Source organism: Puma concolor, chromosome C1, assembly GCF_028749965.1.
Source record: "Puma concolor isolate L17-30 chromosome C1, mPumCon1.1.hap2, whole genome shotgun sequence".
NCBI lineage: Eukaryota > Metazoa > Chordata > Mammalia > Carnivora > Felidae > Puma > Puma concolor.
Window position 1 is genome coordinate 165,885,309 of NC_141674.1, and position 72,089 is coordinate 165,957,397.

Consider the following 72,089-nt stretch of genomic DNA (forward strand, 5'->3'; position numbering starts at 1 on the left):
TCAGTGCTGCTCCCTCAACTGTTACTGGTCCACAATGAGATATGTACAGAAATTGAGAGTAAGTGGGTACAAATTTGTATAACAATTTGGCATTGCCTTGACATTCAAATGCACTTGCCAATGAACTCATTTCATTGAACAGCACATAGGCCAGATCAGAAAGTATTGAACTTGAGGGGCACCTGGGTGGCTCAGTCAGTTGAGCGTCTGATTTTGGCTCAGATCTGATTTCTGCTGACAGCTCAGAGCCTGGAGCCTGCTTCAGATTCTGTGTCTCCCTCTCTCTCTGCCTCTCCCCTGCTTGTGCTCTCTCTCTCTCTCTAAAATAAATAAATATTAGAAAAAATTTTCTAAGAAAGTATTGAACTTGTGAGGTAAGTCATATGTGGTGAGAAGTAGGGCTGTCTAAAACACGATATTCTAAAGTTAATTTGCCAACTATAACCCCAAAGTATATAAAGACAGAATCCCTATCTTTCTTCAAAAGTTAACTTAAATGTAACTCATTTTACAGAATAAATAGCTGGAACTCACTGCTGATAAAGAATTGAGAAAGTTTACAAATAGAGTATCACTAATTCATTTTGGAAAAAGTTAAAAATGAATATCATGTTTTGTCCTTGTTTCCATGTATACATCCCTGCAAGACTGGTTTCTCTATTTTAAGTATTATGAAGACACAGAAAGAGTTTTGATATACATTTTCTCCTATGAAAAGCATTGTCATCAATCTAACCTAGATGAGGTAAGTTAAGAAGCAAGAGGCAAATTCATCCATTACATTAACATTAAATATTAATATAAAAATTGGCCGCTAAAAGTGTGAATATAGGTGTTTAATATGGGAATGTATTCCACTAGTGATTTTGTGTTACGATGGCACAATCATCAAAATTATGAGTGTAACAGAAATTTTCTCCATTATTTACCTCTACAGATGTTTTCCATGAACGATGTATATAGTTTTTAAAAAATTCAATCTATATTTGTTTTGATATTTAATGAAATATAATTTAATGTCTATTGAACCTAATATTAAAAAGGGAGCATGTATTTTGTATGCCTTTGTTTTTTTACTGGTAATTTATTTTTATTGGTTTCATAAAAGTTACCCATCTGTTGGAAATTTTGTAAGATTAGATCTTCCACAAAAGTTTGAGAAGCATTGCTCTATGCTTTCCTTGATTTATCAACCCATCAGAAAAAAAGAGAGAGAGAGAGATGAATAGCTCCTATGCAACTGAGGAATATAACCCTTTAAGATTTTATCATCTATTATAACAACAACTACAATTACAACAGCAATTACACCACCCATGACTGTGTACAGCTGAATTATTGCATATGAACTGACTCTGAAGACAGGTTTTAAAATAACCACAAAACTAGACTTTTATGGTGACCATTTTACAATATATATTAACATTGAATCGATATGCTGTACACCTAAAACCAATATGATATTGTATTTCAGTTATGCTTCAATAAAAAACACCACCACCAGTTTTGACATTCTCAACAACTTCCACCAATCTCATCCACATAATCCACATCATAGCATGTTAGAAGAAGGTATCACTGGGGCGCCTGGGCGGCTCAGTTGGTTGGGCGTCCGACTTCAGCTCAGGTCATGATCTCGCGGTCCGTGAGTTCGGGCCCCACATCTGGCCCTGTGCTGACGGCTCAGAGCCTGGAGACTTTTTCGGATTCTGTGTCTCCCTCTCTCTCTCTGCCCCTCCCCTGCTCATGCTCTGTCTCTCTCTGTCTCAAAAATAAATAAAAACATTTTAAAAATTAAAAAAAAGAAGAAGGTATCACTGAAAACATCATCTTTACCTGGTGGTGCCTGAGACCACAATAAACATCCACACCCTTAGAAGCAATGAGAAGTGGGAAGGTTGGTGGGCAGGAGTGCCACACATGTAGATCACCACTCTGGGTCACTTTCATCTTTGGTACAGTTTTTCTGGCTGACCCCATCGCATGGACCTGGCCTGGCAGCTTTAAAAGTGGAATAAAGCTATAATTCATCAGCCAGCATTTACCGATCCTGGCATATACCCTGGGATTACCAAGACTGCGAGAAGTGGAAAAAAAAAGAAAAGAAAAAGAAAAAGAAAAGAAAGCATAGAAGGAAGTTAATAATAATGACAGAGCCCAGTGTATGATTTTTTATGTGTAGAAAAATAAAGGGATGAATATGTTCATTTTAAAAAACATCTTCAGTGAGATGCAATTCACAGATACAATTTATCCATTTATTTTTTTTTCAACGTTTATTTATTTTTGGGACAGAGAGAGACAGAGCATGAACGGGGGAGGGGCAGAGAGAGAGGGAGACACAGAATCGGAAACAGGCTCCAGGCTCTGAGCCATCAGCCCAGAGCCCGACGCGGGGCTCGAACTCACGGACCGTGAGATCGTGACCTGGCTGAAATCGGACGCTTAACCGACTGCGCCACCCAGGCGCCCCCAATTTATCCATTTAAAATTTGGGGCGCCTGGGTGGCGCAGTCGGTTAAGCGTCCGACTTCAGCCAGGTCACGATCTCGCGGTCCGGGAGTTCGAGCCCCGCGTCGGGCTCTGGGCTGATGGCTCAGAGCCTGGAGCCTGTTTCCGATTCTGTGTCTCCCTCTCTCTCTGCCCCTCCCCCGTTCATGCTCTGTCTCTCACTGTCCCAAAAATAAATAAACGTTGAAAAAAAAAAAAAATTAAAAAAAAAAAAATAAATAAAATTACAATTTAAGGGGCATTAGCATTTTCAGAGTTGTGCAACCATCACCACCATCTAAGATTAGAGTGTTGTAATTCAGGGGCACCTGTGTGGCTCAGCTGGTTCAGCATCCGACTCTTGATTTCAGCTCAGGTCATGATTTCATGGGCATGAGATTAAGCCCCACACTGGGCTCTGTGCCGGGTGTGGAGCCTGTTTAAGATACTCTCTTCCTCTCCCTCTGCCTCTGTGAATGCTTTAATTCATTCACATTTATATAAATAATAATCATGCAGGTACATATATATGCATATATAGGCCTATATATAGGCATATATAGGCCTATATATGCATGTACAAATACTTAAACTCTAAGTCATTACTGAATAAAAAAAATAAATCTTTGAATCTATGGTCACCTTAGAAGATTAACTAAAGGAGCGTAACCTTTTGCCATTTCTTTATTGCTCCAGAGAGGAGTTGAATGTGTAGCCCAGGAGTGGATGTCTCAACGTGGTGCCCCATTACATGAGCATAAATGGCACTGGACCTTTTTGGGCAGGTTTGGGCCATAGTTGTGCTGTGCAGCCCGTCAGTGGTGCTGGTGATTTTTCAATGTTGACTCTGGCTGAAATTACCAACATATTTCTGAGGTGGCCACAAGATGTGAGATAATGATTTTACTTCCCACTAAGATTAGGTTCAAACTGGATATCTACAGAGGAGATGACCCATGTGTTCCCCCTTTATTTTCCTCTACTTCAAATCCTTAGTTCCTTGACCTACTCTTGCTTCCAAATATAGTTTGTCCCTCTGGTCTGCCCCTCCTCACAGTTCTCATCCTCTTCTTGGACTCTAGGAAATCTGATTGCCACTCTTGGAAGGCTATCTGGGATAACTGGGTTTTCATGAACTGTTATTTTAGTGGCTAGACATTCAGCCCACTAAGTATTTTTCTTAAATGCAAATAACACATTCTTTTCCAAGTGCACCACTCCAGAGCATCCCAACCACCAACCACAGTCCCATGTAGAACCCTTCATGATTAAAACAATAAATGTGTTCATCTGGGAAGAGGGAAGAAAATGAGAATGTTATTTCATTGGAAAACTCAAATGATTTCAAAATAAATATAAGGAAAATACAGCTCCCTAATGTAAACTTGACTGTGGAAAGCAAACATCATAAAAATGTGGTCTCTTTTTCAGGTGTTCTGGAAACAAACTCACTTTTAGGGTTCGAGGAGCTATTCCAAGCATTGATAGAATGAATCTTGTGTTTGAAGGATTATGTAGACCCTTCCTTCCTTCCTCAAGCAGTCTTTTTAAACTTTCAGTGGTTCTGAGGCTAATTTTGGTTCTGATAAACAGCTGAACTCTAAAACCATACTGGTTTACCTTTTCATTGCCAACAGTGAAAACAGATCATCTGTGTGAAGAATTTTAATTACATAAAATCACAACTTAATCAGAGCTCTTCGATATTTTCTAAGTATTCATCATGTGCCAGCCCTGGGCCGGGAACACCATGAGCCTTCACTCATAGGGTGGGTATACGTCTTAGAGTGGAGACAACCATTGAGAACAGTAATAATACCTAAGAATGCTCTGCTGGGCAAAGAGCATGGTTCCAGGGGAGTTCAGGGCAGATGCACTGGCAAGAAAGTAATATTCATGGCACATGGAAATCACAGGCTTCCTCGAAGTGGCATATTATCCTCATTACTTGATTCCTAGATCAGCAGACACTATGCCTAATACAAGCCTACTCCTTAGAAACAGTTTCCCAAATCCAGGAAACCACCACGATAGAAATGCTTGCCTCAGTGCATTTAAAAGTTTTTCAACAATAAAGGATATCACTTGCGTATCTTCTAAACAGGAGCAAACTGGCAATCTTTTTCATGTTTCTTTTTTCTCTAGGATGCTGGCATCTGTTTCTGCTCTGTTTGCTAGGGTTTTCATTTAAAAAGTATAATATATACAACTTCTCTATGATTAAAACGTATTGCCTTTTGTGAATGATGAATTCAAGCAAGTATCCCTGTCTTTATTTTCCATCACAGTTGGTCATAAATCCTGCAACCCAGAAGTGATAATGTTCTTTGGCTTCATGTAATTGTGCTGGCTGGGGCTCTGGATGCTCATGTCTCCATTTTTATTGTGTTGGGAAGTCAGACAACTCTTCCAACTTGCTGATGGAGATGTTGGCGATGGCCCAGCTCTCTAGGGTGATGATAGTTGGATTGCTTTCTCTAAGGGATTGCTTTCCTCTGGCCAGCAATTTCTCTCGTGGTTCTGTGTCCATTCTTTGGAAGGCCATGAAGAAAAGAAAAATATTTCCCTGCTTTACAACTTAATGGAGGGTGGGGGAGGGATGGGCATGTTGAGCTGGAAAGCTTAAAGGAAAATAAGTGAGTCACCTTAAATGCGTCCACATTGATTCAATCGCTCCTCCCCCCTCCCTGTCTCCCTTCCTTCCTTCCTCCCCCCTCCCTCCTTTCCTTTCTTTCTTCTTTCCTTCCTCCTTCCCTTCCTGTCTCCCTTTCTTCTTACTTACCTTCTACCCTCCCTCCTTCCCTCCTTTCTTCTTTCTTTCCCCCCATTTCACATGCATTTATTAAAATACCTTATATGCTCTGAACTATACTGGGTGTCATCAAAGTCCTAAAGAAATTTTGTGGTCTGGCAGACATGCAAAAGACAACTATAATAGGAAATTTGGGGAAGAGTGTCCGCTTTGGCAGTGTATGTGTTAGGGTTACATTAGTTGTTGTAACAATAAACTTAAAAAAAATGGCTTAACACAACAGAAGAGTGTTTCTTACTCAGATAATAATCCAAAGCAGATGTTCCTTATCTGTGGGTTAAAGGATTCAGGTTTCTGTCTACGTCTCAGAATCATTTTCAGCCCTCCGAGACAGTGAAGAGGCACATTCAGTTCTTAGAAGCCCTCCTTCTCCTCATTTTCCACTGGTGAAAACTTGTCGCATGACCCCAGCGAGATGCAAAGGAGACTGGGAAGCACAGTCCCAGCTGGGCAGCTGCGTTTCCACAGGATGGAAGGAAACAAAAAGGTGAGTGGACAGTTACCCACAAGGAGAGTAGGAGCGAACTCTCTTTTTTTGAACAATTAATCTTCAGATGACAATAGAACACTTAGTAAGAGAAGTCTGGTGGGCATAATTTCTAGCATAAACTAGCATAGAGACTAGAAAGACAAAGTGATCTGAAGATCTAAAAGCTGGGATACAAGCAAGTGTCAAGAAAACACGATAGTGTTTATACCACTTCGTATGGAAGAAGGGGAAGTTTCCATTTTCAAATCCACCATCACAGTGTGATTTGGCTCATTTTCTTTTTTTTTTTCTTTTTTTTTTTTCTTGAAGGGATCATAAAAATTAAATCTAAAACGAATGTAATTCTTCAGAAAGCAGATTCGGTTGCCCTTTGAGATACCTAATTTACCAAGCTCCATTAATGGGTGCCATCTTGCAGTTGGGGAAATGAGCCACTACCTTTGGAAGTCAGGTTTGTTAGCTTTTTTGCCTGAATCCCCTCCAATTTTCTCACAGCCTCAGTGAGCACAGTTTCTTTTCATCCTAATGTGGCGGGGGATAAAATGAAAGGAAGTTTTCCTTAATTCAATAGTGAAACTTGCCAGTTGGGAAGCACTTTGAAATACAAACTAATTAATAAGCACAACTCTCTTCTAGAGCAGGAAGGATTGCTGTTCTCATTTTTCACAGCTGAGAAGGCTGCAGTTAACACAGTGGGCCCCAGGCTGTGTACCTCATCTGCCTAAGAACTTTGAGGCACCAGGCCCGCATTCTCTCAGAATGGCATTTGGCCTCTCTAGAGAATAATCCGTTTTTATACGGGTTGTAGCTAACAGTGATTTCCTCGATGACTCCACACTGCCACTGGCACTGGGTATGCAATTAGTAATGTTCTTGTCACAAACTGTGAGTGACCCATTAAAGAGAATTAAGAAAAAGTGACTCACTGGATGACTCTGTATCTCACAGACACTTTAAATTTTTTTTAAATGTCTTTATTCTTTTTTGACAGAGAGAGAGAGAGAGAGAGAGAGAGAACACAAGTGGGAGAGGGGCAGAGAGAGAGACACACACAGAATCCAAAGCAGGTTCCAGGCTCTGAGCTGTCAGCACAGAGCCTGATGCAGGGCTCGAACCCACAAACCATGGGATCATGACCTGAGCCAAATTTGGACACTTAACCGACTGAGCCACCCAGGCGCCCCTCACGGACACTTTTAGAGATGGAGAAATTTGTTCTGACATCAGCACTGTGCTAAACTGAGAATAAGAAAGATAAGAGGTATCTGTTCCTACCTTCATGGTACTAAGACCTTGGGCCCCAAATTATGACTGCCATTGTACAGGTACAGAAGTGGAGATCCAGAGATCACTGCCTTCCCAAGGGGACTCATTAGCAGGACTTTCATCCTGATATCGTTCTTCTGTCTTGGCCCACAAAATGTAGTCAGTCATATACAGATAGCAATGCAACTATTTCAGAAAGAAAAACACTTACCATAAGTGATGTTATGCGTGAAGGGTTGCCTAGAGCACATCTTTTGTGATGGAATAATTGGTTCTGAATTGTATCATACTCACAAACTGGCCCCTGTGGCAGTGGACTCTATAATTAACCTGTGAAGCCCAAAATGCTTTGTACCCACAATGAAAACATTTATATTTTGAGGTATAGGGCTTATTGCCATAAACTGCTGGTAGTCAAATATAAGGGAATACTTAGGAAAGAACACAGATCTTTGTGGAATCTTTGTTTATCCCTTCTTGAAGAAGTATATGCTCCTCATATATGTGAGAGAATTAATATTCAGGAATAAACCAAGTCAGGGCACTTTGGGTTCATTTTTACTTGTGACCACAGTGAGCTCTGATGTTATAAAACCACACTGTGCAATACGAGAGCCACTAGCCCTCACGTATGACTACTATGAACTGAAATGTGTTCTAGGTGTAAAATACATGCTGGATTTTGAAATGTTAATGTGGAAATGAGATTGCAAAAATAGTTCAATGAATTACATGATAAGATAATATCTCTGGATATATTGGGTTAAATACAACATATTATCAAAATGAGTTTCACCTGTTTCTTCTTGCTTTCGTAATATGATTACTGGAAAATTTGAAATTCCATATGTGGATCACAACTTTGTACTGGAAGGTGATTTCATAGAATTCTAGCTTCTTAAGGGTCTTCTAACTGTGAAAGCTTATTCAACCATTGAGTCCTCCAGACTACCAGAAGTCTCTGCTGGTAACAAGAGCTTCCTTTAGAATCAACAGGAAGACGTCAGTATGCGAGCAAAAAAATGTTTCCTGATTTTTGAATTTTATTCCTTATTTTATTTCCTAATATTAGAAACAATCTGGGGGCACCTGGGTGGCTCAGTTGGTTAAGCGTCCAACTCTTGGTTTTGGCTCAGGTCATGATCTCATGGTTTGTGGGAAACGGCCCTGGGTTGGGCTCCCTGCTGACAGCTCAGAGCCTTGGGATTCTCTTTCCCTCTCTCTCTGCCCCTCCTCTCCTCTCTCCTTCTTTCTCTCAAAATAAATAAACTTTTGAAAACTTTTTAAAAAGATCTGGAAGAAAATACTTTTCATATCTTTCTTCCTTGGCCAACTCTTACACGCCCTTTGAGACACTCCATGTCTCTTGGAAGCCATCCCTCACCAGCATCCTGCACCTCCATAATGTGGCCTAAAGCTGAGTTGGATCCTTCTGTTCTGTGCTACCATAGCCAGACTGTCTTCACGAGCTTGTCTCTTTATCCCATTTTTCTATCAATTCCTTATGGTCAGAGATTGTCTTTCATTTTTGTATTTCCAGGAAATAGAGCCAGGAAACATTACACAAATATTTGTTGACTAATTGCTTAATTGAAGGGGGAGTGAATAAAAATAATTCTTTAGTTAGAATTGTTATTTCAGAATTATTAATAATTCTTACAGCTTACATTTGATTGACATGCCACAGAAGTTATATTAGTTTATCTTCACCAAAGGATTTGGGGGAAAATCCTTCCTCATTGGAAGCATTATATTGTAGTAATTACAATTCTTCATAATGACTCTCCCCATCCAGTCAGGAGTACCTTGAAAATTATATTGCTGAATACAGATTGCCACGTGAAAATTATAAAGTAACAATTTATATGTATTTGCATGTCATAAACAAAGATAATGGCAGAGAGGATATTAGTGACATACATGAGGCATTCCTTGGGGGTGGAGAAGGTTCCTACAGAAAAATTAATCTGTTGTATTTGGGGTGTCATGTAATTTTCTCTCCAAACTCAAACATTTTGAAAGTTAATGAGAGTGTTATAATATTTATTCTGGCACAAAAAAGGGCTGTTAAAGACAAATCAGGATATACATTCACCCTAGTTATATTAAATAAGAACAATTTGTCAAGATAAGGAGCCTGTGGTACAGAAAGGATGGACGAGCTGTCCCCACAGGTTGATGGGATGGAAGCGACTCTCATTGTGAATGGGAAACCTAAGAGGAGACAAGTAGTTCAAGATCCCGACTATGTCCCCTGATGGCTGGACTATGCTCTACTAAGTGGATGAAACTTTACAGCTGGTCCCTGCAGATAAAGCAACTTCATGCACTCTGTGAGTAGAGGTCTGATCACCTACTCCTCAGCTCACAAACCCATAACATTGCTTGGAAGGACCTATCCTGTCAGTTGTGGGAAGATGGCTTCCTTGACCAATGCTAACTGAGCTAACATCTTTCTCTTGCTTTCTATGCTCCTCATCAAAGTGGTTGGAAAGAGGGAGGGGCCATAGAGCTGCAACTCATTAACGCCACAAGCCTCTGTCATTGTTTCCAATGTGTTCCTACTAGCCTTCGAGAAAACCCAAAGGCTATGTTATCTTGGTAAGAGCTTTCAATTAAAACCACTGCATATACTATTATTTGTTTCAGAGATGAAGAAATTGAGTCTTAGAGATAGGAAAAAATCTGCCCATAGTGAGAACCAGGGAGTAGATTTCTGAATCCCTGTCTGGGGCACTTCCCACTGCCACACACAACTTTGGGGAAACACCCCATGAAGATTGCCCTGCCTTCAGTTAGTTTGCAAATAAACTTGAAATTTTCGAGACAAAGGTATGACATTGGCTCTTTGTTTCCTGGAGGTGTGGTTACCTTGGTCCATTTTTTAGGCTGCTTCTCTCTCTCTTTCTCTCTCTCTCTTTTTTTTTTTTTTTTTTTTTTTTTCAACGTTTATTTATTTTTTTTGGGACAGAGAGAGACAGAGCATGAACGGGGGAGGGGCAGAGAGAGAGGGAGACACAGAATCGGAAACAGGCTCCAGGCTCTGAGCCATCAGCCCAGAGCCCGACGCGGGGCTCGAACTCACGGACCGCGAGATCGTGACCTGGCTGAAGTCGGACGCTTAACCGACTGCGCCACCCAGGCGCCCCTCTCTCTCTCTCTTTTAATGTTTATTTCTTTTTGAGAGAAAGAGGGAGACAGAGAGCAAGCAGGGGAGGGGCAGAGAGAGAGGGAGACACAGAATCTGAAGCAGGCTCCAGGCTCTGAGCTGTCAGCACAGAGCCCGACACTGGGCTCGAACTCACGAGCCGTGAGATCATGACCTGAGCTGAAGTTGGCCGCTTAACCCACTGAGCCACCCAGGCACCCCCAAGGCTGGTTCTCTTTGAGTAAATGGGACTCTGTGCGCCAAACTACCACAGCAAGTCTCACAGATGGCCTGTGTTGCTCCAGAGCTCCACGGACGCCGACCAGCATTATTTAAGTTTTCATTCAAAATCTCCTTTAGGGTGACTTCTGTGCACCTGAAGTGCCTGTTCAAGAAGATCAACAAATGGCTGAAGACAGATTTTTCAGCCAGAGGAAAGAATTATTACCTTACCATCAGTCTAATGAAAACAGAGGTGAAATACCAACCTGCACCAGATAAACAGCATACCAAGCCATCCATCACACTCAGCCGCACTGAGCAGAACACCCTAACTGATTTCACCTGACTTTTCTGCTTCACTCAGACGGGCATTCACAGCATCAGAGAGCTGGGACCTTTTCCCACAAGTTTCTGTCAGAATAAAGACCTGGACAGGAATCCTTTAGGCTATTCCCTCTCCCAATCTAAACTTTCTTTTCTCTATAGTCCCACACAGCAATAGCTTCTTAGGGGCCCACTTCTCCCATGCATGCTCCAAGCTAGTGTTCCCTTCCGGGACCTGCTTTCTACTACTGCTCTACTCAACACCTCCAATGGCAACATTCTGTTTCGGGGTCAACAGTCAACAATTAGTATATCCAATCATTTAATATAAGTGCCTTCTGGGTATACAGATGTAAGACCCTGTGTCCTAAGAGCTCCGAGTCTAGGAGAGAAGATAGAAGTCTTACATATATAGATATCCTTTCACTTTTTGTATATATCATCACTCATTTTGCCTCAACAGTATCATGCGAAGTAGAGGAGGTGCTATTAAACTCGCCTTCAAGAAGAGGAAGCTGTGACTTAGATACACGGTGTCACCCAAAGTCATAGATGGAAGAAACCTAGAGCTCAATATTTTCTGAATGTGTGATTAGATTCCAGTCTACCAACCCCAGCTCCGTGATTTCCCTTCACTACGCGAGACTTCTTTGGTTCTGTTTTCAGATTGCCCCTTTTCTTCTAGAAATCTAAAAACCCAATCTTTTGTAGCACCTCCCAGGTCAGCTCCCACAGGAGACCCTCCACCCAACTGTTCCTCTGCTATCATTGGTTTCCAGAAGTTAGTGCTGTGATAGTCTTAGGGAATCTTAACAACTTTCAACAGGTGTACAAATTTGGTAGCAGCTGCTGGGTGTGGCTACTCGGACACAGCATGAAGCAAGTACAAAGAATATGGCTCCTGGTTCAAGACACAGCTATATTTTGTTCAGGATTCACATTCCATGCCATGGGGTCCTGAGTCTTCGCTGGGCCCAAAGATCTGGCTCTCCTAGCAGCAGTGGTCCTGGCAGGAAAAGCATCTTTCCTGCTGGTGTTGGGGCTGTGATGATGATGGGACCAGGTGATGGTGAAACTCTTATAAGTCAGCCAAACAGAAAAGAACCCCATGAAAATAGGATCAGTGTTGTAACCAGTCACAGTCACCGGTCACTTCTGTACCCAGAGCGGCGATGCAGAGAATTTCTGGGTGGCAAGAGAGTATATAGGCCATCCTTGATACATGGTTCCTCATTTCTTTCTATTGCACACGACTTGCATCCGAAAATTTGTTTTGCTGGCCTTCCAACGTTTGTATGCTAAATGCCACCAAGTCAGACTTAAATGTCGACTTTTCACTTTCTGAGTCTGTTTATTAGAAAGCATAATGCATGTCAATAAAGAAAAAGCTTCAACAGATTTTTAAATGTATAACAAATAAATTAAAAACCATCAACTTGCTCAAATGCCACTATATGTTTGTGGCTGGCAGGGCCAAGGAAGGCCAGGAAGCCGATTTTCTATGTTCCCAGCTTAGCATCACTCACAAATATTTGGTCTTGTAAAAGAGAAGATGTGACAGCCTAACTAGCCAAATCCTTACCTATGCCCTTATCTTATGACCTTCACTGGCTGGAAAATCACAGACCCACAACAAAAAGAAGTAAAATTCTTTTTAAAAAAATTTTTATGTTTATTTATTTATTTAAATTAATTAATTAATGTATTTATTTATTTTTCAATATATGAAGTTTATTGTCAAATTGGTTTCCATACAACACCCAGTGCTCACCCCAAAAGGTGCCCTCCTCAATACCCATCACCCACCCTCCCCTCCCTCCCACCCCCCATCAACCCTCAGTTTGTTCTCAGTTTTTAAGAGTCTCTTATGCTTTGGCTCTCTCCCACTCTAACCTCTTTTTTGTTTTTCCTTCCCCTCCCGCATGGGTTTCTGTTAAGTTTCTCAGGATCCACATAAGAGTGAAAACATATGGTATCTGTCTTTCTCTGTATGGCTTATTTCACTTAGCATCACACTCTCCAGTTCCATCCACGTTGCTACAAAGGGCCATATTTCATTCTTTCTCATTGCCACGTAGTACTCCATTGTGTATATAAACCACAATTTCTTTATCCATTCATCAGTTGATGGACATTTAGGCTCTTTCCATAATTTGGCTATTGTTGAGAGTGCTGCTATAAACATTGGGGTACAAGTGCCCCTATGCATCAGCACTCCTGCATCCCTTGGGTAAATTCCTAGCAGTGCTATTGCTGGGTCATAGGGTAGATCTATTTTTAATTTTTTGAGGAAGCTCCACACTGTTTTCCAGACTGGCTGCACCAATGTGCATTCCCACCAACAGTGCAAGAGGGTTCCCGTTTCTCCACATCCTCTCCAGCATCTATAGTCTCCTGATTTTGTTTATTTATTTTTGAGAGAGAGAGACAGAGCATGAGAAGGGGAGGGGCAGAGACAGAGGCAGACACAGAATCAGAAACAGGCTCCAGGCTCTGAGCTGTCAGCACAGAGCCCGATGTGGGCCTTGAACTCAGAATGGCAAGATCATGACCTAGGCTGAAGTTGGATGCTTAACTGACTGAACCACCCAAGTGCCCCCAGGAAGTAAAATTCTTAAAGTAGGGACTCTATTTATAAACCTCTTTGGCTTTTGCAAGATGAGAGCCACTTGTGAGTGGCGGCTTTGAATGCTTGGCTATATCTCTGCAATGGTGAATAAAAGAAACAATGCACATTTTGTTAACAACAGCCTTTTGGGGAACTTGTTTAGAGAGTTCTAGTGTGTTATAAAAATCATGTTGACATCTGCTGATCTCTGAAATAAGGAATCATAATAGAAACAAAACAATATGAAATATATTTGTGGCAGGCACTAAGCATATGTTGGCTTGTTTAATACTTACAGCCATTCCAAAATATTTTCATAACCCCAGTATACAAGTGAAGAAACCGAGCCACAGAACCAGGACGAAAACTACACATCTAGTAAGTGGCAAAGGTATTACCTGGACCCACATCTTTCAAAGCTGGTCATGGTCTCGCGTTAACTCACGAGAAACTGATGAATATGTGAAGGTGTTGACTACCTGTAGTGAAGGATATCCCTTTCCAGGGTAGAGAAATACCTTTTCTCCTACCCTTAACAACACTCTCCTGGTATCACACTAGCTGAGAAGCTGTCATTATCTAGAAATCTGCAAAGGGAGAGTGAATAGTATCGGAAGATGCTCCATGTGGACCATGATAAGGACAGATAACACTTCAAGACACACACACACACACACACACACACACACACACAGAGTCTCTGACTACCGGAGTGATTCCTCTCCTTGTGTTTTGGGCCATGCTATAGTCCCAGAGCAGGTATGTTTTGCAAATGAGTTTCTCAGTATGCTAATGAGCATGATTTAACAAACAAAGTTTGGGGGTGGTGATGAGGTTTCATGGTTTAAAAAAAAAAAAAAGGGTTGAGAGAAATGGAAATGTAACCAAAGGAAAAGGGGCGTGTGACTATCTACCAAAGATTGCCTCAAACTGACTAGAGAAGCGGCTTGCAGGACTTGTGCTCCTCAGGACACTGTCCTCCTTTTTCATCTGAACACTCTTCCCGAAAGGTAATGAAACATGTTGTCTCCTTCAATTATATTCATTTATTTAAGTAGCTTAATGCTTGGCGACAATCACTTGCCTTCTTTCCAAGCTTCTCAGAGACGCCTCGCCGTCACCCCCAACTACATCTATCATTCATTTATTTCCCTTGCCTCTAACACTTACACTTGGTAGATGCATAAACTTTTAAGCGGTAAGTTCATTTTGCTGGAAGCGTGTCTAACCATATTAACATCTCACCCACTGCGGCTGCTCCATAAAATGCCAAATGATAAGAAGAGCTGGGATTTGGGACTTTTCTTCTGTAGTTGTGAAACTTGGAAGTAATCCAGCTGTCAAGTCAAAGACAAACTTCACCTGTGCCGTTTCAGATCCATCATGCGTACGAAATGGAAAGATAAGGTTACACCCAGTGAGGTGCTGAAACATGGGAAATCGAACCAACCCGAGGGCCATGTTAATTAAAGCAGAGCTCTGCCAAGCAGGGCTTACCAACAAGGGACCTGAGACTCCCCAAATACGCACAGTTTGAGATCAAACCCAGTCAGCCCCTCGCCCGTGGCTGAGAGGTGCCCGAAGCCCTGTTTGAAGCACAACCTGAACTTTGTTGGCACCAGCCCAAATGCCTACAACAGACTTTGATCATGTAGCTCTAAGTGCCACGGGATTTCAGGCCAACCTGAAGCTCAGCTACTTTCACGAACAATGACAAAAGGGGGAGATCAGAGAAAAGCAAGAAAGACCCCCCGAACTGCAATCATATGCTAAGGGCATAACATTATGTGGAGAAGTAGCTAATGTCTGCCTCACAAACCCTGTCTGAGCCTTACTTAGGTCAGAACAGAAGCATCAACACCTCCCTCACGGATATCGTGTCTTTTCGCATTTCCTTCTTGTTACGTAGTTCTTGAGCACCAACAGCTTTCTCTATAGTGCTGTTTCTTTGGTGCATTTATGTTCTCCATGCCATGTCCTGTGTGCTACGGCAGTCAGAGGGCTTGGATGTGTTCTAGACTCTGGACAAACACAGAGATTTGTTTTTCTTTGTTGCGAGAGAGCTGAACCCAAGCCTTAAGGCTTGGAAGGCTGTTCTCATGACTAGTTTGCCAGTTTTGAAAAAGACGTGGTATGCATTCAGCTCGTTTCTTGTGTACCTTTTGCTCGGGAGGCTCCGGTCATGGGGGCCAGATGGCTGGCAGCCAAGTGTTGAGAGAAGGAAGGCTGGTGTGCAGGCTGTGCTGGCGGAGCGCGGGCGGCGAGGGAGCCCCTCGGGCGTGCTGAGTGACGTTCCACACGGCCGGCTGGGCCAGGTGTCCTGCACAGAAGGCACTGCCATGACCCCCACACGTTACGAACCCTGCAGTCTGCAGCCATGGAGAGGTATTTCGAAAAAGGAATTTCTTCCCCTTCCATTCCCTTTCTGGAATGTCTGAAACTCCTTTCCTGGGCTCAGAGTGACTAGGTATTTCATTCCTTATGGTGCTGAGTGTCACCTGATAAAATGAGTTACTTAATTGCTAAGTAAAGGAGGAGAAGACAAAGAACAAGGCTTCCAAAAACTGAATTCTTGGAACTCAAACCACAACTATTTTCTATATTGTCATCATTAGATAATCACACACTCCTCTGCCTTCTGCTGTAAAGGGAGGACTCTAAACCCAAACCCTTTGGTAACTGAAGTTACCAACTTTCGTGCTCTTTCGCCTCCAGGCATAAATCTCCAACCAAAACACGAGTTGGGGGCAGGTGCCCCTTAATGTCACATAGGGTCCTTCTGCATTTTGCTCAAGACCCTCAGGGGGTGCTTAGGTTGGTATCTTTTTACTCAACTGGCTTACGATAGCGGAGCTTTGTTCCATGTTGTAAATCATCAAAATGGTCATTGAAATAGTCTTTAAAGCAGAAAAGGCACAGCCTGGTTTCTCTGGGTCTCCCAATCCAAAGTGCTTATAGGAAGTAGTAGCAGCAACAAGCAACAATCCTATACCCATGATTAATGTCTTTCCCACACTGTCCTCGTGCTCTGACCTCACATTCTACTTTCCTTGCTCTCTGCACTCCAGCCCACTGACCTGTGGATGCTCTTGGGGCACACCAGTCCTGGCCTTTGCACCCACTCCTTCCCCAGTCCGCCTGTTCCTCCCCAGTATCTGCACGTCTCACCGCCTCCCCTCCTCTAGGTCTTTGTTCAAACGTCACGGTCTTCAGGAGGCCTTCCCTGGCCACTCCACTTAAAGCTCCTTGCGCACCTGACACTTCTGTTTTCCTTTCCTGCCTTATTTTCTCTTACGCATTTATGCTAGCCTATAAATACATACATTCTATGCATTTTATGTTTAGCTAGTTTTGGCGTTTGTTCTCCCAAGCAGAATATAAAAACAGAGGGTTTTTGCTTATTTTGCTCCCCGTTGCATTGGGGCCTGGCGTATGGTGTTTAATAGGGATTTTTGACTGAATGAATAAATGATGGGGGGGGGGGTGTGAGCAGGCTCTGTGCTGGCCACTCATGATCAACCCGACATGGTTTCTCATTGCAAGGAGTTTATAGTCTTGTGGGAAAGATAGATATCAGGTAAGAAATCAAGACAAAATATGCTTCCTGCAGGGAGCTGTGAGAGCAAATGGTGGGGGAGCCTTAACCTGGTCTCCCTGCAGAAGGGACAATGTGAAGTCAGAGACAAAAGAGAATATGGTGGGTCCCAGGTGGCTTAAAGCTGGGTTGGGAGGAGCAAGAAGGGGCCAGAGGTGCAACGAAGTTCAAGGTGGGGAGGCGGTGGGTCGTGAAGGCCTTGCTAGCAATGTAAGGGAGACTGAACAATGGAGAGCCAAGTCCGGGTCTTAAGCAGGGAAAGGACGTGATCCAGAATAGCATTTTAACCGGATCTGAGAGAAGCAAGACACAAAGCTGAAATGAAGTCGACCCCTGTGTGTGCAGACTGTCAAATCTGTCCCTGGGAAAACTAGCGGTCTCTGGACAAAAAGACTAGTAAGCACGGCACACTTGGAATCCTTACAGGTCTAGGAACATACTGAGCTCGTTCCTGCCTCCGCACTTTCACCCACTATGTCCCCCTTACTGGATATGTTCTTTTCATCCACCCAAAGCCACCCACCTTCCCCAAACACAGTTGCAAACCCATCTCTTCTGGAGAATCCCTTCCTAGCTTTTCCTGTCCTCGTTGCTATTTCTTTCTTTTGATCTCCTAAAGCACTGAGGTAGGCACCACAAAATTTAGCTCTTAATGCTCTACTTTCTTGAATAACCTGATCCTTTATTACTCCAAGTAGGATGTTCTCTCCTGGCAAACGAGGACCCCACATCCCACCCGCCTTCTCCCCACCGACCTACAAAAGGATGAGAACAAACTAGAGTCTTCCAAAAGGTACCATTTGATTTAGGTCCCAGGTGATTGAATATATATTTTAATTTGTAATCTTAGAATGACTCTTTATGGAGTCATACTTTAGATGTGAGGACATCTAGGCATATGGATGTAGGTCAGCAGGGAAAACCAGAGGGGAAAAACTAAGCTTAAGAGGTATTATTTGCCTATAATTTAGTTGAGTGTAATCAAGAAAAAAAAATTGGAAAGTCCTCTTAGACAACTGGGCACTTGTAAAGAGCAAAGACAGACTATCCAGAATTTAAAAGCAAATCTCAAATCCCAACTAGGCAGTTGCCACAAGGATATCCAGTATGATCTCAAGCCCAAAATTCAGTGAAGTGTGGCCAAAAACATAATGACCACAAACCTCAATACGGTTGGTTTTGCTATCCAAGGATAGCAATGGAATGACATGTGTAGGAACAGCTCTATTTCTGGAGATCAAACGGTTTGTCAGACTGTTACAATACACTCAGACATAACAGTTATTGTAGGTCTTCTGTTGCCTAAACTACGCAGCAATTATCCCAAGTTTATTTTGTGTGTCAGTGACAACATGATGGGGATGCCAATCATACCACGCTAGCTGCAGGTGTGTGAGTATTTCTATTCCAGGTCCTTACATTCAGGAGTTCATGAAGTGCCCATAGAAACTAACCACAGAAGGAAACTTGGCATATAAAAGCCACTTCCCGCAAGAAATTTGTGTAAAATGCAAATCAGAAAAAAGCTGCACGGGCTTTGCCATTCTTGGGTTATCCATAGACCCCAAACACTTTTCCCTTACTTGTTTTTTCCTTTCTCTAGGTAAATAGTGTACTTCAAGGCCCGTGGGTCAGTTTTTAACCTGAGTTGCCTAGTAAAGGTTATCACTTGGAGTAAAAAGAATTAAGTTCTTTTGTGTTCAAAAATTTTTTTTCTCCTTCAGATTATGATGGGATTTCACACTGAAATCTCAAGTTTGAGGTTGGGGCTATGTCTCTGGGTGGAAAGCAGATGCTACTGTTATACCTGTGCATTTAGTTGCCCTTTTTTTCTTGAACAATCTCTAAAATTTTAGGTAATGAAAAGGCGAGATCAAAGATTCAATCGTGTTTTTTTCCTTGCAACTCCTATAATATGTATTTACTGACTGCAAGCTGTGTTCCAGATTTACAAATATTAGGTCACTTAATACACTGATACTGCAAAGAGGTGTCACTGCCTTCATTTTATAAGTGAGGGAACCAAGGCTCAGACCGGTTAAGTAACCTGCCAGAGGTCACACAATGGAGCTGGAACAAAACCCAGGCCCGTGGGCAGAGGTTAAATCTTTGGCTATTTTCTATCATCATAACAGAGGCAGGTCATGCTAAAAAGTACTAATACTTCAGTGGTACAAGCCACTTACAGCTACACGTATACTCGAAAGGGCTTAATTCTGCTAACATAGAATACGTGTCTGAGGAACAAGTGGTGGGGTTCTGCAGGGCTGGGCTTAAGACAAATTCGGATACAGGCAGCCCCTCCACTTAGCATGCCCATTCTCGCCCACATCGTGGAAATCTGGCAATTTCCCTAGAGGTCTTAAATTCATTCAGAAAGTTTACTGTGAGAGGGGCACCTGGGGGGCTCGAGCGTCCGACTTCGGCTCAGGTCACAACCTCACAGTCTGTGGGTTCGAGCCCCGCATCGGGCTCTGGGCTGACAGCTCAGGGCCCAGAGCCTGCTTCGGATTCTGTGCCTCCCTCTCTGTCTGCCCCTCCTCTGCTCACGCTCTGCCTCTCTCTCTCTCTCAAAAATAAATATAAATGTTAAAAAAAGAAAAGGGTTATTGTGAGAATTAATGTATCAGGAGGGCCGGCAGCAAGCACTGACTCAAAGCTAGACATGCTCCTGCCCTCAGAGAGGACTCTCCTCCTGGGGCCTGGCTGAAGCTGGGCTAAGTGTGGTGGTTTACCCTCGCTTGGGGATTCACGTTCACATGAGCCGAACTCATCCTCAGCTGCTCGGCTGCTAGATGTAAACTTTCATTTTGTCCAGATCCACTCCCGAATTTAGTGGTCAGACTCCGATTCACCAATGTTTCATGTTTGCCAAAAATCACTTTTCCTTCTCATGGCTGGTAATTTTAACTGGAGGAGAAAAGAAAAAAAAGAAAGAAAGAAAGAGAAGAGAACAGGAGGGGGAGAAGGGGAGACGATATGATGTGTTAAAAGCATTTGTCAAACAGTCATCGACCAAAAGGGGATCTCGGATACACAAAATCTGTTACCGTCTTTGACCTCTTTTATTGTATATCTAGTTTTATCAGAAGCCCAAGGGGCAAAGACCAAGTCAGCTTCAGTCTTTGGTGAGGAGCCCCACTGCGATATTGATGACATCATCTCAATCATGATTGTAAGTTACCCTGTTGTCATTATGTGAATATTATTTTATAAGCTTTAATAAGTTGCTGGAGCATTTAAGATGAATGATTTTGAAGTCTAAATTCACATCACGCCAAATATGTAGGACATGTTTTTCATAATTGTTCTTGTCCCTTGGGTCAGTAATACAGTTTATAATCATCATAAAATTTCATTCTTAAATCCTTTTATCAGAAGGAAAATATGGATGGTTATTACCCAATTAAAATACTCCTGATGCTTTTAAGGTACACATTGTGGGGTTTTTGGAGTTTTACTGAAAACAATTAAAAAAAGAGAGAGCAGCTGTGTGTCTTCAAAGTATTTTTAAGTGCTCCGAGTTTGCAGAGATATTCAGCTGCTCTGTACCCTGTTTCCACCCGCTGGTTCTCATATGATCTGTGATGTAATCAAGGAATAATTGGAACATTTTCCCGATGTAAAAGGTGCAGGAGTGTGTGACTAAAGACAGAATTTTCATTTGGGAGCTAGAGAATCCAACTGATACACACACACTTGGCTTACAGTTACCAAGAGCAGGGACCAGGGAGAAGATCACCAAAAACATGAGACAAGTGCATGAATCTGAGTCTACTTCCTCTGCTGGACAGCCTACCATTTGCTTTGTGAGAGATGAGAGAGGTGTGCCCCTTGGGTGGATGCTTTGTGCACGTGATGTTTCTTTCTAGATGATTCCTATGCCACTCGTGAGAAAGCAACCCAGTAGGATGGACTCAGTTACAACAGCTACAATTTCTTCCCGAGAAATCAAATGGATAGAAGTGATTAATACCCACCAAAAAAAAATGTCTAGACATCAAAACTGCATTTCCATTCATTATGAAAAAATCAGATACATATTTAGCCCCATACTTCTTCCTTTAGGCACGCTGAGTTTCTTCTCTGATCATGACCTTAAACCGGAACTGTGTAGAAATCTATCTTGATTTTCTCCCTCTTACTTAACCAAAAGGTCTTAATTTCATGTATCCGAGCATCCAGTTCTCTGAAAAGAAAGCAGCCCAAATGTGTAAACTTCTGATAGTTTACTTAATATTCACATGAAAACACTCTTGGTGAGGGATACTGTGAAGATGCCTGATTTGTGCCCAAGCTTTCAAACAAGTAGTGAACCTCTCCAAAAGAGAACAAGTTGAGTCTTTGTAGTGATTCGTTGGTGGAGGTGCCTAACAGATCAGTTGGTGGACATACTAAAGCTAAATGGTCATTTAAATCTACACAAATACCTTTCCCTTCGCAGGGTGTGTTATAGTTTATAAAGAGGTTTGGCACATGTTGCATCATTTGGCAAAAATAAGCATACCTGCAGTTCCTAGAATCGATTCATGGCCGTCTCCTAACACGTTATTCAACGGGAATCGCATTTTCCTCGTAAATATGCAAATTTTCACTAAAAATATTTAACTGTAGGATCCATGTACTAAAAGGTGATGAAATAATATGCATTCTTAGGTAAAAATAATACATTTTTAAAAGCACATTTGAACGTGGGTCGTTACTTAAATGGGTGTCGCCCACTGTGGCACATTTATCCCCAGTTGTTGTGTTTTGCTCTAGCAAGAGACTCTAATGCCTAAGCACTAGTTATTCCGGTTCTCAGAAGCTATGAATTTTGATAGATGGCTCCTCATTATGAAAGCTTACCTCTTTATGGCCTCACCCAGGTGAGTGGATGGCTCCGGGCTTTTCTCGTAGGCTCTGACCTAGAGGAATGAAGTCTGGAATATGGGATCTGCAGGCGCCGACTTGTAAAGGAAAGACCCACACCTGCAGTGCGCGGCCTTCAGTGATCTGGGAAACTCCAGCCAAGGAACATGGAGTCAGTAAGTCTTGCAAAGTAGGAACAGAGCCCTTACTTTTAGGGAGCCTATCCAAACAGGTGACAAAGTGCTACACTTCAAAGACAGGAAATCCCTTTGGACGTTAAATTGTAAGGACACGAAATGACCTACATTCAGGAAAACGGGGAGCCGGTGATTCAGAGTCATGTTTGTTCCGGTTTAATGAAGCGTGTCTGGTGGATATTAACGGGTCTCGAGGATCCCTACTCCAAGGAGACCGCAGCCTTTCCACCAGAAACCCACCTTTTCAAGACCTTATTTTTAAAAAGTCGCTGGAGTTCACATCAGATTGAGGTTACTACGTAAAGACTCTCTCTGGGCCAGTTTTCACTCTTAAAATTCGTCTGGTTTAAGATTACAGTAGCTCAGAATGTTTAAGAAACTCTGAAAATGTCTTAATGTCTTCCTGAACATGAAAACTCGGGGAAGGCATTGGCCTATGGTGCAGCCTTGGAAAATGAGTGATGATTGCTTCAGTTTGAAGGTCAGCCCAGAAGCTCCCCATTATCAAGGCACAGGACTCCCCAGTAGCTCCCCACCCCCACTCAGAACGCAAAGTCTCCAGGGATTTCTTGCCGATCCCCAAAAGGACTTATGGCCGCAGATGCAGCAGTTTGAACCATGTTAATAGGAGTACTAAATTCGCGTCCAGTTCTCTCAGAATAAAAGGGCTGGGGATAGGCATGGCTGAAGGGGACAGAGCTATGGTGCATGCTGTTTTCTCCTTGCAGGGCCTCTCGCTCTCCCAGCACTCAGAAGTATTACTGAACAAATGTGCAAGCGGGAAGGAAATGGGTGGGTGAAAGTCAATCCCATTTCAGAGCACAAAAGTTGTCCTTCCCTGTTTACATTTTCAAAAAGTGAAAACCAAAAAAAGGGTGAGATTGGAAAATTCCTGCGTAACCGAAAAGCTTAACCTACATTCCATAGTTTTATCAACTTAAGCCTCTCTGAACAAGGAGGTCAAAGTTGACCCTGCTTCCCCGCTTACAAAGCAAGTCAACCGATTTTGTATGTATAGCTATAAACTGTTTGCAAGTTTCTTAAGTCAGGCACTCGGGATGAATTATGAATGGAATTAGCCAACTTGACTTGGAATTTCCTCACTTTTACTGGTCTTTAAACAAGATTTTTATACATTCGTATGTAATCAATGGGACCAACACATGAACGGTCCTTAACATAAAACACTCTGTTTCAGAGTGATTTTGCAGCTAAGGAAACTTAAATATGAACTTCTAATGTGGAAAAGGTAGTTTTTACATGCTGCTTTAAAACTGATCTGGAAAACTGATGAGCTGGCCACAAGATTTCTGTCAGAAACTAAAATTAAGTTTATATTTTAAAATATAATTTTAAATGCTCGCTTTCTTTCTTGGAGCCAATCTGCTCCTCATAGCCTTGGCCTTAGTTACCTTCAAAATACATAAATTTGCTATCTGGTTATTGAGTTTTTACATTGCACGGTAGCATACTTTAGATATACATAAACACAGAGCACAAGGAAATCCTTCCTGAGTGCAAAACTACCTTTAAAAGTTATCATCCAAATGAGTGAATGCTACAAGCACACCTCCTGATTTAATTTTGGTTATTAGCTAGTTCCTGCCTTAATATATATTCTTCCATGGAAAACTTGCACTGTCTTAAAATTTCCCTACAAACTGGGATGTCCAAATTGATTTCAAAAGCAGATTGTGTACATAAAAACTGTGAGATCAGGATCAGTGTCAGGTTTTGGAGAGAAAAATGAACTTGGGTTGATCTTTACCCCAACAGGGTACACGTTCAAATTTATCCCATGGTACATATAAGAGAAGATTTAAATAAAACATTTAACTGTTCATGTACAAAGGAAAACCACAAAGTCCAATAATAGTTTCATCATACAGCTCATATAACAAAATATTTGGAACATTTAACAAAGGTACTAATTAAAGTACACACAAAATTTTTCAAGTTTAAAAAGCAGTTGGAAAAAATACTTCTCAGCCACTTAGAATATAATTACTTGCACATTTTAATGGTCTTGTCGATTTCAGTAGTAAAATATTTCTACAAACTTCTTGCCTTTTCAAGTACCTCCAACATACCAAAGGCCAAGATGCTCTTTTTCCTTCATAACACATTCAAAGTATCCACCATCTTGATAGACCTGTTGTTATGTAATAATTTTTCTTATACCTGATTATAGTAGATCTATAGAATGGAAAACAGCCTCTGATTTTTTTTTCTGGAAGACAGAAATAGTGGGGAAGAACCCCTCTCAAAAATGTTTTTATATTCATTTAAAATGTGTTAACTCCCAAGTTTCCTTACAAAAATCTTTGATTTTACCATTTTACACAGATGCACTTACAGGTTTGGAAACCTTGTTCACTCCCCTAAACTCCTTGAGGAGGGCGGTACGAATCTTGTTTAAAAAAAAAAAAAATTACTTACACCAGTCATATATCTATCTGAAGAGAATTAAAAATACTAGTCATGATGGTGTTTTTAGTAGTTATGAAAATACTTGTTCTGAAGGACAGATGAACTTCAATCTGAAATGTGAACACAGAAAGTTTCCTTTTGGACTTCATAAATGAACGAAAAAATGTGTATCATAAAATTTTAAATACAAAACTTTTAGTCTGAACTGAGAAAATCTTATGCAATAAAATACTTGTTTCCGTACTTCCATAAACATACTTGGCCTTCGTTTTCAAAGGCAACACTGACTGACCACATTACAATTGCTGTTTGCAGGGAATGGCTCAATTCCTCTTTTAATTCTGTTTTTTGTAGCTCTCAAAGCCTTGGCTAGCAAATGTCAAACTGTAGTTAAATGGACTTGTTTGCTTTTTTAACTCCAATGATCCCATCCAGGCTATTTTGAATTCAATACTTCGCAAATGACAACAGACAGTGTTTAAAAAAAATTATTAAAAGACCGCTTTTTTTTTCATGTGTGTTATAACACGCACACAAAAAAATCTAAAACATGGGGCTATAACTACCACTATAAATGAGTTACATTTCTTTCGGGCTAGAAGTGAACACTACTTTATCAAAAAGATCCTTGGGTGCTCCGTTTGCTTTACCTTGCCACATCAAAATCAAACGTTCTTGCCATCTGTCAAATCACAAATACCAGGTATCCTCATCCCAGTAACCTGTGCAAGCCTCAACAGGAAACTGGAAGGTCTTATATGGGAAGCTGCACTTACCTCTTCTGAGCTTCGGCAACCAGTTTACTTAATATTTACTTTCTGGCAGAATGTAGCTAATTGTTAAGTGCAGCTTAAAACCTTGAACATCCGGGAGGAAAAACGATGCCACGAAATGTCACTCCCATTTATTTCCTATTTCACTAACTTCTCATCAATACGCTCCTAATATTGACTCCGCAGCTGGCCGCGTTTGCATCATTTTGGAGCTGCAAAACAAGATGTGGCCCACTGATCATCTCTACCTAAAAAGCACCCCATCTTTCATTGGGCTCCGTCACCAACATCTTTCTCCCTAGAAGACAAATACTTTTCAGATCTCGCACCCTTCTTTACAAACCTGCGCGGGTCTTTCGTGGGGGAGGGGGCGGTAAGACTTTGGTGGGAGCTGCTTCCCTTCAGCAAAGCGAGGGCTGACTGCAAAGGCGCGGGACGGGTGTTCGAGCCATTTCCTGCCGATTCCAGATCGCACCAGAGCAGCGCGGAGAGGAAGTCGGACTTCTTTTCCAGGCGGAGCCTCCACGTTGCTTTTGAGGAGCCCGCGCCGTGGGCTGGGGCCCGGGGAGGACAGCGCCCGGGTTCGCGCCCCAGGCCGGCGGCTCATCGCGACTGGGAGGGCTGGGAGAGGGCGTCCCAAGAGCAGCGGGGCACACTGAACTCCGGAGAGGGGGCCGAACAGGAGAGAACTCGCTCGCCGAGCCGCTGGCTCCAACCCCGGGCGTGCACTTGAACCCGCCGCGAGGCCGGCCACCCGTCGTGCTCGGAGCGCACCAGTGCCCCGGCCCGAGACGGGCGTGGGCCTCACACGTGGGCTCCTCGGCCTCACTTGGTGGAACGGCCGGGCCCACGGCGCTCGGCTGGGTGGGGGTGTGGGGGGGGGGGATCCCACCCGGTCCCCTGGGTTAGCAGCGCCGGGGCAGCGCACCCCACTCAGGGACCCTGAGTCTGAAGGCGGAGACCCAGGGTTGCCTGCGGCGAAGCTCGACTTACACTTCACTATCCGATTTGGAGAAAATGTCACAGGAGGGGGGTATGAAGAAAGAAAGAAAAAAACCCTCTAAATATGATTTCGGGGGAGGGGGCGAGGGCCGAGGCGTGCGCGCGCGGCTGGGGCGGCGCGGCCCCGCGGGCGCCGGGCGGGGATTCCCGGTCTCGCAGCGCGCCCTAGTGGACGCCCTGCCCCTAGCCCGCTCCGCGCCGCGCTCTCTCGGGCTCCCCCGCTCATTACAATCTGCAATATATTATTTCTCCCAAAGTATTGACAATGTGTGAGACTCCAATAACCCCGGAGCTCTTGTCTGTAATCAGCACATTTATTCACATTTAGGGAGAAGAATCCGAATTAAATCCCCGTGACCCAGATTGGGTTACAGTGTCATTTTCCCTGGATCCTCTTTTAAATCCACTCCACACTGCTTCTCTGTCTATTACATGCTAATTTAATTTTACTGTGGACGATATTTTCAGCATTTGCTGAGGACAGTAAATTTTGTAGTTTATGTTATTTCACTTTTTATGACTTTTTAACACTTAATAAAATTTTATTAGAGCACTTTTGTGTTTACAAGGCCACAAAACTCTTGGCAGGTTGTCAGAAGTCCTTTTTATTATGATCCTACTGATATACTGCGAGTAATGAAATAATCATGTCCAGAAATGTATCAAAGGCCAGAGGGATTATCCCACTTAATAGCTCCACAGATGCGCCCAGAAGAATGCGGACACGCGGCGGGACCGGCTGAGAGGCGGCGGGAGGAAGGAGGCAGCCCCCACGCCTTTCTTTACCATTTCGGTTGCTTTCCTAAAAGGCTACATGCAGGGTCATGTGACTTTCCGCGGTCTCAATAAAAAAAAAAAAAAGAATTTATTCTATTGCAAAATGTGCTTTTCTTTTTATTCTCCTTGTGTGGGCATTTAAGGCTGTTCTAGTGGCAGTGGGGCTGGCTCAGCAAATCCGTGTCAGTCACTTTCCTCTCATTTCTAAGTGTACTTTTGTGGCATTTAAGCAGCCGATGGTGACATTGGTGTTGATCTTTGCGGCTGCTACAGCCCTTACGGAGAGGAGGCACTGGGAGGGACCCAGGAGGGCAAGAGATGTTTGAAGGTCCTTCCCCGCGTCTTCTGCCGTTGCTTTTTGTTCGGTTTTGCAAAACAGGGAAATAGTGACTTGAAGACGCCGCTCTCTGCCTTGTGCCAAAGAACCACAGTATGCTGCTTTTATTTTATTTTTATTTTTTTGGTAAGACTTGCTAAGAGGACTGAGATGTTGCAGTTTTTTTTTTTAAAGAACCATTTCCTTTTCCTTTAAATATATACATGATTATTTAACACACTGGTGTTAAGTTCATTCTTGCTGCAAAAGAAGGCCATTGTACTTCCTGACCCCGAAAGCAAGGTGGGTGGCTTTGTTTTATAATCAAATTTTCTGTCTCCAGCTTCATATTTCTTTTTCTGTTATTTCCTGAATAGTGTGCCAAAGTGATCAAAGAGATGAGGAATAGAGTCATAAATGGAGTGATTTTGAAATTACTGTTACTATGTCCAGAGCACGTGTTCTTTTAAACTTTGGCTCTGAGGGACTTTGGTGATCTTTTTTACAAGTGTGTGTGTGTGTGTGTGTGTGTGTGTGTGTGCATGCGTGCGTGTGTGTTTCATGTTCCAACACATCACTTTCAGATTTTGCAGTCTGTCATTGTTTAAAACAACCCCTGGGAGGCATGCCCCTCTCTGGATTGCCTCCATCACCCACATGTGTGTGCTCTCCCGTCCTGATGGACATACGGCTGCTCACCAGGGCTCTTTGATTTCAACTTCAAGGGAGCAATTTTGTTCTTTGTATGTCATTTGCTAACCAGGGATGAAACTTAGTGCCTGGTCTAATAGTCTACTGTGTGTGCAGGACGGTCTAGGTTCTGAAAAGAGCATATGAAGGATAGCACCCACCCCTTAAGAAAAATTTACGTCTTGGGATTATTTGGGCAGCCATTTTTCTCTTTTTTATAGTGTTTTCCATTTGCAAATATGAGAGGGTTTTTTTTCCCCTCTTTTTCAAGTGATGTTTTTTAACATAGCTGAAAGAAAGTGACATTTGGCTCTGAATAAACATTCTTCCTTCACTCTGGTTGTTACTGACAGTTTGTATTCTTTCCCTTTTACCAAGAGACACAAGAGTGGACAGAGAAATGGGTGCAGATTTTGAGCTTTCCAAATTTCAGAGCATTTTACATAAGGGAATTTATACCCAAGTACGGGAATCAAGAGGAGCATATTAATTTTAATTCTGCTATAAAGTGACAGTTCAATTTTATAAGTAATTTGTGTCTAGGACAATTTAAATAATACTTCAAAGGCTGTAATAACCTGCAAGTTAGAAATCTGTTTTATTAGATTATGAAGCAAACCTCCCCTAAGGTAGATATTTTTAATGCATCAAAGTACGTTTATAATTCTTATTCGAAAGAGCAAGAGATTGTCTTGAACACAGTAACCGATGACACACGGCTTGATCAATGGAGGGCCTAACCAGCGTCCAGGGGGATTTTACAGCCCCTTCTGAGGTATTCAGAGCAGAGAGGAAAGAGTGAAGCCCCAATCCTATCATCTAGGGAATCCAGCTTCGAAAAGGGGAGTAAAGAAACCAAGCTGGAGGCATGACATTGGCCGCTCAGATGAACAAATGCAGTTAGCAGTAAGACATGGGGATGATGAGGAAAGACCCTACAACTACTTTGCTGGGTCTTGATCCAATTCTGCATAATACTTGTGTGGCCTTGGACACGTTACCTCTCTGTGCTCAGTTTCTTCATCTGTAAAATGGGACCAATGCTAGTACCTCCCACCTTTGGTTGAAGGGTGAAAAGAGCTCATTTAGGGTCGCCTGGGTGGCTCAGTCGGTTAAGCATCTGACTTCAGCTCAGGTCATGATCTCACAGCTTGTGGGTTTAAGCCCCACATCGGGCTCTGGCTCTGACAGCTCAGAGCCTGGAGCCTGTTTCTCCCTCTCTCTCTGCCCCTCCCCTGCTCACACTCTGTCTCTGTCTCCGTCTCTCTCTCTCTCTCTGTCAAATAAATGAACATTACAACAATTTATAAAAGAGTTAATTTATATGAAAATGTTTATTTATTTATTTTTTTTTCTCAACGTTTATTTTTTATTTTTGGGACAGAGAGAGACAGAGCATGAACGGGCGAGGGGCAGAGAGAGAGGGAGACACAGAATCGGAAACAGGCTCCAGGCTCTGAGCCATCAGCCCAGAGCCCGACGCGGGGCTCGAACTCACAGACCGTGAGATCGTGACCTGGTTGAAGTCGGACGCTTAACCGACTGCGCCACCCAGGCGCCCCTATATGAAAATGTTTAAAACAGACCTTGAGCGCTGCTTAAAACAAACCCCAGGGAGATTGACATATCCATCACCTGGCACATAGTCGATGTCAATAAATGCTTGTTGGATGAGTGTTGAATGTTATTTCATTGACTGCACTGGTTGTTCAGGTGTGACCCATGGGGACACATGTTATCAGCCTCAGGTCTCGACCTGACGCTACTGAGAATAGATAGAGCCCCAGGAAAAGTTGTGCCCAACTGCTCTTTTACTTTTCCTGTGGAATTCTATATTGTTTCTCAATTAACAATTAGCTTATAGTTTTTAGGGAAAGAGAGAGTTCAAATTGCAGGGTCGGGGTGAGGGGTGGGGAGGAAGTCCTTATACTAAGCACAGTGGCTTGTATCGAAGTAACAGAAAACTGATAAGTCAATGTACCAATACATATCAAAGCATTCTCCGGTATAATCTATGATTTAATAAGCAACAATTGCAGGCACTATGCTGAATTCTTCGATATGTCATTTTACTTCCTCCTCACGCTGACCTTCATACAGGGAGTTATCAATGTGTGTTTTACAGGTAAGGCAGATGAAGCTCAGAGAAGTCAAGGGACTTTCCCAAGGTCACACAGCTAGGAAATGACAGACGTGGAAGTTTAACCCAGGGCCATGGGAATGTAAAAGCTATGCAGTCAGTTGACCACTATTCTACACTGCCTCCCAGTCTGCTTGGCTTTATAGAACCCCTAAGCAATCTGGTCATTTACGATTGTATAAGCCCTGGTGAAAATGGAAAATGATTAAGGCTGAAACCTAGGCCCACTGTTCTTGAATCATCTGTGTCTTGTGCAGTGATCTGAATGCTGGGCTCAAGGGAGTGAGATACAGCGCTGCCTCCCAGGGGCTATCCCCAACTGGTGCTTAAAAAGGGCCTGCAGAGAAGTCAGGATTACTTTTCCCCCTTTGAAAAGCCATGACGATGCTGAACTTAGCTGACTTAGTCCTCACGCAACACGTGAATGGAGTTGCATGGAAAAGAGAGTGAGGAACCAGACCTTAGACAAGTGCGGGACAGCACAGGTTTTCCTTTTCACCGGGGGACTTTGAGGATACCCACTCTCCAAAGATAGTTGGTGGGTGTCCTAACCATTTCAGGGAAAGAAGAACAACCTGAGACAATAAGAAAAGCCTCGATTCACAAATAAGGTCCCTCAAGAGCAAGCCGTGGGTAACACAGGGGTGCATGGCTTTAACCGCGTGATGAATTCTGCACCCTTAAAACGAACGTGCACAGAGCCCCAGAAGAGCGTATCAAAGAGCTCGTTAAGTTGTTCTAGGGAATATTCAACACTGCTTTAGTACAAACCCATCCCTCAAAGTCTCGATTTTAGGTTTAGTGAGACTCCTCCCCCACCACTGAAATAGTTAGAATGAATCTTCAACTTGAGACTTTGTGACTGTTCTTGCTGGGGGAAGGGGAGGGAAAGGGAGAGGAAACGGAGAGATACCTCCAAAGGACTCATAACTCGACAGAGACCAAGCTCACTGTGCGAATGGACAAGCTGGGGCTCTGCAAGCCTGGGGTTGCTCCTCGCGAATCAAAGGCAATTTCAGGCAGCGGTGGTTCGGGGTTGGCTCGGGTATCAGGGGGTACCAGTCCTCTGAGAACATGACGCAGGCATTTCATTCACCTTTCAGTCTCCGAGTTGTTATTTTTGAAAGAGAAAAGTCATCCGAATTTTCACGCGCATTTATGGGGCTTGGGGAATTAAGGCTATATTTAGAGTTGGTTTTGAGCTCCTCACCATGAAGTCTGAACTACATTAAAAAAAAATGGATGAGGTACTGACTGTGTCTTGATGAATATTTGATTAGAACAAGAGAAAACAAAAAAGGCAACGTTAGCTGCTAAATTTCATCCCGCTAGTTTAAAAACGCAGCACTACCTACAACAGAGCTGAGGCTGGAAATCTCTAGAAAGAACCCTGAAAGAATTGATGCTGAGGCCATATATTGCAGCAGACATAATTTTATTAGCCATCCAAACTTTTAAGGACCTTGAGTCATTTTCTTCAAATTCGACTTGCCTTTCCTTCTGCATCTGTGAATTTGCCAAGTTAAAGTTTATTGCTGAAACAGGTTTTGAATGACAGTGTATCTTTTTTGAAAATGTCTGAGTACTTTTTGATTATTTGATGGAAAGAATGTATGCTCTTCCCTTTTTATGTATCTTTCAAACCAGCTGCTCTGATATAAATAACAATCTTGGGGGAAAATGTATTCACCCTTTTTAAGCTAAGAGCAAACATTCTGTTCCTTGAAAGTTCTAGCATTACCGAAAGGATGTCATGAATGAAATGGTTCTCAGAGCTAGTCCAGTCAGCTAGCTTGAGGATCAGACATTCTTCCTCAAGTTTTGGAATCAAGAATGAATGCCATGGTCAGCAAACGCCAAAATGCAAACCCAGAGGCAACAAAGCAGTGAGCAGGGGCAAACTCTGGAGGCCAGGAAGCCACTGGAATCTGGTTGCTAGGAGACACTCGTCTTTCGCTGGCGGCAGGAACATGTCCTTGAGCGTGGCTTCCCCTGTGGTTGGCTTTGGACAAGCCATGAATCAGTCTGTCCTCGCTGGTGCTGCCCTTCCCAAGGAGCCAACCAGCCCATCGTGCATGTGACACAGAGTGGCCATAGGGGGTTCTCCCTCAGAAAGTTTCTCCCACATGCCCCGCCTTTCTGGTGTACTCTTCTGAAATCAATAGGCATTTCGTGCGTCTCCTCGGGGTTGTGAGGATGTGGAAAAATAGATGCCTGCACGGTGCTTTCAATCTGTGGGAATTTTATGAAATAAAATGACACACATCGAATTGTATGAAACAGCCTTCAGGTGCCGTAGGGAAAAAAGAGGGACAAGATCATGAGTTAATAGGAATTCAGAAAGGCTTCATAGAGGAGAGGGAACTGGAAGCTGGGAGGACTTGTCCAGGGAGGGACGATTCCGGCAAGAGAGCACCAGGTAGACTGCAGAGGGCCCTCTCGGAGGTCCTTGAGGACAGCAGACTTGTCTTGCTGGCTCGCAGAAGCACCCCCAGGGCCTGGATCAGTGCTTGGCAGGCAGTCTGTGCTCAATCAAGGGCTGAGTGAATGCAGGACTATGAAGGTGCTGGCCCATGAGTGGTGGGAGCTTGGAGTTTATGGTAGTGTTCCAGGGAAAAGCCAGCTGAAAGAATGTGAAATGAGGAAGGTTAGTCTTATTGTATCAGAGTGACTGCATCAGGAAGTGGTGAGAAAGGAGGTTGACCAGCTAAAGTGCAGCCTGGTTATGAAAGCTCTTAAAAATTAAGCAGATTAAAAAAAAAAAAAGAAGGAAGGAAGGAAGGAAGGAAGGAAGGAAGGAAGGAAGGGGCGCCTGGGTGGCTCTGTTGGTCAGGCATCTGACTTGATTTCGGCTCAGGTCATGATCTCACGGTTTGTGAGTTCAAGCTTCATGTCGGGCTCTGCACTGACAGTGTGGAGCCTGCTTGGGATTCTCTCCTTCCCTCCTTTCTCTGCCCCTCCCCCTCCTTCCTTCCCTTCTTCTCTCTCTCTGTCTCAACACTTAAAAAAATAAAAATAAATAAATAAATAAATAATAAAGGGGTGCTGGGAGTCCACTTTGGATCCTCTGTCTCCCTCTCTCTCTCTCTCTGCCCCTTCCTTGCTTGTGCTTTGTCTCAAACAAACAAACAAACAAACAAACATCAAAAAGATTAAGCAGAAACCGTCTTCAAAAATTCAGGCACTACTGAGAGATTTTAAGCCTGGTGGAGAAGAAAATTCTATGGTTTACAAATGCTCTTTTAAATGTGCTGTCTCTTAAATATATGCAGTTTATCATGTATCAATTTTAACTCAATGAAACTATTGAAAATGCACAATCTCATTAGATGTTCAATATTTGGTGAAGTGCACCTTATGACTTTTACAGATGAGGAAACAGACCCAGAGAGGCTTACGGTTTGCCTGGGTTCAAAAGCTTCAGATGACAAGCCAAGATTTCTGGGTCTTCTGCCCCCACACACCTCTTTTGCTCATTTCTGAAAGCAGCCTGGGTGAGGGGGGAGGCCACCTGGAAGATGGTGACAGATGGCCGGCTGTTGGTGATGTGACCACAGAACTGGCTACAAGGATGCGAGAGGAAGACAGGAGAGCGGTTTTCTCTCTCCTTCTGCCTTGCTTCTCCCTCTGCTTTGCTAGCTTTGCTTTTCCTCCCCTCCTCTTTCCTCTTCCCTACCGGCACCTCAGACCCCTGAGGGACATTCCCTGTCAGGCATCACGTATGTGGGCTCCTTGACCATCACAGCTGCCGTAGGAACATAGGCAAGACTGTGCTGTCGGGGAGAGGAAAAGGCAACACCTTCCCCCTCCTCATTTTTATTGAGGCAGAATTAACATATGGCATTGTGTATGTTTAAGATGCACACCAGAATGATTTGATATTTGTCTAGATTGCAACATGACTACCACAATAAGATTAGTTAATATTTATCACCACACATAGGGGCCCCATCCAATCACGTAGTTCTTACATATGAGGAGAACGTTTAAGATCTACCCTCCAGGAGCCTGGGTGGTTCAGTCAGTTAAGCACCTGATTCTTGATTTTGGTGGAAGTCATGCTCTCACAGTCATGAGATCAAGTTCCTTACTGGGCTCTGCGCTAGGCATGGAACCTGCTTAAGATTCTCCCTCTGTCTCTGCACCCCACCTCACACACACACACACACACACACACACACACACCTCTTAGCAACTCTCAAATATACAATACAGCATTGCTAACCATAGCTGTCATGTTGTACATTACGTCCCCAGGACTTATTTATCTTACAACTGGAAGTTTGTACCATTTGGCCCCCTTTACCTAAATCACCCTCCTGCCCCACTCCCACCAACTACAAATCTGATCCCCGTTTCCACCATATCTGATTTTTAAAAATTCCACATGTAAATGAGATGGCGCTGCATTCCTCTTTCTTTGTCTGGCATATTTCACTTAGCAAAATGCCCTCAACATCAACAACTTTTGATCTGAAACGTTGTATCTATAGCCCCTCTGAGAGAGGTCTGATGTAAAAGAGAACACAAAGAATGAGATTTGGAGCTCATAAAATATTACTAACATTTTTGGACCATACCTGTGAATGTTGCATTTACATATGCATTTAAAAGACACTCACTCAACTCTCACATGTGTGAGATGTGTTAGTGACAATCACCTAAAGTTTCGACTTGAATATTAATTGGCCTCAAATGTGAGCAGTAGAGCATGTGAGAGAAGCCGGGGAGTCCTGTGGGCTTTGGAGGGAGGTTTGCAGAGACTGAAAGCGCAAACCACATCTTCCCACTTACTAGATGTTACTGAATCTCTTTGGCCGTCAGTTTCTTCATCTATAAGATGAGAATAATGAGTCCTACTTAACAGATTTGTTGTAGCCATTAAACAAGAAAACGAAAGGAAGGAATGGAGCGCAGTGCGGTCTTGTGGCGAGCAATCACCTTGTGAATGGTAGCCACACGCAGCAACTTTTCCCCCAACTCTGTCCCCAAGCCTGAAGATTTGATTTGTAATGCTATAATTTTAATGTTTTCCCTTAATAGCTTCTTTAGCAGCTCTTTGTTTCCTGCCAACTTGCTCAGGTAGAGTTACTTGGCAAATGACACTGAAGAGTTTCTTAGTAAGTGTTTGTTGAGTGAATGCATGAAATAAATCACACCACATCCAAAGCGAGTTTGTTTTCTCCCACCGGTCGCCGTAAGGATTCTTTGTTTGTGAAGGGTGGTGGTGGTAGTTGGTAAGTCATGTTGACAAACGGAGTGACTTGGCACAGGTGTTTCTATGGGGTCCGGTGCTGGCCCATCAACCCAATAACTTGGAAATTCTCTCTCATCATACTGCAAAGCAACCAGCAACCATCCAGTTAACTAGTCGTTTTACAGAAAACACCTAGGCAGGAGTTTTCCCCCTGAAACCCTTCCCCCACCTCCCCCACGGCCAGGCTAGGTTGACTCATTGTAGGTTGACTCATTGTTTCCCACCAACAAGTTTTACCCGATGCTTTCTGTGACAGGGCCCACGTCCCCAAAGCACTCAGCCAACTGCCCTGGGGAGCGGGTGTGATGGTCTCCTGTCCCTCTGGTCTTACTGGTTCCAAACAGTCATTTTGCTCCTGGACTCCAGTTTGCATCATGAAGCCTGCATCTACAAGCTGTGGAACATCAGCATTAAGCAGCTGAATAATGGCAAATGGGAATCGAATTTTTTAAGAAAAACAAAACAGCAAAGAGATCAAGAAGCCTGCCAGAGTGAAAAGCAGTTGGGGGCTGTCAAGACACGTCTTCCAGAGGGGGATTACACACATAGCTAGAAACAAGAGGTCTTTTCTGAATCATACATTCGGACACACACTTACCTTTTAGTCTTTTAGTTATATTTTGAAGGTGAAAATCTTTTTTCTGAGTGTTAGGCCTGTGTTTTCCTTTATTACCAGAAGCGCGTCTTCAGATCCTATTAAGAACGCTAGTGCTAATAGTAATCTTGAACGGGTTCTAAGATCCTTTAAACTTCATTTCACACTAGTAGCTCCTTCGTCTGAAACTCAGATTGCCATGGAAGCGTCTATTTCCAAGCCCATGCTGAAGCCAATCACTGCCACGGGGATTGTCCTGAGCCATCTCTCTTGGGAACCTGGCTCTACATTTCTTTGAATGAGCTCAGCCCAAGGCCCCTATCCCTAAAGGAAAGTCAGAAGTGCGTCTGAGAAATACTTTTATTAGATCATTTATCCATCCATCCATCCATCCATCCCTTTAACAAACATCTTCACACAGGCTATCTATTCTAAAAGGTAGGTGCCTTATCTGTCTTCTCGTTTACTTTATTTCCAAAGCTTCGCCCGTGCCTGCACAGGGTAACCACTAAAGGAATATTTGTCCAATAAATGAATGAGCACTTACCACATGCCCACTATGTGTTGGAACTTGAGGTATTGATATGATAACACACAGTTCCTGCCTTTTTGGTACTGACGATCCTTTTTCACGATAACTTTGGCCCCCGACAGAAAACTAGATTTCAAGGCTGCTAATACTCTTTTTATATTCAATTGACTAGCTCTTTCAATAATTGACTGTGTAATGCACTAACACAGATGCAAAGTTCCCTTCAGAGACAAATGGTGGTGGTGGGCGGGGGGGGGGGGGGGGGGCACGTCACATCAGACAGACTCTCATCATTTCTTCCTAAAGTGCACAGCACCTCCAGTCACTAATGGTTGTAGGAGACTTTGGGGACACTAATCTTAATGACTGCACCATTTCCTATGGGTCTTGTTAGTTCCTAAAACCATCTGTAAGAAGTTATTGTATTTGGCTTTCTTAAGCCATATTTTTAAAGAAAGACATTTAATTAGTGCTTGTTAAGATGTTGTGAGTGCTTTGGCCACCTCTCTCACCCCTGCTGTTTCTTCTTGGTCAGCACATTTCTGGAAGTGTTGTTTCCGGAAAAGGGCATTCGATGCGTCTCTGTTGGGAAAACTGCTATGCGTGTCCACACGCAGCAGGTCTCTGATGGAGACTGAAGACACGGTCAGGCCGGCTGTGAAGAAAGGGCTCGTGTTCATAGCAGCTACTCTGAAAGGCCCCTGGTTTTGACATTTTTATTGAGAAAGCCGAGTTTCAAAATGGGTTTGGGACAGATAACTACAGGAGTGTGCACCGCAGCCCTTGGAGAGAAGGTCACAAAAGGGAGACGCATCTGAAATGGGAACTCGAAACACCTTTGTGAAGACTTCATAGAAAGGAATTTGCTCGAGAAGGCATATGTGTAGTTACTTTAAGAGACACGAGTGAAAACGGGAAAACCGGTCACGCCGCTGAAAAACCCACCACTGCTTACTGGAAGCACCTAGTTCGTTCAGGTTCGCAACTATTTGATGCCACCGTGAAAAATTCAAACCACTTTACAAACCAAGACAATGTTACCGAGTTTTCCCCAGAATCCTTTAGCCGTATTTGGAGGAGCGTGGTTTGATGTTTGTAATAGTTTATGAATCGCAAGTGCATGTCAAGTCTAGTTATGCCCAAAGAAGTGTTTCAAGACAACACAATGTGCAGCCAGCGAAAATGAAGAAATGAAGAAATACGTGCACCTGGATAGGCATAGAACTTATTCGTGCTTTGTCCCAGAAACACGCATTTAAGGAACGAAAAGTTTCATGCTGGTAGTTGCTTAAAGGATAATTCAAGCCAATTCCCTTTCTCTTTGATTTAGAATGTGCTCCTTTAAGGTAATCCTAAATTGAAGAGGAAGGCCACCGAATGTAATATAGACTTAACCAACTTATGAAATCTCCATATCCCACACGTCGAGTGATTTCTACTGGAATCCGTTTTTTGCCTCCTTCATCTAAACATTTAAATATATTAAAAGCTTCAGTGAAGGATTAGCATTTGGCCCTGGGTGTAAAAACATTTCCTGCTGGGCCCTCCACCACTAACAAGCTTTTTGTTTGGGAGAGGGGTCAGGCGTGGGGGAGGGGGAGAAGAAGGGAGAGAAGGTGGCCAACTCTTGACATCTGAAATCTTGATCAGTCCCAGCAGCATTTTTGGTTTGCGCTGATGATTTGTGGTATTGTTGTTTATCATTCACTGGGACTCCCTGTTTGGATGCAGAGGTCTCAAGACCATCTGCAGTCTTGATGGGTATTAAAGCAGCCAGGCCAGACATCTGGCTGTCAGTTATAATTGCCTCCCTGCCCCTGAAGTTGTTGTTGGATAGTTCTGATTCCCTTTGAACATACTACTGTGATGCAACAGTTTTAAGCCATTGATGTGAGAGACAGAGTCAATTTCTGGCCTCCGTCTAGTTGGAATCAAGATTTATGAAAGGAGGAGGGTAGTTATTTTGCTGGAAGAGTGGCTCTTTTCGTCGCACTGGGTTTAATGATACAACAGTCTCCTCTGCAGCTTGCACAACTCACTCTGAACGCGGAGAGAAATAACGCACTCGAAAATTATTTTCATGGTGTAGCCACGTTTACGATTTCCTGTTGCCTTGGCCTGAAAGTGTTTTAACAAAAATTAGGGTTGCACACGCAAACATTTGAGCCACGGGATAAAAGGAGTTGCTATCATGATTCCCTTTCAGGTTAATATGGGTGCCTTTGATAGAAGCGCTATAGACTTGGGACAGGATATGACACCAATTAAAAACACGAAACTTAATTTTTGGACTAAACAATCACATACTCCTTCTTCTGATACCTGGTTGAGAGTTACTGACGTGGCATTTATTTCCCAACCGCAATCGTAAATTTATTGGATTGGCTTTACTTAAGGTACAGGGGGCAACTAGTATTGGCACATGCGAGAGCTTAGCAATGTCTCTGAAATTGTAAAGCAGCTAATATAAAGAGAACATATTCTTCCCAGTGACTATCAGTACAAGGTCAAGAACTTAAGCAAACTCACTCCGTGAACCCTAGACCTACCCATCTTGGTTGGAGGCAGATTTTAACTTAAGACCCAAATTTCAAAACCAATCAATTAATTTTGCCTCATAAAGTACAACAGGGAACATTTTAAAAATAACCTCCCCTTAGCCTTAAATCTAAATTGGCATTTTCACAAGATTGTTAGTATCTATTGAAAACCGGCCATAAATAGTAACCACAGAATAATACATTATGAATCGTTTAACAACATGAAAAGCGGCGTATTGTCTTTGGGTGACAACGTGTTTAAATGATAAAATGGAATATTAGTGTTTAATTTTAATGCAAAAAATAATTAAAGTGAAGGCACGCAAAGGTAAGGAGCCAGGTCAACCTCCCCATCTTTTCACTCTGACACCTTGTTTCACTCTGGCTAATGATCCTATGAAAAAAGTATTAGTGGTTTCATTTCAGCCCCTGGTGGCCTGTGTCACATACTGCATGACCGGCTGGTGGGTCCTCCAGGGTTATTTCTCATGTATAGACAGTAGCCTTTTATAATTCTGTCCGGGGTGGTGGGGAGAAGGGAGGGGATCCTCTTCTAACCTATTTGTTATGCACTCGGAAACAGTGACAATGTTTATAAAGATGGGTCTAGTTAAATTTTGTAAGAACTTCCCACGTGTTCAAATGTTCAAATTCGAACCTACAACTCTATATACCAAGTGCTTGAGTAAAGTCATTATGTTTAAAAGAAAAAAGTCACTGCTGACTCGTACTCCATGTGGAAAATTACCAAACGCTGCAGTTTTCCTAACCACGAAAATTCTCATTTCCCATGTGCACTTGGTTAGCTCCTCGCTATGTCCCCAAGGAGTCTATGAGCGTCTGAGGCACTGCAGAAAAATGAGAATTTCCACACTTAAACAGAGCGAAGGCGGCATTTTTTAATGACTAAAACTAAGAGCAGAAGAAATGGAAGAAGAGGGGACGATGGGTCTTTGTTTTGTTTGGTTTTGTTTTTTTCTCCTATAAAAAATGAGCGTGGGGTTCCCAGGTGAGAGTCAAATATGGGCTTGCTCTTAATTTTTACAGGACATTTACTCTAAAAAAAGAAAAAAAAAAAGAAGATGAAGATAAAGAAAGAATTTCCTCTTAAATTTCCTAACTCTAAATTGCACCGAGTGGATGCTGAAATGAAAGGAGGCATCGAGGCCAAATTCACCACAAGGCTTTTGTGAGCTGTGAGAAGTAATTTCAGGATCTGCGTTTTTTATTTAGGTTTGCTTTCCCTCTGAGCTCTAGTGTTTATTTTTCACCAGTTCTTTCTATTCTTTGGTGGAATGTATACTGCCGATTCTTCCAGCATCACACACACACACACACACACACACACACACACACACACACAGAGTTTCTATATATTAAAGAAAAATGAATACCTTTAGTCCCTTGGTAACAATATTTTAAAAAAGCAGCTCGATATTTGGATCAGAGAGTAGAATACTTTCAAAGACAACTCTCGCGGGCACAATGTGTTAACTGTTTTCTGTCCCACCATTTTATGGTGTGCGAGCGGACAGCAAAATGGTGGTTCCAGCATTTTGTTGTATGAGGGCTCCTACGCAGCTAGCTTCTGATGGCAGATTGCAGAACCAGTTTGGATACCAAAAGAAAAGCCACCTTTCTCAGGCCCAGAGACCGATTCAGTAAAGCATACCCACAAATTCTCCTCCACTCTCTGCTTTGCAGATGCTTAAGCAAAATTTTATATATACGCACATATATATAAAACAAAGAAAATCTTGATTAAAATAAAAAAAATGCAACAGAAATGATAGTTCAATCAAACACAGAACGCCCTAGTGTTGTTAAATGCATACGTTATTAATAGACCTAGACCCGGGAACGTCACAGTTAGTAATCTACCTTGAGAAAAGATCCAAGACAGAGTTAGCGTAGAGAATGTGAATGTTTTACTCGTGACTAAATGATCTTTCCAGATCAAGGTTGAGGTCATTGGCAAACTAGTTTAGGTGAACTCATTCCATAGTTATTTGTGCATGCAAATCAGGGCTCTAATTTTTTCTTATAGTACTGCCTTTTGTTCATGAGAAGATCTTTAACTGATTCTTTAAAATAAGGATATCAAAATAATTGAACAATGTAAGAATTAAACATTGCTAATAGCATTCATTTTTTTTATTAGCTGCTAAATAGAACCAAAGGTAAGATAGATTTTGACTTACCTTTAACTGGATCTCAAATAGAAGAGAGATGAATTTGAATAAGAGAAGAATTTGACATTGCCCTCTATTACCTACGGCTGAATTACCACTCTCTTTTGTCTGAAGGAAAACATTTTCTTCTTAATGAGGTGTATATTTTTTAAGACTGAAGAAAACTGAGGCTCATAGCATATAGGTTTGCGGGTTGTTGTTGTTTTTTTTTTTTGCCTTTTGATCGCAGTTGCTAAACATTTGAGATTATAAAAACGATGATGCTACATAAAACAGACCTGCAGCAACACTGTTTATGGCACACACAATAGTATTATTTTCTGCTGTTTGGTGTGCAGAAGTTGTAAATAGGAAAATGTGTATGCTATTAAATCTAGTAGCAATAGGACTCTTAAGGCAAGGTTTATTATACCAGCGCCTGGAAAAGCTTTACTTTTTTATCTGTGGGTGTTAAATTTTCGTGTTTGCAACAGTATTTTAGCTTTGGAGCTATTTATCTGGTAGCATCTTCGAGAAAAAGGAAATGGACAGATGTCCATAAACAAAGGGCTCCACCTGGCGGCCAAGAGAAGGTATGAAATGTTGAAGAGAACTAACGCTGCAAAGGGAAACAGATGGGAAAGGCAGTGTTTAGTGTGTTTCCTGTAACGAATACGTTTGAAGGAAAGAGAATGACACAGTTCCCAAATTTGGACTTCAATGTTTATAAAGCTTTACAGCTAACTTCATTTGATTATTTTCTTCAAATTCAACCCTCCCAATACATTTCCAAATTGCTGTATTCCAAATGCATCCATCGGAACAGCCATTACCATGTGACCCAGACAGATATTAAGCACAATAGAGAAACTATCCATATCATGTGACCATCTTACTTTTAAGTACAATACTAACTAGCAGACAAATTTAAACAAAGGAAGCATTTGCTCCCACGCAAAGGTGTTCTGTGGGTGGCTTTGCGGTGAACCTAATTAGTTGGAACTGGAAAGGATGGGATCCAGAATTCAATCAGCGGAGGGAAGAAATAATTTCAAATCCAGGACTGAGAAACAGAACATTGCTCGTTTTTCAATGGCATTTGTGGCTAAAATGTTGGAGAATTTGAATCGACATATTGTGACTCTTCCACCTTTTCAAACTCTAAAATTAGACCAGAAATTACATATATCAAATGCTATGCAAAATGTAAAATAGGCATATGACGTTTATGGCTCTCTACGTAAGGTGGAAATTAAATCTTCAGCCTCCAATAAAATTGTATTTCTGTAATAAAACTGCTGCACCTTGACTCTAGACTACATTGAATCCCAAATTAAACACCCCATTTACTGTACTGTAACAAGCAAAAGGGTTTGCTACACTGAACAATATTACAGATAGAGAAAGGTATTATATTTTGCTTTAACCTCTGTGTGGAGTCCACCAAAACAGGCTCATTCCCCCATGCCTTCTTTCTTAGAACATATTTTGACGAGGGAAAATTTGGCGGTTTTTCTTTCACTGGTAACATTTCTGTTTCTTCCTCCGTTATATAAATCTGCATAGGTGGCTGGGTCTAAAAAAGTCCATTAAGTAGGATATTCACTACAGAATGTCCTACTGCATTTCATGGATAGCTCGGTCCTATGAAGCAGAACTGGCCGGCGTGCTAAAGGTTAGGTACATTTCTTTATGCATTGTCTGTAATGTAACTGCCCTGCCCTATAACGTCCATGCACGGTTCACCCCATAGCCACGTCCGCAGCACACGCGTACTGCTGCATAACGTATGAAGGTCTTAAACTTAGGTTCTGCTAATACATGTTCTGTATTTCTCTTACCCAGTGTTGATGGAGAAGAATTAGACGGGATGTCATTTTAAGCAGTCTAATATCGTAGGTGGATATTTTTTCCCCCGTCGCGCTTTGGCCCAGCCAACAATGACTTCTGGCATTTGTGAAGGGGCTTATTAGAAATTAAAACCTACGGAGAGTGAAGCACAGAGAACGATGAATACTAATGTTGTTCATCTTACCAAGTCAAGGCAGGCGAGCCAGACGGGGAGCCGTGCCTCCCTCGGTCTCAGGCGTCCCGCCTGCCGAGCCACCCTCTAGTGGACTGAAGGGGAAATTCCCTCTCCCGCCGCCTCCGCGGCTCCTCTTTTCCTGCTTACGCTCCCCTCCTCGCTCCCCTCCCCCCCCCCCCCCCATTCTCCGGAGATGGTGGGTATTATTAACCTTCAAGCGCGATACAGAGAGATGAATGTTAATCGTGAAGGGATTTCTAATCGAGTTTAATGGTGTAGGACATAAGAAGTTGTGTTAGCAGTTTTAGTCCTGCTAAAATGCTAATTGTTATGTTGCCTATGATAGGTGAGGAGAGTATGAAACTGGCAACAGCTTCAGTGTTCCAATTTGGAAATTGTTGCCTATAATTTTGAGGCAAGTATGGAGGCAGGGGATAGAGTCCTTAGTATGAAGGACTTGTCGAGAGGCTAACTTCTTCAAAGACACGGGAGATTTGGAGCTTGAGGTCTACTCAGTTCAAGAAAAGAGAATTCTCTGCGGTGAGAAATCCTAGTATCAGAAGCCATGGAGAGGCATTTTGGCTCTGCAAACAACACGTGTTTACACAAAAGGATGCAGAGGTCATAATGTTGAGTACCGATCTTTGGAGCACTTTCTAATGTTCATGTTTCCCTCTGTGGTTCGTTGCCACTTTCGCCAACATGCAAAGGTAATTTCTTTTAAAGCGGCTGCACGTAGTAAGAATGGGGGGGGAGTCCTAGATGAGAACGCAGGGAATCCCCATTTTTGTCTTCCGTCTCTCTCCTTGACGCAGAGCACAGTCATTATCTGCGCTCTTGTGTAAGGACCCCCTACTGTACCCAGCTTCAATGCTCCCTCCCATGCTTGTAGAGGTGGCACCTCATGTACCCCTGTCCTCTGTCCTGGCTATTTGAGCTGGGGTTCTTGCAAGGCAGATGATGCACAAGGAAGTAGAGAGTATTGATGGTGTAAGAGCAAGGTCTTCAGTGTATATTTTTACTTGACTTCACTTACCCTAATTTCTGTAGTTCAAGCCGAAACCACTATAGTACTGTCATCATGTCGCCTACCAACGAGCTGGAGAGCATTTTGCAGCAGGTGCACGTTACCTGTTGAATGGGTATCTTGTGAGGTTTCCTTGTATTTTTGTGGTTTACATAATTAAAGTGTAGAAAACATCTAAGTGAGAAATACAGATGACCAAAACATAATCCACCTTAATGGATACATGCCTATGTGAGTATGGACCATTGTAATTGTATTGTCCCAGCCTCCATATGTGGCTTTTGTCATCATTTTTTTTTTTTTTTTTTTACAGACTTCTTAAAAAAGTGATTCAGTGTAGAGGAGATAGAAATGATCTTGGGTGTTAACATGAGATGTGAAATCAGTGGTCAACCTTATTTTCCCATCAATAATGCTAATTATAGTAATTAGTCCAGGCGTCACACCTGTGCTAAAACCCTTATCCCTATTTTACAGATGAAGTAACTGAGACACCAAAGGTTAATTGCTTGCCCGAAGCTATGTAGCAACTCAGTCTATACCACAATTTTAATCTCCTACTCTTGCTTCTTTGGCAATGGAACAATTATGCCTCTCTTTAAAGAAGGAAAATTTATCGTGTGTATCACAGGAAATTAGAGCTGATGAACAATGGAACAAAGAGGTCACATATTATTTGTTTTAAAATTGCGGGATCTTTCTCATGTTAGAGAGTCTTTTACTATGTTTTCTAGGTTGGTGTTACGTTAATGTGTTAAAGCTACACATCTATTTTAACAGAATCAATAGTTACCCATGCAGGTGAGGAGATGGTACTTAGAGATGGGACAGACGTGTCCCTCGTTTGAAGGTGAATTTAGTGAGATATCAAATTTTCTTTTCATTTTCATTCCCAGAAGAATATGTGTTTCTTTTTTCCCCTACCCAAATGTTTCAGTGAACATTGCAGCTGTGCAGCAAGAGGCAGTTTTGCATGCATATATTTGGAGAACAATGTGGAGTATTTATCCCTTGGGATAAAAAAACCCCCAGCAACCAACAAACTTGAAAACAGATGGTTCTGATACAGTCTGATAAGAATGTAAACAGGAAAATATCTTTGTTGACTTATTTCTTAGTAATCAGTAATAATTAGGTATTGTCTAGAGACGCATTACAGTTTTGATTTTGCAAGCATGGCCACGAGCAGCTTCTGAAAAGTGAAACTAAATTTCTGACATTGGTGAGGAATTAGTGACTCCTGCTGAAACTTCCTTATTAACATTCTTCTTGATTGATAGAAACAAATGGAAATTTTAGAGAGGCGAATTTCTGCGTTCTTTGTTGTTGTTTTTGTCATCATTTGATTTAGAGACATTATACCTCTCTGGCCAATCTGTGAATGGGTTCACTTGAAAAATAACTTACAATTTCTCAACAACTTAAAGAACTAAAACTCCCCATCCTCCCTCCCTCCCTCCCTCCCTCCCTCCCTCCCTCCCTCCCTTTTTTCCTTCTTTTCCTTTTTGGTCTTATTATTTTAAATGAAGATGAAATCTCTCCTTAGAGTCTGGACTAGTGTTTCTATGAACTCATTCTATTTCTTTGTTAAAGACTTTCTTGCTTGATGGTGATTCAGAGTCAGTGAACATTTAAACATACTTCCTACTTTCAAGTTCTGTGATAGGCACTGGCGATATAAAGATGAATCTGACATACTTTCTTCTGTTAACAGGACTCATAGTTTAGCTGTAGAGGCAGGTACATAAACAAATAACTCTCACTGAATTTGTTACGAACTGGGAAAAGTGGGGGAGAAGGATTGATTCCTTGGGAAGGCACGGAGATTTACAGAGGAGATATTAGATCAGGTCTTAAATATTACTTTATCAAATCCAGCTGCAGAGATCCAGAGGCTGTTGCATCCTGAATGCATAATGAATATTCAAATTACCGACCAGTTCTTTGCATCAGGTAATTGTATACTATTAGTCGTTTGGAAGTAGACAAGATCGTGGGATCCTGCCATGGTCTAGAGGTTTTGAGAGGTGAGTTTATTTTAAAATACAACACTTGGGGCGCCTGGGTGGCGCAGTCGGTTAAGCGTCCGACTTCAGCCAGGTCACGATCTTGCGGTCCGTGAGTTCGAGCCCCGCGTCGGGCTCTGGGCTGATGGCTCAGAGCCTGGAGCCTGTTTCTGATTCTGTGTCTCCCTCTCTCTCTGCCCCTCGCCCGTTCATGCTCTGTCTCTCTCTGTCCCAAAAATAAATAAACGTTGAAAAAAAATTAAAAAAAAAATAAATAAAATACAACACTTATAATAGAAAACTTTGGAAAGAGTATTTCCTACTTTAATATGTAATTCAGCCATCTGAAAGTATTTGTTATTAAAATAAAGGAATACAGATAGTCTATGCAGCATATGCCAGAAACCCTTGGCATTTCTTTTGTTAAAACAATATTCAACAGATATTTAGTAAGTGCTTATATATGCTGTACACTGTGCTAAGCATGTGGATTTTATGTTCCCTGTGGAACATCAAACCTGATGGGGAAGGACAATATCAAACAATGAACTATGTAAATTATTAATTAAAATGCAACAAGTGTTATTGTGCATAATAAATGTTACTCTTTTGCTTACTCTGCTTCTATTCTTTCTGGTTCTGATGCTATCAACTTGCTTTTATTTTATTTGTTCTATTAAATTAAAAAAATTTTTTTTAATCTTTATTTATTTTTGAGAGAGAGAGAGAGACAGAGACAGACTGCCAGCAGGGGAGGGGTAGAGAGAGACGGGGAGATATGAAGCAGCTTCCAGGCTCTGAGCTGTCAGCCCAGAGCCCAGTGAGGGGCTGAAACCCATGATCCAGGAGATCACGACGTGAGCTGAAGTTGGATGCTCAACCGACTGAGCCACCAGGTGCCCCAGCTTTTATTTTTGAGAACCACTCTTCACCACTGCATGTAACCTTGACGGGACTGTCAGTCAGGGTGCTCTGCCCCTAGCTTGTGATCCAAAGCAGGCCAATCAGGTGCTCTTTCCCAGGAATTGGTGAGCTCTCTCTGTAGTTTCATAATCTAGTATCTTGGAAACCTGTAGTTGCTTCATCCCTAGATTTTCTTTTCATTTTGACAGTTACACCGTATTCTTTCAACAAATTCATTGTTGATCAGTTTCAACTGCTTGCAACCAGTCATGATATTTCTAAAACTGCCAAAAAGCCAGGACTCAAATAAGAAGTAAACTAAATTGTGGCATGGTTTTAAGGGTTTGGTGGCATTTCAGGATAGAGAATCCATTTGATGGTGATGCTTAGAGCACTATATCTTGAACAGTATGGGTTTGGTGACCTAGGATTAATTTCCCTTTTCTTGCATCTGCAATAAATAATATTTATATAATAATAGTATCAGAAGTCATAATATTTATAAAACAGAATGTAAATATTATAAACTTTGGCAGTCTAAAAGCTGTACCCTAACAGATGTCCGGAGGTAGAGTGTTGTATTAACTTCCTTATTTTAGAGTACCAAGGTCAATAAATATTTTGTAAAGCTGCTGGATCCAGGAATGGAGGGATAATCATATCATTTAAGAGTATGCATTTAAAAGTATAATTATATCACTTAAAAGTATGCAGCTCCTCAACTGAAGAAGTAAAATATCATGAACTAACCTAAATTGGGGAGAAGATAGAGAAGGGAGGCATATAAATGAGTGAACGTTTTCATCGTTCATGTAGAGAAGTCAATAGCTACTGACTGCCTAAGGTTGAAAAACCCAGAGAAAGAGGTGTAGATATATTATTTACTTGACGTTTCAGTGAAAACCACTAAAAGAACTAACATCTAAATTTATTAACAGTGACTTTCTTTGGGGGAGTAGTTGGTGGTAAGAGAAAGGACTATAGGGGGAGTATAATTTGACATAAACTTGTCTGGAAAAGACCTGGTATTCCAGAAATACACGAGTCATTAACCTAGTGATGGCATTAAGAAAGCAATATTATCCTGAACTGTGTTAAGACGAGTACCATGTGTAGCTAGGAAATAATCCTTGTGTAAATTCATCGTAGGTTGGGTTCTTGTTTGAACACTAACTACACTTTGCATCGGTAACTTAAAACATATGTATGACAATTGCATAGAATTCATGCAGAGAAAGAGGAAAATGACGACAGGGCTTGGAGACTATGTACACAAGGAAAGGAGGTGGGTTATTTATCCTGGAGAAGAGGAGGCTGAAGAGAGACAAAATTAACCTCTGGGCAACTAGCCTTCTTCACCTCACTGGACAGAGCAGAAGAAAGTGAGTTTCACTAAACGGCACCAGGAAAGAGTCTGTTTTTAGACACAGGAAGACTTAATGGTCTGTAAATATGACTGAACTCGTGAATGGGCTATCCCAAGAATTTTTGGAGTGCTTTCGGTATAAGAACCATTCATTTTCAAAATAAGAGCTTGTACCAGACTTCAGGTCCCTTGGGAGAAGCAGCAAGTGTATTTTATAGTCCGATGTCTGTGAATTTACATGTGAAGAAAGGTTAAGAATAAAGTAGTCTAAATAGTCCTACCTTGGCTGTGGTTCCCAGGTAATATCTCATCAGGAAAAAGAAATCAATATTCACAATTTTTTTCCTCTGAAATACTATGCTAACTACTGGTTCCTTTAAAATATATATGCACACTCATATATATATTACTTTATATATCATGTTTTAAAAGAAATTCATGTATTCTTAGGAATAGTAGTTATCAAATTCATACTTTGCACTACTAGCTGGATATTTATGGGTTAGTGTTCTAACAATGAAAGTAATACATTTTTAATTCTGAAAAACCACAAAAACATAGAAATCACAGAAAATACCACTTTTTTGTTTTCATTAAGAAGTGAGCAAGTAGGGGTGCCTGCGTGGCTCAGGCGGTTGAGCATCCGTCTCTTGATTTCAACTCAGGTCACGAGCTCACGGTTCCAGGGAACGAGCCCCGCGTCGGGGTGGGGGGTGTTCTGTGTCGGGGGCTCTGTGCTGACACGGCATGGAGTCTGCTTAAGATTCTCTCTCCGCCCCTCCAGCCCCCCACATAAATAAATGAACATGAAAAAAAATCTTTTTAAGTGAGCAAACCGTCAAACTCCATAAACAAACCGGCCCTGCATCTCCAGCCTGCCACGTCTGGGTGGTGTGGCAAGGTTTCTGCTACGCTAGGCTCCTCCTTTCACGAGTGAGGTAGGAGTGTGTGGCTAGCTGTGTCTCCGTCTTTCTTCCTCATTGCCAGTGGATCTCATTTTCCCGTCCTCTGTCATTTCTGTGTTGAAACGATGAGTAGAAGGGCAGTCATGGAGTGTTGGTTTACCCAGCACCGACATCACCCGGCTACTCCCTTTTGAAAGCCAGCTGTATAATCTGTGTCGAGGTAGCTGTGGCCCTGGACAAAACACTAAAATTAACATCTGGGTGTTAAATACAACATGGGATTCTTCGGTTTTGGACTTTGGGTCTGAGAAGGAAACCTATATACCTGCAGCTGACGCCGGCCTGAGATTTGGTGTAGGGGGACAGGAAGCAGGGAGAGAAGGAAATGGCCGTGGGTTCTTTTAACAATAGTGGCTGCCACAAGAGAATTCCAGAGCCAGAAGTTTGAAAATTCTCTGACCATGCCGGTAGTAGATGACAGAGGCATGACTGTATTGGGCCGATCTCTCTATTCGTGCGTACCCCTTGAGTTATGTCTTTGTGTGGTCCCATATCACTGTCATCCTCACCCTGCCCATCTCCTCTCTCCAATCTTCTTGAACTCTTGAGTCGGATTCCTTGGTTTCTATTGATTTCGCCTGGAAAACCGACACGCCTTTCTCTATAACCGCTCCTGTCAATAAAATGGCTACATGAAATACACAGGAGCTGGGGCCCTCCTAAGTTCAGCTGCTGCTCCAACATGCTTACCTCCTTTACCCCTTCCTGCCCTCTTAATTCTGTGTTTGGACCAAACATTTGCCCTGAGCACACACATGGCGATTATGAGATCACTCCCTAGCTCTGCGTAGTGAATTTACAGAATTTCAGAGCTGGAAGGAAGTGTTTAGGTGTTTTAAAGTTTTTAATTTGCACATAAAAATCAAGACTGAGAGACTGGATGTCTTGCCCAAGACCATACGTTGCTTAGTGGCAGATCTAAAACTGGACGGAGGCTGCTTCTTTCCTAGGATTCTGTTGCTTCCTCCAGAAAAGACTGTCAGAGAAGGCAATAGAGGCTCTATGTTCTTATCAGCCCTCCCAGTTTGGTCCTGCTCTGAAGTTGTCAGGGGGCCTGGGCACCTTCTGTGCTGAGACACTGGTCCTTAAAAACCGACAGTTTAGGAGAGCCTGGGTGGTTCAGTCGGTTAAGCATCCGACTTTGGCTCAGGCCACGATCTCACAGTTTGTGAGCTCGAGCCTCGCTTTGGACTCCGTGCTATCAATGTGTGTTCTCTTTTTCTCCGTCTCTCTCTGCCCCTCATGCGATTCTCTCTCCCTCTCTCTCTCCCCCTCACTAACACCTGCCCTCTCTCCCTCAAAAAATAAATAATTAATAAATTAAAAAAAAAACTTAAAAAAAAAGCTGACAGTTTAGTATTTAAGAAAAGTCAGCATTACTAGATATTTTCTGTAACTTAGCATGGTTATTTTCCTAATAGATCCATGGCATTAATATTTATACAATAACTAGAAATTGGCTTATATAAGAAGATCTGTGCAGACAAAAGGTTACTTTTTAAAATGGCACCAATTAATGCTTCCTCTTTCTCATTTTAATCTCTTAAAAATCTCAGAGAACTAATGATCCTCGCCCTTTCAGTTGACAATATTCTTATCTGTCAAATAGAGCAACATGTGGTGGTCACAAAATCCTTCAGAACCCCAAATCTCAGATCTTTGCATTTGCGTTTTCTGAAGAGTTTAAAATTTGGGGACTTTACCTTAGTTTTGGATACTTCATGATGAAGCCTTTCTAAAATGTATTCTTTCTCACCTGCTGTTACAAACCTATAGCACAACACTTTGCATCTCCCCTTGATGAGCCAGGATTGGGGGTATGGGAATTGAGTTACGCACCAACAGCTGTATCCTCAGGGCCTAATGAAAACCTTGCAGACCATTTCGAGTTCTTTTTGTCAGAAGTGATATAATTCCTGAAAAAAGTAGAAAAACAATGGAAGAGAAATAAGGAAGGCTCAGTGGTCACTACTGAAGGGAGAAATTGGCCAATGGCAGAAAGCCAAATGCCTTTTTACAACCAAAATGTCTTCATTACTTTTTCTATCTCTGGCATCGATACTTAACTCTTGAACAACTTCCTCGCGGGCTGGTTTTGATCTAACACTTGACTGGTTTAACCAAAGGAATGCGAAGGGGCAGACGCATGTGAGGCTTTTGGGTAAGCGCAATAAAGAGCATTGCGGGTCACTTCCAGGGTTAAGAAGCACCTAAAGCTGAACAGATTGTTATCTGGTTATAGTATCATCCTGGACGCTTTGACTGCTTGGTTCATTTATATAGAATTGTATACATGGTATAATTAGCAGGACTCTAAGAGTTCATAAATATCCTCTGACACGAACAGTAGATTCTAATCTTTTTCATTACAGAAAGGAGATGCTCGAACATCTTCCATCATAACTGATGTCACTAGTAGGAGGAAACAACTTTAATAACTTAAATATGCCCTCTGTTAATCTGGCGGGGATGGGGTGGGGAGGTGGACACTGAGGACCAGGACAGGGAAAGATTATCCTCTCTCTAGTCCAGTCGAAATATCTTTCCATGACACAGCCAACCCATTTATTCTAGTTACTGTCACAGTTGACATTGGCTCTAGTTATAGAAGCTTGAAAATATATAAAAATATTCTTTTTATGTATATGACTCAAGATTAGAAAGGTAGCAAGGATGGATCACACGCACATACCCGTGCACCCACACATGCACACACTCACACACACACACACACACACACACACAAAGTAGAAATGTAGATTTGAGAAGCCCAGAGAAGAACCGCCTATTTCATATAAGCAACATAGTTGGGCAGGGTTCAAGAGCAGAAGCATCCCTGGGAGAGTGGATAAATGCCTCGAAGGAGTTTTAGAGGGAGGAGAGAGAATTTGGAGAAACACTCATAGGTTGTGAGACTTGGTAATAACCAGGAAGAGGAGTTGGGGGGCATTGGTTGTGTGTTAATCCATGTATCCCCTCTTCACGGTTCCCCACAAATCATGATCTATAGGTACATGGCTTTTTCTTGGTTTTGGAGTCAGAATTTAGAGACTCTCATTATGAGGGGGCTAACCTTGAGTTCAACAGTTTTTATTCAGGCTGCAGGTATTTTCATTAACAACAACATAAAGGTACCCCCATTAACTTCTGAAACCAAAGTTGAGCACACTGTTGTTCGATCTGCCCCCACCTGCCTGGCTGCAATCATCACTTGTGGTCTAATTTACTTCGTAGCTGTATAACCAGTAAAGTTGATGAAGTCTCATCCAAAAAAAAAAAAAAAAAAAAAAAAGCCTATAAAGAAAAGCAGGAGCATTCTAGCTAGCTGTCAAATTTTGGAAAATCATTTAACTTCTCTGTGTCTTATTTTCTGTGTCTGTAAAAGAAGGACCTTGGAATTTTGATGATTCCAAGCCATTGGGCATCAAGCTTATTGAATACTACACCTGTAGCAAAAATGCCTTTTTGGAACAGTAGCGGGTTTTGGGTTTGTCAGAACTGTTTGCATAAGAAATTGATAGGATAGCATCTGCTTGTCAACCTACAAAAGCTATTCTGACTTTTGTCGCTTCCAGGCACCTGACTAGTGGATCAGAGACCAAGCGTGCCGTCCTGGTTTTGCATTTCAATCAATCCCATTCTGGGGCACAGTCCAGATTATGCCACGGAAATGGTAAGGAAGTAGGGCTGCACGTTTGCCAAAGGGAACCCAGAGCAGTTTTATGCTTCCCTCAGTGGGGAGGTGGAAAATTCCATTCCTGTGAGCAAGACCACTCCAGGGCTCGGGATGCGCTTTGTGTGTTAAATGTAAGATTTCCAGTTAACCCTCCTTTGTTTGAGTCAGGGTTCATCAAGGAGCCATTCCTTATGACTTGGCTGGCTGGTTGGATCCGCCAACAGGGAGAAAAGAAGCTGGAATATTTTGGTTCCTGTGACAGCTATAGTTCCTTGTAAATGCTTTTAAAAGAAGAGTAGTAACAATATTAATGTGGAGAGGGAATTTAAAGCGATAGAACATACTAGGGAGACAGGGAAGGGTGGAGGAGGGGCAGAGAGCTGAGCCAAAAGAAAGACGTTCTGTGACCCTTGGGGACATCTTGTGAAGCGTGGGAAACCGATAGGTCCATGCTACCAAGCACGTCAATTCCCACTTGGTGCAAATGTCAGCGGTGGATTTGCTTCGTGGTGAAAGTGGTATATTGCAATTCATCTCTATTAAAGAGTGTGAATTGTTTATTAAAAACCGATTTGCATTGTGAATAGTATTTATTACAAATAAATAAATAAATAGCATCGTGGTCGCACAATAAATGAGGAAAGGTCAATTTAAAAATTGAACTAGCATGAATTCGCTGAAAAGATAGGAGCCTTATAAAATCTCTTCTATATGGAAAGATCTCTGTATTTATAGATTGACCTACTTTCATATACTTCTCGTTGGACTAATATTAATGATGAAAAAACTCGAACATTTCAAAAACTGAACAGTTTTACAGAGACTTCTGTCAAGATATGAAGTATTAATAAAGGGGGATGTATACTTCTTATATGTCATTTAAGATGTATTACAACATCTATTAAATAAGCACCAAATTAATAGCTGTCTCTTAAAACCTCAAACTAAACCTCTTCAAGAACCATAAACACAAATGCCTTTAATCAAAAAAGGGCTGCTTAGCAGTCTAAGAAGAATATAATTAAAGAAGCCCATTTTCGGCATCTATGCAATTATTTTAAGATATGTTTAGAATTTGCATTTAGTAGCAGGATTGGGTTATTAACCATACAACGTATCACCCTTAGTAATCATATTAACAGAAATAAAATGTCCAGAAACTTTAGGAAGTTGATTGGTAATCTACATTTCATACTAATTATGGGAGGCACATTATAGATTATAAACACACAAGATAAAAATCCCAGGTTACCGAGTGCAAAAAAATAAACTTCCACGTATTTTGACAAGCATTGCCCGGTCTGAACTATTTATAATATTTTAGAGTGTACTAGCACTTTTTGTGTAATATAAAAAGTAATAGAATCTTAGTAATACGAGGTCCCACTAGAGATATTTGCTATTAAATTGTTGCTGAGTGTGCTGAGGTTTGGGGTAGAATTATCGAGTTTGCAGATTAGCAAAGCAGGTTTTGGCAATGTTTTAAAATTGAGTCAGTGATGCTTTAAAATGGGGCATATTTTAAGGATTCACAATAAGAATTTAAAAATAGATGAAAAGATGGGTTTGTTATCCTCCAGCGGTGTATGTTAATTAGCGTTTTTATGTAAACTAATTTTATGGTCATCTGCAGGTTTCAGCATATACAAGCACGGGTGTGGGAGTGAGGCAAAGTTCATGAGAGACTAATTGAAAATGAGGTGTGACATTAATTTTAAGTAAGCCTTTTCCCATTGTACTTCTTTCTTTTTATTTTTTAAAATCTTTCCCTTTCTAGCCATTATCAGAGCTGCAGATCTGGGACGGCTCAATTATGTGAAATTAGCCTTTTGTCTCTGTTTCTATTTCTAAATTTGACACACTTTAAGTTCCACCCTGAAAACGGCCAGTGGGAGTTCTGCTGTCGCGTTTGGGGAACACTGCAAGGAGGGGACACCCGCTCATCTCTCTGCCACTTGCCAGGCAGAAGGTTGTGTTTGCGTCCTTATCAAATTTCTAGGTGCCCAACATAACAAAGCTGCTTTATGAGAACTGTAAAATCTACTCTTCTCCCTATCCACCAGTTTAAAAACAAAAAGGTTGGTGGTATGGCAAGAGAGGACTTCTTTATGGTTGCCAAATAGCTGTTTTAATTTTTTTTTTAATTTTTTAAGTTTATTTACTTACTTTGAGAGAGACAGAGAGAATGTGAGCAGGGTAGGGGGAGGTAGAGAGGGAGAGAGGGAGAGATTCTAAGCAGGCTCCACACTGTCAGTGCAGAGCCAGTCGCAGGGCTTGAACTCATGAAACTGTGAGATCACGACATGAGCCAAGATCAAGACTCAGACTCTTACCCCACTGAGCCACCCAGGCACCCCCTGTTTTAATTCTTTTTAATTGCCCGTGTGCCACCCCAGAATGACCAATGGTGAGAAGATGGTTACTGGAAGGTCAAGAAATAACATTCTAATGGTTTAGCAGCAATAGTTTTCAGCAATCATCTTCAATTTATTTGTAAGCAATTATGTAAACCAGAATTAGTTATTGAGTCACATATAAGGCAGTTAGCCCATATGATACAATTAGTCAAATGAATTTGTAATTAACTATCCTGAAACATCTGTACTAGAAACACAAGTCCTTTATAAATTCTACTAATATTCATGGTACAAATAATTATAGTTATACCTATTAGAGTGGAGCCTTTATGTACCATGGACATTAATTGTCTCTGATTCGTTCTAATCTTAGGATTCTAAGGATCCCAAGAACTGGTCCAATCTAGCTTCTTACCTTCAAAGAAGATGTTTTTTAGGTTATTTATTTATTTATTTATTTTGAGAGAGAGATTGAGCAGGGGACAGAGAGGAAAAAGAGAGAGAGAGAGAGAGAATCTCAAGCAGACTCTGCACTGTCCCTGAAGAGTCCCATACAGGGCTCGAACCCATGAGCCCATGAGATCATAACCTGAGCTGAAATCAAGAGTCAGACGCTTAATCAACTGAGCCACCCAGGCCCCCCAGCCTTCAAGGAAGATGAGGCTAGAACTCTGCCTCTCTTGAAAATAATTCCTTCTGCCCCAAACGTTGGCACAGCTTTCCTTCCTTTGGATTCCGTGCAGTACCTGTGTTAAGCATTGGCACTTTGCAATTGATGCATGTGTCATATCTCCTACACCAGAATGTCAGACCATTCCTAGGTGAAGATTGGATTTAAACTTTTGGGCCACTTCCCCCAGACCCTTGGGCTGTGTTCTACCATAGAAGATGATCATCACGGATCACGGATCGAGGAGGATGATGTAAATTGATCTTGAAAACCATGCTAGTCCTTAACAGTCCTCTCTTGACATTTGGTTAACAACTTGAATCAGAAAATGTTAGAGATGCTTGAGACCCTGGAGATGTTCTAGTCCAAGCTCGGTTTTACATATAATGAAACTGAGTAAGGCTCAAAGAGGCAAAGTCACTTGCCTGAGACACACTGCTAATTAATGATAGAATTTGGGCCAGAATTCCAATTTCACTACTTCTGTGTCCAGAACTCTCTTTTTAGCATGCCATCTGATGTTAACATCAGTGTACATGTGCTGGTATCAGTCAGTGGCTCTGGACCTTCCTGTACAACATCTGGGTGTTCTGCCTTCTCTTGAACATGTGATTCTTTCCCCCAGAAGCCATGGTTTGTAGGCTGCTTAGAGAAGGTCAAAGCGGAAGGCTTGGGAAATAAGTCATCATCCACTACCATTCCGGTTTGGGAAAACCGAGTCAGTGAATCGTACATTTGGTCCGGAGGACCATCCTGAGCATTCTCAGACACACAGCTCAGCGAGTCCGGGGCTCTCTGCCATTGCGGAATTTCTCTGCTGAACCAAAGTTCTCCCTGAGTTCACCGAGAATGATGAGCTCTGTTGGATGAGGGGCATATAGGTTCACAGCCCAATGTCACTTCTGGTCCAGCTTCACGGTCTTGTCCAGCCTCACTTCCAGGCCTGGCCGGCCCTCCAGACCCTGCCAGAAGAGCTTTCAGTGAATGAGTACAATATAGAGTTTCCAGTTGTCACAGATGTTATCTTGTTTCTAGCTTTTGTTCCAGTTCTTTTAAGGAAAAGCACCACCCATTTTCTCTGACCAACTTAAAAAAAAAAAAAAAGATGAAAAGTTCTTCTCAGCACGAATAACAGCAAAAAAGCACATGACAATCTAAGCTTTTGAATGTTCAGGCAGCTGGGGTGCCCAGAATTGGCGTGATTTTTCTTTAATGATTTCAGAGCCCCATGTGTGTGTGATCAGAGTAATAGACTGTGTGATCTTAAACAGCCCCAGTGTCACGTGGGAAGTTTCTGTTTTTTGACTCAAGAGACTTTCTGGTTTGAAATTAGCATCCCGTCATGAAAAGCAGGACCGTGGATGGGGAGGTCGGTGGCAGCCTCCACTGTCATTTGAAGCATTCCCTCTTCTGCCTCGCCTGATCCCAGCGCATTGGAATGCTTTTTTGGATTCGGGAACCAAGTGATTCTGAAGTCCCTCCAATCACGGGGAATCCAACGAAGCATTTAGTAGGAAAAACATGGTTGAAAATGTAGCCTGTGTCAGCGTAGGAATGAATTCAAAACAGACTGGGAAAAACCTCACGTGCAGTCAGTAACACGCCCAGAAATTTGTAGACACCAGGAGGAGAGGATGGTCCGGGTGTCACCACCTTGCTGCAGGCAGTCATGAGAGTGATAGGGGGTCATTGTGACTTGTGGTCACAGGCTTTATTGACTTTCATGAGAGCAGGCAGACAGGTGAAGTTCTGTGGCTCATTGGTTACCTCACCATAGCATTTCACGAATGAGCCAAGTTTCCAGAAAGAATCCTCGGACTCACAAAGAATTGCCAACTCCCTCCCACCTGTAGACCAGTGAAAACATTGAAGCTACCCAGTCTCCTCACATTCATGTTTCATACAAAAAAGGGGAATTTTAGTACTGCAGTAGAAGACCATAATCTGACAATGAAGCCCTTCAAATTGCCTACATTTAATTTTAGGAAGGAGTCCCTAGGTTGTCTCCCTTTAAAAAAAAAATGCTCTCATTTTGCTACGGACCTCTGAAAATCTTTGCACAGACCTGCCTTTGGGAAGTCACTGCTGTATGCTGAGCAGCATCACAAAATTCTCACTGCTTATGACCTTGGTATAGCTTTGTTCCTAGCTCAGGCTAACTTTCTGTGTGCTTGATCTTTAAAAATTCTGGTGGCTTGTCAATTAGTACTGGCTGGAGCCTTGTTCTCTAGCTCTGGTGGAGGCTGCTGGTGTTAACATGATTCAGTTATTCACAAATACATAAGACTGCTCTAATTCAGGGTAATACTTGCAAAGACCCAGCTTCTGATTCAACACCCAGTTCCATATCACAAGAGCGGAGCCCTGGATGGCCCCACTGTTTCTAGAAGCTCCTACTTGCCATCTAGTGTACAAGGTCTGAGTTTCTGAAGGCCTACGGTTGGGCTGGCATATTCAGATGTCACAAAAACTCTCTGCAAGGGATTAGGTACTTCAGCTACCATCTGACATTCTATCACTTAGCTAGGAGATTCTGAGAAAATAATTTAAACTCTCTGGATCTCAGTTCTCTAGTATATAAAATGGGGATAACACCACCAGCCACATTCTGGAAACTGTAATTTACTGGATACTCCTAGACCCTCAGTTCTTTTTATTTTATTTTATTTTATTTTATTTTATTTTATTTTATTTTATATTCTTTTAAAATGTTTTATTTATTTATTTAAATTTTTGTTTTAACGTTTATTTATTTTTGAGACAGAGACAGAGCATGAACGGGGGAGGGGCAGAGAGAGAGGGAGACACAGAATCGGAAGCAGGCTCCAGGCTCTGAGCCATCAGCCCAGAGCCCGTCGCAGGGCTCGAACTCACGGACCGCGAGATCGTGACCTGAGCTGAAGTCGGACGCTTAACCGACTGAGCCACCCAGGCGCCCCAATGTTTTATTTATTTTTGAGAGAGAGAAAGAGACAGGTACACATGGGGGAGGCGCAGAGAGAGAGGGAGACACAGAATCCGAAGCAGAGTCCAGGCTCTGAGCTGTCAGCACAGAGCCCGATGCAGGGCTCGAACCCACAAACCGCGAGATCATGACCTGAGTCAAAGTCAGGTGCTCAACCGACTGAGCCACTCAGGCGCCCCTCAGTGTTCTTAATCTGAGTGAGTGTGTGACTGAATGATTAAGGTTTTTGTTTCGTTCTTTGCTTACAAAGGTTGCTAGCGTTTGCCAATGGAATTCACCACATACCAAACACTTGTTGGAAATATAGTATGGATCAAACACTGTGCTGTATCTCAAGACATGAGGAAAATACTACATTATTATTATTCATCAGATTGTGTTTAGAAGGTCATGCTTCCCTTATTTGTCTTTGGTTTGTTCATTCACTCATTTGTTTATTTAGCAAACCTGGATGCACCCAAGCTGTGTGCTAGAGAGATAAAATAAACTTGCTAACCTCAGGGAACTTGAAACTGCTTTTAAAGAGCCTATTATTTAAAAAATGTGTATCCCCCTTTTGATGCCATGAGGCACAAAAGGCACATTATATAGAACACAGGCAGAAATTGCAGAATGAGTGTTTGTCTATATATCCCAAATGCAGGCTTATTGGGGAACGATTCTCTTTCTCTGCTCACCATATCTCTGCCTTTCTTTTTTCCTCTGTATTAATCAGAGAAACCCTGTTTTTGATAAAGTTAGGTTGAAGTTACTCAATTTGATAAAATTGACCATGAAATCCAAATAACAAAATCTACTGTGACTTAGGGGCATCAAACGCCAAACAACATTTAGAGCGTGCCCAGCCCATGGAATCTGTTCACTTGATCAACGCAGTTCACCAAGATAATCAGTGATCCCCTCTTCTCAAAATACCCCACCCACTAACAACAACAATATAGAAAAAGAAAGGGAGAAAGGAAGAAAAATCCCCTTAAGGGCATAAGTTACTCTAATTTGCTTTCTGTAATAATAAAATTAACTAAACACTTACCAAATAGCTATATTATTTTGCACTGTGTGGACCTAGCTTTGTTTACCAGATAAAATTTGTTGCAGCTGTTGAGACTAAGAAATTACTCGTCTTTGGGGGCTCCTGGTGACTCAGTCTGTTAAATGTTTGACTTCAGCGCAGGTCATGATCTCACAGTTTGTGGGTTCAAGCCCCATGTCGGGCTCTGCGCTGACAGCTCAAGAGCCTGGAGGCTGCTTCAGATTCTGTGTCTCCCTTTCTCCCTGCCCCTCCCCTACTTGTGCTCTTCCTCTCTCTCTCTCTCTGTCTCAAAAATAAGTAAACAGACATTAAAAAAAAATTATTCATGCTTTGAATAGAATAGTGTGTTTTCAAAGTCTTAGTCAAATTCAATTGTTTGCAAATTTAAAATTGAAAGGTTTTGCCTATGCTATCCTTTTTACTTAGGAATAATGTAAAGGCATATTACCCACTGATAAATTATTGCCTACACACCAGGATCATAGGGGTCTTCAGGCAACCCTGACAGCATCAAACACTTGGCATTATACTGCTTCACCATGGACACTGCATAAATATTTGTTTAATAAATAAATATGTGAATTCAGTCAAGGAATTAGATTTGTGATTATATCATCTTGCATTTGTATATTGCTTTACAATTTGTTAAGCGTTTTCACATTTACTCTTATAATAACACTTCAAATAAAGAAGAAATTAATTTAGCATGTTGAATTCTACTTGGAAGCTTTGAGGTCACTGAATATGTTCTTGGCCTGAAGTGAAAACTAGAAACTAGAGTAGAAATATGCGAGAAGTGTGAATACTTAGAAAAACAAAGCAGAAATGATGAAATGTAAAAAAAAAAAAAAAAAAAAAAAAGCTTAAGGAACAACACAGAGATAAACTAGAAAGGAAAATAATGGTTTAAAAGATTATGCTACTGTTATTTTTATGCAATCCGGGGCAGAGTCGATCCCTGAACCAGATTCCAACTCTAAGTCATGTTTACTTCACATGCGTGAGTACATGTGTGTGCATACACATGCGCGGGCATGTATCTCGTAGCTTTTCTCTTCTAGAAACATGACCAGAAAAACTAGAGAACCACAAATATTTACACCAGAGCTTCACTGCAGGGAGTCAATATGGCCGCCATTCATGCAGTTGGACCGTTGAGTCTTATTTTTTCCTCATTGGAGCTATGGCCGTGACCCAGCTGAACGTTAGTAAAAGTAGTGGCGGACAGTGCTCCCAGATAATCTCCGTCTAAGGACCCCAAAGTGGCCCTTTTCATGCAGCTCTCCTTCCCTGCTAAAGCTGTGGGTGACAGAAAGACTTCCTTGAAGCACGAGAGGCAGAAAACGCAGCTCACTTCAAGTTCTCGGACACTCCAGCTCCCGATTTTCTCCCAAGAGCTCCGCCATCAGGCCTGGTCGTAAATTGCATTCTAAGGCATCTTCTGGAGAGGAACATTTGGGCAACCCAAGCTGATAGATGTTCCCTGAGGCACACTGAATGTTAAGTGAGTAGTAGGTAAATTGCTGAATTCCTCGGGGATTTTGTTGTGGTTGCTCTTACTGATTTGTGTCCTTGGACAATTGTATTTGTTCAACATACTTACAGTAAAAGGGGGTTACCGTGAATTCACAAGATGGTAAAATTTAAAGTGCGCAGATAAAGTGCTTGAGGCCTAAAAAGATGTGCTCCCGGTAGGCACGTAGCTTTTAAGTCCTGCCTCGGGCGGGGTCCCCAAGTGTGGGCTTCCTGGCTTCCAGTCCTCACATGTCTGTGTCTCCTGGACACAGTTGGGCTCCTCGGGGCCTTATTCTCTCAAAATTAAGTTCAAAAGAGTAAAAAGAGGACGTTAAAAAGAGGATGAGAAGCCAGACAGTAGCTAGAAAACACATTTGGGCTTCTCGGAGACCTGGGTTCAGCAAGAGGTCACGAAAACTTGTAAAGAGGACATTTTAAAGCTCATGTCAAGGGGGATTGTGATTTAGGATCAGAGGACTTGGGTTTTACGTTTTTGTTCTGCCTCCTAGTGGCTGAGTATCTTTAGGCAGATCTCTTATTTCCTCTGAACTTCAGCTTCCTCATCTGGAAAATGGGGACACTGTGACTACGTTACAGTTTTTGCGAGGAATCTCACAGTTTTGTGAGGATAACTACATGAAAAGTCTTCATAAACTATAAAGGGATATCAAACAGGTGTTATTATCAGTGATGATATTTTTATAATGTTTAGTGTTTTTTATTAAAAAGATAATACAAGGGCGCCTGGGTGGTTCAGTCGGTTAAGTGTCAGACTTCGGCTCAGGTCACGATCTTACCACTTCTGAGTTGGAGTCCCACATCGGGCTCTGTGCCTACAGCTCGGAGCCTGGAGCCTGGTTCAGGTTCTGTGCCTCTGTCTCTCTCTGTCCCTCCCCCACTCGCACTCTGTCTCTCTCTCTCAAAAATAAACATTAAAAAATTTTTAAAAATAGTACCTGTTCATGGCAGAGCATTTGACAATTGTGTGAGTTGTTTGTAATGTACTGACAACATGCCTGAAGGATTCTGGGATTATGTGCAGAAATCCTAGTAAGTCTGAAGCATCTACCTTATGTTATTGGGGTTTGCCCACCTGCCTGTTCAGAAGCTGCTTGGGAGCTCTGGATGACCACAGACTACCCATAATGCCTACATGCTTAGGGCCACTTACACAATTTCCACCAAAGGCTCCTATTCCAGCAAAACCACAGGGGCCCACAAAAGCCATGGGGTAGGCTATGTCCTGAAAAGAGACTTCTGGGATGGAGACCGGGGCAGGAGATTAGTCCCAGTTCTCTGTTAACTTTTTACTTTCATAGGCCTCAGTTTTCTCATCTGCAAAAGGACCTATTTGAAGAGATGTTCTTTGAGGTAGATTCCAGGTCTGGCTTTTATGGATCTGTGCTCAATCTATGTTTCAGCGGGCTCTTTGAACACCAAAAGGGACCAATCAGGAAGGTGAGGCCTGCTTGACGTCAGCTCAGGGCACTTCCCACAGTATTTCTGGGGGGCCTTCAAGAATCTTGAACAACACTGTCACTCCATGTCACCCATAAGATGCTGGAAGGGGACCAAGTCAATAAAGATTATAAGGAACAGTTTGTTGCCCAGTTTACAGTGTCTCCATTTCCCTCTTATTTTTGGGGTGTGTGTGGATGGATGAAACCTCAAATATGGCTAGAAAGTGAGAAATGTGAATTCTTTTTCGGGAAGATATGAAGCAGATAGATCAAATGGCAAAGATGAGACTAAATGAGAGGGAGCAAAGACAGAGAAGCAGCTGTTGAGAAAGACCAGAATTCCTTATGCCTCTAAAGGGAACAATAATATATTACAGGGCATTTAAATGCTGCTCCAGACTGTGGATTTCAGCCTAGATGGAGCCCTTGGAGTGTTCTGGAATGAAAAGTTCTTAAGTGGAGTGTTTAAATGCTCACATACAGATTTAATGTGGGGGTTCTTTGACCTGAAATCAGCACCAGCTTCTGCCCTGATTAAAGCAGCTTTTCTAGGGGATTTGGACCTTGCTAACATGTGCCCATTCAAGGCAGCTTACTGAAAATTTGGGTCAGACCTTGTAAGAACACAGTAAAGAATAGAGCCCTTCTTATTCTTCCAAATTGCCATCAAGAATATCTGCTGTGAGAATATTGTGTTAAATATTAAAATGTGGTCCATCAATAAAATCGCTTGGCTTTAACTAGTGTGAGAACAGTAGATATTAAGCTCCGAAAGACCTGAGGGCCAAAAAAAAAAAAAGCAATAATTAAAAATGAATTCTTAAAAGCCTAAGAAATCTGAAAAGTAGGTTTCTTTAGAATGTAATGAAATATCAGTTGAAAAGGTAACTTGCCAAAGTGACATTGCTCTTGTAATATTACTGGAATAGTCTTCCGGACTGAATCAGTAATACACTACTTAAAAAAAAAAAATTACAGGGAGCCTGATGTACTGACATTAAATTACACACAAATATCCTGGTTATTTAATAATAGTAATTTATTGTAGTTTTACCGGAAATTTTCTCCTCTTAGTTCTTAAAAGATTTAACAGCCCCAATTAGCACTTTTACGCCTAATAATCAATATTGATTTTACTGTATTCACTTTAGATCTTAAAATTTTTACCTAGAATTCTAATCCTAATTGTTTTTAAAGTAACATATCTCATTTAAACAAATCAGACGTGTTGGATCGACCTGTGTTGCCATGTGGAAAATGACAACTTTTCATTTATTTGAGGTGGGTTCTCAAAGAAGTGATAGTCCTGGGTCATATGGACTTGGAATGGTTGAAAAATATTAAACAAGCACGTGTGTGCTGTTTCCCAAGACCTTCTCAAAAGTAGGTAGCAGTTGTCGTTTTTAATCATGTTGCAGATTCTGTTTTTAGCCTCGCGATTTGCTTCTGTATTTCAGTATGCCTGACGTGTCGAGGAGCGGATTCTCCTGCTCACAACTTACATTAATTTTACAGGGCACACTGCCTGCTTGGAATCCACACAGGTGGCCCCCGATGTGTTATGATATGTCCTCAGGAGAACAATGGACAGTTAGGGATGATTCCTGTTCACTCTGTGTGTTCTGACAGCGACCCGGAATTTCTCATTTTTTACATTAATAGCTTTTCCCCCTCATATTCTAGGCTCTCTCTGATAACACGCCATCCATTACATCTGGAACACAAACGCTTCCCCCCAAACCCTTCAATTAAATTCTACAAATTGTTTCGTTTCGGTATCTCCTGTGATCTTTTATGTGTTCAACTTTTTTTTTTTTTTTTTTTTTTTTTAAATTTAAAAGATCAGTTCTTTGGTTGTGTTTAGCATTTAGGGACACTGGTTAAAAAATAGGGTTTCTTAGGACTACCTCTTCCAGTTACGCATTTCGCCAACATTTGAGCTACCTTGGGTTGGCCAGGAAATGTCTGCTGCCACGTTAGTGATGTGATAATGGGCTTCACATATCACCTGGACATTAATAGAATGAAATCACTTGCTGCTTCTGAAAGCAGCTTTGTTCTCAGCTGGTGTCCTGAAGGCACTGTATGAGCACAAGGGACTTTCTATTATGGAGGTGAAAGTCAGAAATAAGCTAGAGTCATCTTTATTACTGGTGTGTGTGTGTGTGTGTGTGTGTGTGTGTGTGTGTGTGGTTCATCTCTGTTTAACAAGTCCATTGATATTTGATGGGAATGACCAAAAATTCAGCGAGTTGCATAAAGTATTTCTGGGTCTCCAATCTGCTCCGCTGCGTGACATGCAAAACTTCTAATAACTGGGGACCTCTAACTCAGCCACAATGGCCCATCAAAGGTGCAACTTTATTCTCTCATAACAGCCCCGTAATGTGATCACCAGACATATCTGCAAACTTCTCCCTGAGCTGTGCAGATGTGGCCGTAAAAGAGGCACGTATGCCATTGTGTATTTCCTCCTTTCCTCTGAAAATGAATTTGGTTTCTGATTATGGCAGTGTGGCCGCCTGCCGTATAAAATTTCCTACAGGTGCACACCCTCTTAAAGAAATGCAATCTATGAAAATTGGCAACTGAGAATGGGACTGATTCAGGGCTATTATTAATTTGATAAAGTGCCCTTTGCTTTGTAAACATACTTGCTGAAGAAGGCTGTAAATAAAAGGCTTCTCTAATGCATTTATGATATTCTTCAATTAATCAAAAGCAGATGTATAGGGATTGTTCAGATAGACACCTGTCACATAAATTAAAATGTGGACATCATTAAATAATTTGCTTTGTGCTTTTTTTGTTGTTGTTGGGATAAAGTATAAACCATGGATTGATTTGCTGTATGATATGTTTATTTAAAAATTGGGCCTATATATTTTACCTGGAAAAAAAATCAGGCTTTGAGTTATTGTTCCCCAAAATGAAATGTATGGTTTCTAAAACTTAATTTTGTGTTTTTAACCTATTTCTCCTCTGGGGAATAGGGGCTTGTGAATAGCATACATTCTTTATATCACATTCAAAGTCTAATCTGGTTTTCTTAGCAATCACATGGATAGGTGTAAACAGATAAATAGTCACCATACACTATTGACTGCCATGGCTCATTTTTCATCTCTTGAAATAAAAACCCAAGAGAATTTTTGTCGGGATAAATTGGACATAAAAAAAAGTTCTCTTTTGAAGTGGATACTTTGAACATGGCAGATTTGTAGGGAATTTTCTTTTGCCTTTGACTTCTTTTAAGACCGAGAAGGCTCTATAGAATTAGAATTTTGATTACTATACACAGTGTTTATCTGACCCCGAATTAAAGAACTGCTTTTGAGCCAACACTGGAGTTGTTTTGGTTTTTGTAATTTCAGATATATTATCAGGTTTAACACTAAATTTAAACATTGTGAATTAGTTGACTTTCCCCTTAATTAGCCACAGCTACATTCCTATATAAAAGCTAAAAATACGAATACTTACATTTCCCTCTAACGGAATCTAATTACATTATTATCTGAAATAATATCTCCTTAATGATTCTTTGAACAATACTGCCTATGTTTTCTTCCTCCATGCAGACCTTTCATAAATAACAGTCTGCATCAAGACAAACAGTACATTCAGCATGTTTCACAAAAAAGAAAAAAAGCAAGCTGGAAAAAGCAAATGAACCAAACCTCTATGTTCCCAACACGCTTCTACACCACTTTAATGTAGAATTCACAATGGACACGTACATTGTTTTGTAGGAGTATTTTAGTATTTTTTTCATACAATGCCATCTATCAAATATCCAAAGAAGGCAAATTACTCACAGGAAAGAATCCGGAAAAGCCCAGAAATACCAAGCTACCCACGGTGACATCATGAGAACAAAATACTAAGTGAATAATAACAATGCCAACTACTAATAAAGGAAACATGGTTGCCAGATTCGTGCTCACGTTAAAATGGACCTTCTTATTTATTTAGGTGGAAAAAAAACCCTATCAATTCTGATCCATCTTCCTTGTTTAAAACAAAATAAAGCAACACTTGCTTAAAATAAATAAAACAATGCTTCCAGCAAATCCCCCACGGCATTTTAAATCCTATGTAGGATACATCGGAATTAAGGAGCATTACGTGGACTTTTGAATTATTATCCATTGAGTTATAAGGAATGGCTTCTCCTCTAGTGCGGGTTTGTTTTTCTTTCCCAGCGGGCAACGGTTTAACCCATCTTAATAGTTTAGTGAAGCCAGGTGCATACATACATTTCACTTTTCCAAAGGAATTCTGTTCAGAGAATTGCACTACAGCATGGTCACATACATTACTCTTTAATACAAGTTTCTTTCTTTTCCAAAATCCAATTTCATGCAATACTCATTCATTTCATGAAGCACGAGTTGAGTTCACTAAAATAAATAAATAAATAAATAAATACTCCTTGTACGTGCTCGATGCCATCGTCCATGGGCATAAATAACACGGCGTGAATTCAAATACACATCCTTTTCCCATTTGTTTCCATTCTCAGTGCCAACTTTGACTCAATAAACAATGACCTTCAGCTTCGTATGAAGGAAGCATCCAGTACATAATGCACAGAGTGGTGCCCCTTCAAAGAATGAAACCCTGCAGCGTGGCCAAGGGCAAGAATAAAACAGAAGCTTGTGAGAGCAGGATACCGAAGGAGGTAGTTTCAGATTCACCTAAGGGTGACAGCAACAACCGTGTTTGAGTCGGAGAACCGTTTTTCAAGCACAGTTTTGCTGATCACTTTTAAAAAACATGACCCGGGAACAAACCTAGAAGGCACTCATGAAATGAGGAGTTTAGATGGTCATAGAATTGAACGAGATCTGAGATCTGATTCACTCCTTATTGCACGTTCCTCAGCTTTTCCAGCAGGAAAATGGAGGCATTAATCCTCTCCACATTTCTCAAAAGCATGTTTCGAGGACTCAAGAATTCAAGGTGGCAAAGGATCAAATTGCTATTTATCTAGGACTCTTGCGAACCGGTGGGGCATCATGTGCTACGCTGAAAGAGCTTATTTATTGAATCCCCAATTGCATTGGCCTTAGAGAGTTAATACGACATCCACGGTGACAAATTTACTCACTAGGAATAAATTGCATTAGTTCCATTATTTGTAAAGCACTTTCCCATCTGGGAAGAAAGTTACAGCATAAATCCTGTTCTGTTCAGTAGCATGGCTAGAAGGTATCAGCCTTTTATGAGCTAGGAAAGTCAGGTTTTTTCTTCCATTAATTTGCTAAGTATTCTCTGCCCCATGAGTTTTAACACATCAGAAGTACAGCAGCTGGCAGATGATGAGGAGAAGAGGAAAGAGGGGGACCTTTTGCCCCACCGGGCGGTGTCACCTTTTTAATTCTGTGGAGGCTTGTTTCACAGGATTTGCGGTTGACTTTGGCTCCAAACGGGGCCCTTGAGTTAACAACCAGGAGAATCACTTTAGTTGAGACTTAACCTCCCGGTAAGTCTCAAAATTTGAGCATCTCAAGATTTTAGTAGATAGAACATGGTCTCAGGAGTTCCCAGATCTTGAAGTCATATCCCTAAGTATTTCCACAGAGGCAGTATTAGATTATGTCAGACCAATGATCAGAGTTCAAGCCCTCCTACCATCTTTGGTCACTGTCTGACTTTGGTCAAATTAATTTCACCTCTGTGAGCCTCAGTGACATCCTTCATAAAATAAGAATAAGAATAGTCGCAAGGTAGGGGGCTACGGTAAGGTGAAATACGATAATGCATGTAAGGCTCTTAGCATGGTACCTGGTACATTGTAAACCATCACTAAGTGTTTGTTCTTACTGTTATTATTGCATGGGACTCTTCAGGTGTGTTACACAAAGTTTTTGTTTGGCTCGAGATGGATCCTCAGTGGTTTGGACGGTCCAGTAGACACTGGTTCAATTATACAACATGTAACCAGTGGACTATAGACACTTTCTCTGGCTCCTGATGACACATCCTCTCCATTAATTCTGGAGCTCTGATTCTAGTTACTGACCTGGATTCATCCATCCTTCCGTTCAAAGGACACCAAGAAAGGACCTCTGTGGGCAACTTGTACCAGTCCTTTCAAGAATAGAAGGCAGAGCTCTTATTTTTTGGAGAGACAAACATACATACAATTCCTTAAAAAGTATCATGAAGCTTGTCTATACATACAGATGAGCTAATTTTGAATTTTATACAGTTTTATTCTTTGATAATAGCTAACATTTACTGAAGGCTCACCAAAGGCCAAGGACTATGTTGAGGACTTTATGTAAATCATCCTCGCAAGGATCCTAAAGGTAGACACTGTTATTATTCTAAGCTTTGAACCCAAGGATTCTAACTCCAGAGTCTATGCCTTTAACTACTACCCTAAACCACCATCTACAGATCATATTGATTGCTAACCCATTTTTTAAATTACCAGATGCTACTCTACTGTCCTCTTTGAAGAATGAGTCCTTATGTGTTACCACCATGTTGTGTTGAATGAAACACAGTTTGATCAGATGTACTGGTAGTCATAATCCTTTACACTTTTATTTGTAATTTCCAGTTCACAATGGGGTGTTAACGTGCTTTGTTATTTAGACCTCCCCGCCTTTGTTATTTAGTTTTACCAAAAATACTGCAGGGTTTTTGTTTACATAACCCTAGCCAGGGGGGGTCACTGTTCTCCCCACTTTGCTGCTAAAGAAGCTAAACCTTGGATACAGCAATGACTGGGCCATGACCACTCCACCGATGAGCAAATCACATAGAGTTTGAACCCAGATCTTTGGATCCAAATAAATAATGAAAAACCATGGTTATCTTTTAAAATTAGAACAATGTATTTCCTGTATCCAAAGGAAAAGTGACTTTGAACTTGGTGGGTGAACTACTGCATCATCCCTCTAGAGCTAGCTCATTTCTAGTTCATTCTGTCAACATCAGGGATCGCCTCCCAAATGCTAGGCATAATCAGACACAGAGCCTGACCACAAGGAACCTATTTGCAAGGGGAAATTAGAATCTTCCATCAAAGGTAGAGGAATAGTAATAGCCATAAAAGAGGGATTGGAGTCAGGGGGTTGAGGAGGTTTTTCAGCTGGGCTTGCAGCCCTGTTGGGGGGAGGGAACGGCTGCTTTGGCAGGGGAGGGAGCTCATGTCAAAGAAGTGAGAAACTGGTTTACTCAGTAGAGAGCTGGTTAGATAGCAAGGGGGCTAAAAAAACCTCGATCTGGCACTAAAATGACAAACGTTTTTGTGTATTAATTCTATCTTTTCTACCAGTTGTTTTGTTCCCCTAGCTACAATGTGAAATATTGTATGAACTCAAATGAAAGGGTTCGTACACCAAATGAAAATTCGAAGTTTGCAATTTCCAGTTATTTCCTATTGTGCGTTTCATTCATTTTAATGTTATTCAATGCCGTTCAACCACTGCATGGAAAACATCTCCAGCATGCAGTTTCCCTTTAAGAAAAGATTCTGGTCCTGTTTTTCAGATGGTCATTCAGTGATACAAACCTGTAGGACTGAGATAAATTGCTCCTGGAAACATTTTCCTCTTGGAAAATCACAGATGAGACTAAATGAGACATTTTATATATATAGTAGCAAACAGTCATAGGTACATTTCATTTTGAAGGTCCCATCTGTCTTGCAACCCAAACAGGTTTTGACACTGCAGAGTGATTGCAACGCTTCAGGACGTAGGAAGAGCCAGGGATGCACGACAGGACATTGAAGAAGTCACTATATTTTTCTGCTTGGGGATTTTTAACAAGCAAAAATATAATGAGAACTGTAATTATGCCTCTTGACATATGTGACCACTGTATTTTGCAAAGTATAGCTTGAATACCCCAGCCCAGCACTGAAATGTAACGGCAGCTTTTATAACAAAAGAAAACCAGAAAAGCTTTTTCGCTAGGATTAGAGTTTTAATTGACATCATTATAGCTCAAAGTTTGAACATGATGGGAATAATGACTCTGGTGTTTTTCAGCACCTTATTATTCATTTTACATCTTTATGTCAGCTATGTGCTCAAGTCCACAGAGTCTGTAATATTTAAATTAATAATGTAAATTTAACTATTGCCATTAAAGCAAAGAGCTAATTAGGTCCCTGCTTGCTGACTGGCAGTATGATGCAATGAGTAAAATGGTTTGAGTTGATAGCTCACACTGCCAGGAAAATGTGAATTGAGTTCACTTGAGATTAAACAACCTCTAAGACTACAAAGGAGGGGAAAATTAAAAGTGTCTCATCTCATTTTTCTTAAAAAAAAAAAAAATCCACAAAGGGACACAAATAGCTCGTCAAGCAGCTCAGAGCAAGGTTTCTGAGATGTTATGCGATTATTTTGTGCCTTCATTCCGTGGCTTTTCTTCCAAGCGCCTGGTGGAGAGGCGATTTTTCTCGGGCACCAGTTAGAGTATTGGCCTTTTTCCATAGTTTTCACCTTCTATGCCAGAGAGGCCAACCAGCTGAACTTTACTTGTTTTATAAACACCTCTTCTAAGTAAGCCTTAGCAAAAAAAAAAAAAAAAAAAGCTTGAATGATACTTCTCTTTTTTTTTTTTTTTTTTTTTTGCCACTATTCTCATGTCAAAAAGACAGCCAAAAACAAACAGCAAGAATGAAGAGGAGAAGCAAAATAATGCTTATTTCCAGTTTAGGTAAGGAAAGTCTGTCCTGGAACTTGTAGAAGCAGAAAGATGGTACAAAAGGCATAAGCACATAGAGGTCTCCCCACTGTCTGAAAGTCGAGCATTCCTATGAAATCTTTTCCTAAGCCAAAACAATATAGAGCAAAGAAGCAATTACCATTAATGAATATGGAAAAACTGTTGAGCGTTCCTAGACCCCAAAAATAACCTCTCAT

At 41.7% G+C, this 72,089-nt stretch overlaps 1 protein-coding gene and 2 long non-coding RNA genes across 3 annotated transcripts; all 3 read right to left on the bottom strand.

The window, feature by feature from the left end:
- Positions 1-3,781: 3,781 nt before the first annotated feature.
- LOC147578555 (uncharacterized) lies at positions 3,782-7,339 on the bottom strand. The gene is made up of 2 exons (XR_015255336.1): positions 5,541-7,339; positions 3,782-5,111 (listed from the first exon to the last, which is right to left on the bottom strand). It is a non-coding gene; the product is annotated as an uncharacterized LOC147578555 (long non-coding RNA).
- A 10,440-nt stretch (positions 7,340-17,779) lies between these two features.
- LOC147578556 (uncharacterized) lies at positions 17,780-31,223 on the bottom strand. Its single transcript, XM_086715218.1, has 4 exons — positions 31,083-31,223; positions 25,550-26,266; positions 21,804-21,862; positions 17,780-19,865 (listed from the first exon to the last, which is right to left on the bottom strand). The coding sequence occupies exons 1-4, from the start codon at positions 31,221-31,223 to the stop codon at positions 19,862-19,864; spliced, it is 921 nt and encodes a 306-aa protein (XP_086571344.1). The 3' UTR covers positions 17,780-19,861.
- A 324-nt stretch (positions 31,224-31,547) lies between these two features.
- Positions 31,548-33,875, bottom strand: LOC147578557 (uncharacterized). Its single transcript, XR_015254307.1, has 2 exons — positions 33,486-33,875; positions 31,548-32,754 (listed from the first exon to the last, which is right to left on the bottom strand). It is a non-coding gene; the product is annotated as an uncharacterized LOC147578557 (long non-coding RNA).
- Positions 33,876-72,089: the final 38,214 nt, after the last annotated feature.

Bases quoted from the DNA above. Each gene is read 5' to 3' on its own strand.
- LOC147578556 (XM_086715218.1), bottom strand. From the start codon at position 31,223: ATGAAATGCCTGCGTCATGTTCTCAGAGGACTGGTACCCCCTGATACC. The intron at 26,267-31,082 runs GTGAGCTTGGTC...AATCATATTTAG, and splicing joins CCAGCTTGTCCATTCGCACA to AGGGTTTTTTTCTTTCTTTC. The intron at 21,863-25,549 runs GTTTGTAAAGAA...TCATTCCTCTAG, and splicing joins CCCACGAAAGACCCGCGCAG to GTCAGAGCCTACGAGAAAAG.